Source organism: Camellia sinensis, chromosome 11 (assembly GCF_055761805.1).
Source record: "Camellia sinensis isolate YWXY chromosome 11, ASM5576180v1, whole genome shotgun sequence".
NCBI lineage: Eukaryota > Viridiplantae > Streptophyta > Magnoliopsida > Ericales > Theaceae > Camellia > Camellia sinensis.
In genome coordinates, this window is record NC_138971.1 from 65,569,170 (window position 1) to 65,641,258 (window position 72,089).

The following is a 72,089-nucleotide window of genomic DNA, read 5'->3' on the forward strand; positions in this document are numbered from 1 at the left end:
TGACACAAGTGGCTGCCCGGCCACTAAAGGGGATGGTCATACACTAATTTGTGGCTGGCCGGCCACTAGTGGGTCTGTGGGTCTCTGGGTGGTCAGGCTTGAAAAAAAAGTTGCTGTGGTCCAAAAATGATGTATGGCTTGTAGGTTTTTGAGGCTCAAATATGAGGAAATCAAGCATCTGACAAGCGTGTGCATTCATCATTGGGTGATCAATTGGTGGCGCCCAAGTCTTTAAGGGCAGTCAAAATTGTGGTGTCTACAGTTGCCCCTCTTTAACAGAGCTCAAAGTCATGAAATGATATGAGTAAATGTCAAAGCCCAAAGACGACCCATTTTGACAAGGCTGTAAGACTTGGGTAAACAAACAAAATGCAGATGCAATTGGTTGAACCCAAGGGTTGCCTATGTATCTCGTTGTAAGGAATCAAACTAGCGTAGGTCAACGGCAAGATGTAAATGATACACAATGTATTGAAATAATAAAACCACAAGTAGTGCAAAACACACGAATACCATAAAGAAATTGGGATGCAAAACCAAACTATGTTTTATAAAGAAAAGAAGTGGGCATAGCCAAACGATGCCCAACACAAGCTATGTGCCTACAATCTCAATACTGGCATCAGCGTAGCATAGATGTTTACACATAACAGAACCATATTTCAATGTAAAACGGGTGCGGGCACATGTGTAGACACCTCATTTTTCACCGACGTTAAGACTCAGACGTCATCGATTGAGTGCTCGGTGACGTGCACGTTGTGCTCGTTCTGAGGTTTCGGAGTCTCGGCTGAGAACCTTGCCTCCGGACTTCGGGACTCTTTTGTGCTTTTTCTCGGTTTGCGAACCAGGTTCTGTTTTCTCTTTTCGAAGGGAGGGAGAGGTCTTGTAGACCATCTCTCAGTGGCCGTAGGCTACTTTTCGTGGTCATAGACCACTGTTCTCGTTTGGAGACCAGTTTCCGATTTTCGGAGCCGTCGGCCGTACGCCTCAGTTCGGGACCGCTTAACTTTCTCCGTTTGCTCCGATTTTTGGCAGACGCCTTGTTTCCTCTCTCTAGAGGGACACTGTGGCCCGGGAGACCACCTTCGTGGTCGCACGCCACTTTCGATGCTTAACAGTCAGTTTTCGGGGCACCCGGCTACGCGTTTTGGCCCCCGAACCCTCGTTTTGCATCCGTCTTGGTTCATTTTTGGCATGGACCCTATTTTCATTGTTTGGAAGGTGGTACAAGGGTGGGAGGCCACCTTTTCTTCTTGGAGACCACTTTTCCCTATCGACCGATTTTTCTTGTTAGGTAGTTGGTTTCCCAGACTTTTGAGCCATATTTAGTGGTCTCCCACCATACCACTAGCTTGCATTCAGTTGGGAGACCACCAAATGGGGCTGCCGACCACTTTTTGTTGAGTTGACCCTTTTGAACTACCTAGCCAACCACCTGAACTGGTCAGCCGACCACCTGAACTGGTCGACCCCTTTCCTCATATTTTGTCTCTGTGAGTTGTTGCCAGTTGTGCCAGTTGGAAGGCAGAAAATTGATCCTCCATTCAAACTTGGTTTTTGGCTTCTTGAATAAGCTTTGAACCACTTTGGCTATAAGAGAGACCCTCTCCCTTATTAGCAAAGGTTCAATTTTTTGGTGAAGGCATATACATACACCTCTCTCTTTATCTCTATTTTCAAGCTCAAAAAGTGCCTTGTTCTTGCACCTTTGGACACTACCTCTTAGCCTAACATCTCCAACACCGACCTAAGCTTCTTGGAGGGCCTTGAGAGGTCCTAAGGAGCTGCATTTTTGGTCCATAAGCTGCTGGAGTTCTTGGCTACAAGGGTAACACTTATTTCCCTCTTTTAAGCATTGTTTTGCTTCATCTTTTAGCTTTATTTTCAAGCATATTTGAGCTTCAGTGTAAACTAAAAAAATTCTTATTTTGAGGTGCTTAACATGTTTGTTTAAGACCATTTTTCTATCGGGGGTCGTCTACCCCCTTGCATGCTTCATTTCATCTTATTTTGAGCCATGCCTTAGGGCCTTTGCATTGACCTTTGTTTGATCTATTAGCCACTGAAATCTAGTGGATTTTCAGTGGCTAGCATGCTGTTTTGAGAACGAAAATCAGAGAGGGGTGACCCTCTCACCCCTTGTCATGTTTACTACCATATTTGGCCTAACAAATGAGCCCTTATTTGCATGCTTCCAAGCCATGTTTCAGGCCATTTTTGGTGGGTTTTAGGACCTGCATAGGCTCTTTCCAGAGCCCATTTTTCCATTTTGGGTGTCCATCTTCCATGTGTAGAACAACCCTTTTTATAGCCTATCAAAGGAGCCTATCATTCTTGCAAGCATTGACCATGTTTTAGTGGGTTTTTGGACTTTATTTGGAATTTCATACCTCGGTCTTATGCTGGTTTAGTGGCCTCTTGAATGCTTCACATGCTTGTAGTGTAAATCCTCTTCACTAGCTTGTAATGCATGTTGTTTTGGCCTTTGATTCTAGCATATTTTTGCCATGTTCTAAACTGATTTTGTGCATGTTTTGGACTTCCTTAGCTCTATTTTTATGCCTCATGGTCGAATGATGCTTGCTATGCATGGTTGTAGTTCAATACCCTTGCATGGCTTTGAGTTTTGGAGCCTATTGCCTGCTTATGTTGAGGTGTTTCCATGTTTGGGGACCATTATGCATCATATTTCAAAGCTTACATGTATGCCATATTCCCATGTTTTCCACTCTTTAAATGCGTTTGAGAGTCGTGCTTGTATGCCTCGTTTTTTTATCATTGCATGAGCTTCATTTCCACGCCTTTCGAGCCACCATTTTAGTCCATTTTCCCACTGTCTTGGACCTGTCTACGGTCTATTTGGGGCTGGTTTGGCCATTTGTGCATTGGTTTGTGTACCTCTAGTGTAATGCGCTTCACTAGTTTCGGTATTCGGGCCATCTAGCATGCGCTGTGTGAGGTGTTTGCATGATTCGGGACCATCTTGCATGTCATTTCAGAGCTGCAAAATGTATGATTGTATGCCATATTTCATCCCTTGCCATGCTTTGGTAGAGTGGCATTTGATGCCTTAAGTTCGGTCCCTTGCATTGGGCATGTTTGCATGAGTGTTCCTACCTTTAATTTCATCATGTTTGGCCACTGATTTGAGTGTGGCTGAGGCCCATTCATTTTAGTTTAAGTCCATCTTGCATTGTGTATGCCATGTCCATGTTGTCGCATGCTTGATCGTCGTATTGTGTATGCCTCGATTATGCCTTTGTGTATGTCCATCGTCATATGTGCGTTGTGTATGCCATATAGCGTCATGGCATTGTGTATGCCATTCGTAGTTCATAGCATTGCGCATGCTAGTTGCACCATTGTATGTCATTCCTTGCATGTTTGCATGTCTTAGTTGCATTTCGTTTAGGATTGCATGCTAGTTGTTGCACTATGTTTGCATGCCATGCCATTCTAGTTGTTGCATAGTGTTTGGAGTAGGGTTTAGTCCAAACACGGGAAACGAGGGACGTTTCGTACTCTAAGTGACGAAATGTACCTCGATTCTCGGTTGCCGACACTCTGGATTACCCATGAAGGACTTTAGGCCTTGTTGTGTTTATATGTGCATTCATTTTACATCGAGTCGTGCAATTCGACTCCTCGGCCATCATGCATCGAGATGCATGACTGGTGGCATGAGGATCGAGGACAACACTCCCTAGAGCTCATGCAATGACGGGAAGAGTGGTCGTGTACACATATGTTGAAAATACTTTGCCATGCCCCTTTCTTGCTCTCTGTTGCAGCAAACCGGAAACCAACAGAAAAAATTGGTCGGTAGTATCCCTACAGCGTGGTGGGGTTTTAGCCTTCTGGAGTTTTGTACAATGTTCTGGGACCAGTTGCAAACAGAGGCAAATCGGGGCATCGCAATGGATTTTCCGGCAAGGCGACTCGAGCATGCATGCATTCCTTATCATTCAAGACCGAGCTGAGGCAGTCCATTCCATATGTTTTGCATGATAGCTTATTTATTTTTGTTAATTTGTTAATTAATTAGGGTTGTGTAATAATTAGCTGTAATTCGTTATTCATTCGGTTGTGTATCTTTTATTCGGACTCTCCAAGGAGAGCAATATTGTAATAAGCGTGCGTGTGTGTGATGTATGTCTTCCAACCCCATGTCTTTCTCCATTTTATTTACGAGCTTATGATGGTTAGTTTTAGGGCACGTTTCAATTAGCATCCTTATGCTCGCATGTCTACATACATTCATCTGTCTTGCTTGCACCGGGCTCGGCACATCATACTAACTGCATTGTATTTCAATTCTGAGCTGAATACGTGTATTAGTTGTTGCATTTCATATGCCATTTTAAAATAGCCGAGCCTATCTTAGTTGCATTTTTGCATGTGTTGCATTAGGCATTTCAGCATAGTTAGGATTCACGCATGATTTCTAAATTAGCTTCTTTCTTTGGCTTGGAGTACTCGGTGAGTATTTATGCTTTAGCATCCTTGCAAGCGTGTGAGTGACTGCCATGATAGCATGCTTACCATGAGGCTATTTGTTTACGTGATATAACTGCCTGAATGCCTGTGGGTGGAGGTTGGGTTATTTGAATTGGAACAATGCATTGAATGAGAGTTTTAAGCCCACTTGAGAGTGGCAAAATCATGTTTTCTAAGCCCACCCGAGGGTGGCAAAATCCACGTCTTAGCCTACTTGCGAGTAGCACCTTCAAACCATTTTTCAAAATGAACATGAGATGTTTTGTTCCAATTCAGGCGACCCAGTCTATAGTTGTATGCTGTGCACATCACTTAGTAATTCTAGGCTAATAACCGGAATAAGAGCACATACATTTTCAAAACTCGATATCATGCTTAGTAGCGGTCGATCTTTGATCGGGCGAGCGGGGGTGCTTATAGCTGACCTTCCCCAATCGTACCCAAGTTCCCGAGCCGAGGCAACTTTGGTGATGACAGACATGTGGCCTTAGGCAACGAGTCAGGGTTTCCTAAATTCCCTCAAAAATAAATATTTAGGTGGCGACTCTGTATCTGGCAAAGCAGTCCATGCTTGGCACTTCTTTCTAAAAATCAGTTTTTCAAAAATGATTTGCCAGATTTGGACTCTTTGATGATTCATCGGTCTTGCATTGCACTCTGAGAGATTAGATACAGGACCGTGACATTGAGTCCCGAGCTGTAGTAATCCCAAATGAACAAAACGGGATTTTTCCGGGGACGTTCGGGGATGTCTACAGTTTCTAGCGACTCTGCTGGGGATTTAGAGAACTTGACTCGAACTCATATATGTTGTTTTGATTACACTTATGTGTTTCTTTGCATTGCATGTGCATTGGTGCGCCTAGGACACTGTGTTTGCCATCTGCTATTCCTGAACAGTTTGCCGGAGGCTCGCTTTCAGAAACGTGCCATAAGGCTGACCGGTTACGGGCTCTGCCACGATGGGAATACAAACCCCTGTTTTTATCGGGGCACCCTTTTGACCATTCGACCTAGTGCATATTTGGAATCCGTAGTGACCATTCCAAACTAGGACAGGTTGCTTACCCAATTGTAGGTTGTTTGAAACCGCTGTGTGCGTAGTGAAACCCTAGCTCCTGACAAAATAGGACAGGGAAACCCTACCCCTCCATAGGGGTGTTTTTAGCTCTCACTTGTTTGCTATGTGCTTTTAGAGTGTGTCTCTACAGGAATGCATATATCAGTTTGCAAGTCTGGGTGTCAGGCCTACGGGCATCAGTATTTTTGAGAATCAATTATATCTGCGGGTATCAGATTCAATTTTGGGGCAGTAATTCGGAGAACAGTGATCAGTGGTCGAATACAGTCATCCAGCTTTGCTCGTATCTGTTCTGGTGAAATTGGGCTGAGGTGCTGTTTGTTTTCTCTTTTGCTAGGGTAGTCTTGGGAACCATAGCTTCCGAAGGCTTCGATATCCCCCGGGTACATTGGACTTGTGCTGATAGACTTTGTCAGGTCAAAGATACAGTTCAAGGGCAATCAGTGTTCCTTTGCCAGAGGCAGGGTAAAAAGGCTAGTCAGGCACAGATCATCAGTTCAACAGTCTTTGGATTAGTGATCATTATCCAGCTCACCTGTGCGCAGTTGGGCTGAGATATCTGTTTCCACCTCAGAAAGGGGATACACACTTATTCAGTTAGATCAGCAGTTTTCAGTTAACATGGAAGAGCTGATGCGTCAACTCCAGGAAAGTATGAAAACCATGCAGCAGGACGCTGTTCGTCAAGCAGAATTTTCCAAACAACAGGCCAAGGTCATGGCTCAACAGGCAGAGTTAATTGCTAGGCTACAACAGCAAACCGGAGCATCCGCTTCACACCAAGCTCCTCCCCCACCAAGAGTGCCAATACTCGGGGAGACAACTAATGTCCAGGAAGATACGAACATTCCAACAGGGCCGGCTCCGCCTCCAATCCTACCCCAGCTATCCAAAGCACAGACCAACCTGTCGGATTCTCCCTTTGAGTTCGATGTGGACCCCACGGCACTGAAAGTAAGCAAGCTTGAAAAGTTGTTCAAGAAATCTCAGGGTGTGAAGTCCATTCTGAACATAGAGGATGGATACAGCTGTTCGGCGGTGACATTACCGGACCGGTTCAAGATGCCACATATCGATCGTTTCGATGGTTCTGGAGACCCAATGGTGCACCTCCACCTATTTTCTGATATCCTGAGGCCAATGGGTTTGACCACAGCCCAAAAGCTGTCACTTTTCAGCCGAACCGTGTCTGGGATAGCCGCAATCTGGTATGCGAAATTAGAGGACTCTGTGAAACAAAACTGGGAAGAGCTGGCTGAGGCCTTTATTGCTCAATACTCCTACAATACGCAGATTGAGGTCACAGCTCGTGATCTCGAAGTCACCCACCAATAGCCAAAGGAGAGTTTCTCAAAGTTCGTGGCGAGATGGAGAGCAAAGGCCTCAATGATGACTACAAGGCCTTCCGACAAAGATCAGATCAGGATGATTGTTCGGAATCTACATGGCAAGCTGTTGCAAAAGATGGTCGTCCTACCTCTGCTTACCTTTCCAGCCCTTCATGAAATAGGGTTTCAAATCGAGGATGCCGTCAGACATGGAATCTTTGTAGAAGATGATGAGCCTTTGCGGAAGAATGTTGTTCGCAGTTCCAATGCTACTACTGATGGTAGCACAGCTGCAAAATACTCAGAAGTAGACTCTATCACCACTTCCCTCAATGGCCAAAAACCCACCACTTCAAATCGGCACCAAACTCGAAAGTTCAATCCTCTTTACATGAGTCTCTCTCAAGCTTTGAAAAAATTGCGAGAAGAAGGGCACCTAGAACTCCTAGAACCCCAACCCCTTCCAAATCCTCTTCCACCAAGATATGTGTCACGACCCGAACCCGCCCCCATGGGTTAAGGACGTAACCGGCCAGTAATCCTAAGATTACCTACGGCCTCAAACCAAAACAGACTTAACACATCAGAGTAAAGGGGCCAAAAGGGAAGCAAAATTTAAAACTTTGTCCATAGAGCTGTGCTTACATGGCACATCAAAACAAACCATACATTTGTACGTTAATAACTCACAACAGAAACATAGCGACATAGGTTCTGTACAGACAGGATCATCCAAAACTAAGTCAACCCATAAAAACTATAAGCAGACATATACAAAACTTCGCCAACCTGACAAAATGTAAATACATAACAAAAGGGCGAAGACGGGTCTCGTGCGTGAGACACAAGGGCTGACTCTCTCAAAACCTTAGTTGTTCCATACAGACTTCACTGAGACTGGGTCTGGACTTCTCTTGGCTCACCTACAAACACATGAATGAGCGTGAGCGATAGCCCAGTGAATAATGTCAAATCAAATACAGAAGTTACATAACAATGTAGAACAACATGTTCCAAACGGCCTTAGGCCCAATTCATATTTCCATTTAACAGATATATAACTATACAAGATTCAAATCAAGTGACTGTAGTTCCAAACATTCTGGCCTTTGGCCCATTCAGATTTCCATTCATGTCAAAACGGCCTTCGGCCCGTTCATTTACGTCAAAACGGCCTTCGGCCCATTCATTTCTATCAAAACAACCTTCGGTCCGTTCATTTACGTCAAAACGGCCTTCAGCCCATACATTCGTGTCAAAACGGCCTTCGGCCCACTCATTTCTATCAAATCGACCTTCGGTCCATTCATTTCTATCAAAACGGCCTTCGGCCCACTCATTCATGTCAAAACGACCTTTGGTCCACTCATTTCTATCAGAACGACCTTCGGTCCATTCATTTCTGTCAAAACGCCCTTCGGCCCACTCATTCATGTCAAAACGACCTTCGGTCCACTCATTTCTATCAGAACGACCTTCGGTCCATTCATTTCTGTCAAAACGGCCTTCGGCCCACTCATTCATGTCAAAACGACCTTCAGTCCACTCATTTCTAGCAGAACGACCTTCGGTCCATTCATTTCTGTCAAAACGGCCTTCGGCCCACTCATTCATGTCAAAACAACCTTCGGTCCACTCATTTCTATCAGAACGACCTTTGGTCCGTTTATGTTTATCAGAACGACCTTTGGACCATTTATGTTCATCAAAACGACCTTTGGTCCATTTATGTTTATTCATATCAGACTTACGTCCATAATCCCAATTTAGCAATTCATAAAGCGTATAAGGGAATAGACAATTGGACATTCACAAGCATTCAAATATCGATATTACTCACAGTGATCGGCATGTGGATTCGCCCTGGAGCTTGACCCTACACATTCCATGAACACAAAAGGGTCATTAACCATTCAATCCGTTCCTTAATTCACATATTTCTCTTTAGGCTTTATTCTTATCTTATCAACTCATTTATAATGCTTAACATATGCCTAAGAGTGCTTATAAGTGAAAGAGAACGGGAAACGAAACACAGAACGCATGAACAAAATTTTAGAAAACAGGGTACCCGCTCGAGCGTGGACTTCCCCGCTCGAGCGGACCCTATAGGCCTGCAAAAGTGCTGGTTGCATCAAAAATACGCTCGAGCATTAAATAGGGCGCTCGAGCAGAAGGCCTGTCAAAATAGCTCCCTCGCTCGAGCGTGAATTACCCCGCTCGAGCGGACATGAAGTCTGCAAAAAAGTACTGGGAGCACGCATTTCTCGCTCGAGCGTTAGGTTTCCCGCTCGAGTGGACCTCAAAATTCTGGAAAACCCAGAACTGTGTTCTTGAGCTCCAATTCGATTTTCCAGCTACATTACTTGCATGCAATGGCTCAAATCTCAAATATAATCATACCAACATGGTACCAATGCAAGATTATAACATTATGAAGCTCAACTTCTTGATTTATCTACATGCATGGCCCAAAATATGCCAAACTCAACACCAACATAACAAATCCATGCATTCAAGCTCATATCTTCTCAAATTGTACATGCATGTGATGAATTAGCCACATTCTCAACTTGGATAACCCAAATGGTGATCAAAACATGAGTCTCCTTTAACATTACATATGGATTACACACATTTGTGCTCAAACATGCAATTTCACAGTAATTTCTTACAGGCATGCACATATTAAGCTTCAATTCAACAATTCCAACACAATTTCATTTCAATCTTACTCTTGATCACCAAATTAGCTTGAACACACAAAATTACGAACTATAATCCAAGAATTACTCACCTAGTGGTTTTGACCTTCTAAGCTCTAATCAATTCTTGAGCTAAATCCCCAAAATTCCAAGCTTTAAGCCAAATTGCACAATTTCTCTCCCCTTCTCTCACCATGGCCGGCCCTCTCTCTCTCACAATTGAATCCCCTCAGATTTTTGAGTTCATAAGAGTTAAAGGGGAGTGTAGTGCTAATATACAACAAGCCCCACTAACAAATATTTATATATAAAATAATGGGGTACTTAATTTATCAATTTAATCAGTTTAAATTGACCAGAATCAATTTTCAATTAAATTTCACCATAGGCTCTAAAAATTATGCCAACCACAGTGGCGTAATCAATTTCGGGTTCTGTGGCCGATAAGGCCCTCAATTTAATTTCCAGAGCAGATTATGCAAACAGATATTCCTACGGTGAACAGGTAGAATTCCAAAGTCGCATATATTCACATAATGGCATACAAAAATCATATCAAAACATATAATCACATACGTATTAGGGACCAATTAGCATATTACGGAACAGGGGCATCACAATATGACCTAGCTAAATACTGTGCTTATCATCAACAACACGGTCATGATACGAACCGTTGCATCCGCCTCCGTCATAAGATTCAGGATCTTATTGACGAAGAGACCCTAGCTCCACCAAAAGGACCTCAGGTTAGTACTGACTCGTCACCTCCCTACCTCAACCTCGTCCATATACTACCATCCACCTTCGACCCCAGCATATACATCACCCCAGCCCATCTACCCAAGCCTGAGGTGTTCATTCCGGAAAGCATGGACTTATGCATGATGGGTGCACCTGAACTCCAATCATCTCAAACCTATGAACCCACTACTTCTGAGTTGATGAGAATGATTGAAGATCTTCAAAGAACTGTGACAGATCTGGCCTCCGGGACATTGGCTCCATCATCGACCACATCACATGCTAGGAGTTTTACGACAAAAGGCTCCCCAATCTTGAGACAGGTTGTATTGGAAGAAGGCCAATCCCTTGGCAAAGTGGAGGCCAATGGTAAGAACAAGGTAGAGGCAGGCATTGATCCCCATGAACACCTTCTGTGGGCTGTGGAGGCTTTAAATGCAGAAGGGCTAAACAAACAGCAAGTGCTCGCAGTTGTTGCAAAGATTGTGGAGGATACTTTCGTCACTCAGAATGTGAGCTGTTCGAAGCAAGGGGAAAATCGGGAGAAGGGTCATCGTACCAGAAACGATCTTTTGAGCTCTAATCCTGCACTCGAAAGAGATCGGCAAACCAGGCCAGCACCTGTCAATCCCTTTGCTGGTGCGTCCAGCAAAAATCTAGAAATTTTGAAGTACCAACCTCGAGGTCGGAGGGACTTCTATGCCCTCTATATGCCTTTGTCCAAAGCTCTCTAAATCGTTGTTGGACAAGGCCATCTCAAACCCCTTGAGCTTCAGCCTCTCCCGAATCCTCTTCCGGCTACGCATGATGCTATCCAGTACTGTGCCTTCCATCAACAAACCGGTCATGGCACCGACAATTGCTTTTGTCTTCGCCACGAAGTGCAAGATTTGATTAACAACGGGGTCATTTCCGCGCCAAGCTCGGCAAAGTCTATTGGCACTGAATCGGTGAACTTGGCGGATAATGTGACCATGTGATCGGGGATGAACCAGATGCGGGTGGCTCTCGATTTACTCCAGACGTGGGAATGGCACACACTGTTTTGAGCAATATGCAAATACTAGTTTTTGTACTTTCTGACTTCGGTATTGGGTCAGTTTTGTTGTTGGACAAGGCCATCTCAAACCCCTTGAGCTTCGGCCTCTCCCGAATCCTCTTCCGGCTACGCATGATGTTGTCCAATACTGTGCCTTCCATCAACAAACCGGTCATGGCACCGACAATTGCTTTTTTCTTCGCCACGAAGTGCAAGATTTGATTAACAACGGGGTCATTGCCGTGCCAAGCTCAGCAAAGTCTATCGGCACTGGATCGGTGAACTTGGGGGATAATGTGACCATGTGATCGGCGGATGAACCAGCTGCGGGTGGCTCTCGATTTACTCCAGACGTGGAAATGGCACGCACAGTTTTGAGCAATATGCAAGTACTAGTTTTTGTACTTTCTGACTTCGGTATTGGGTCAGTTTTGTTGTTTTGTATATTGTCAGCCTTTTTGTATTGAGTCAGTCGGGTCTGTCTTGTTGTATCGAGTCAGTCCTGTTACGTTGGAGTCGGGCGATTTCGGGGGTGTTACCTCGGATATCACTATCTTGTTTTGTGTTTGTCTTTTTTCTTTCTTTTGAGTCTATTTCTGCCTTGGAGCCAGTTATGACAATAGATCTGAATGAAACAACAGTGATTTTCACACTCTTGTGTTTGCTTCTGCCTTGTGCCAGTTGTGCCAGAAGTTTGAATGAAACGACAGTGCATTTCACCTGCTCTTTTGTGCCTTTAAGTCATTGTATTGACCTAAGTTTTTCAAAACTTTTCGAACAATGTGTTGAAAAAAGAGAGGAAGGAATTCCTCGGGATTTGCAAAAAATTGATCAAGTGAGAGAAAGAGAGGCATGCTAATCCCTTAATGAATGAGATCATGTTTGTTAATGTGAGTATTGAGAAGGATCCTGGCTTGATCCAGATTGGTTCTACATTGTCTTCGACGCGAGAGATTAGTCGCTTTCTTAAAAGATTTCAAAAAATGTTTTGTGTGGTTCTACGAAGACCTGTGTGGAATCACTCTTGAGATTGTGCATCTTAGGATCTCTCTCAGCCTCGAGACCCAACCCCTTTGCTTCCGAACCTTGAACCTTAATTCAGAATGTTCAACGGTCATCCACAATGTAAGGCTCGTGTTGCTAGATCAGAAGCAGCACATGAACTAGGGGCGAGAATATCAGATGTGATCAAAAGAAGCTTGCGAAGCTAGATCAGAAGCAACCCTCGAACTAGGGGCGAAAGAATTTCAAATGTGCTCGAAGAGCAAAAAATTGGGGTCATTGCTCAAGCTAATGAAGATCGGCAAGAATGCCAAATCCTAGAAGAGAAGAAAGAAGACAGTATTGCTAAAGGATAACCGAGTTCCTATCCACAACACTAGGGGGAAATTCAGCCCCCCATTGGATGGACTCCTGCATCGTCAGCGAACAGCAGCCATTCTCCTGGATTCAGATGACTTCAGGATCTCAAAACCATTTGATATGGACAAAGCTACACTTTTACCCTTGAGAGGCTCGCCGGGCCGAAAATCCGGAAGGGCAACCCAGGCAAAAGTTAGAGCAAGAAAAAGAAGAAAAAGAACAAAAAAAAGAGAAAAATGAAAAGAATGAAAAAAAGAAAAGAAGAAAAATGAAGAAAATGAAAAGAAAAGATGAAAAAGAAAAAAGAAGAAAAGAAATGAAAAGAATTGAAAAGAAAAGGAGAACAAAGCTCGCAAGGTTGAAAACCCAGAAAGGGTGGCCTTGGCAAAAATTAGAGCGCAAAAGGAGAGGTTAATACTCGAGTGTACCTTAACCCCGAACTACGTAAGGCTTGATTCCCATGTTTAGGATACGTAGGCAACTTCATTTTGAAGTCTAGCCACAAACACTTCCAAATTGATTGTGTCCATGCAACGGTTCTGATCATTGTTGTCTTCTCTGTATCCGAGAGCTTGGTTGTGATCGTCACCTTGATAACTGGTTACAGTGTGCTGCGGTGCTATTCAAACAAGGGGCAACTTTCCGTTGCCATACAGCGTTCTGCGGTGCCATTCAAACAAGGGGCAACTTTCCGTTGCCATGCAGTGCCGTTCAGATAAGGGGTAATTCTCCTTCGGATCTGAGGTTGTGCATCTCGAGAGTAGGTTCCGTGCTCATTGAGCAGTGGCCGTTCGCAAAAATAGTTTTTGAGAATTTTTACTGAAGTTGACTAATTTTCTCAAAAATTACTCCATTTTTCCAAAACTGGACCACTTCTTGGACCCAAAAAAGGAAATTTTTCAGTGCACATAACCTGACTTGCAGGATTTCAAATCAGAAAATCGAACAAGCATGTTAATCTAACTCTCATTTTGGTCAAAATTGTTTTAGTAGAAAGCCAAAAACAAAAAATGGTCAAAATGATGAACTAGGGGCACAGTTGAGCCAGGTTTTCTATCCTTTCCCCATTGCCAACATACTCGCCAAGAAGGGCACTCATACCTGCCGGAAAAGGGTACCACTGAAGCTAACCGCAAAAGGGCAGAAAGCTCTCACATCCTCTAAGCAGCGAGGTATCGAGCCAAGTGCAAAGCACGAACTGGAATGGATCAAGATATTCCACTCCCTAATCTGGATAGATCTGATCACGTCCAAACGCCCCAGCAGAGCATCGTCAACCGATGTCAGCTGCAGATTTGCTATACACCCAGTTGTAGCGCAACCCCTCTGTGGGAGAAATTCACTGTTGTGAACAAGAACAAGAATATGGTAGAATACCAGGGGCAAGAGCCCACAACTTCCTGCTTATCCATCAACCACCCAGGGGAGGGATAAAAAATGAGAGATTGAAGAAAAGAGAGATGTGCGCTGAGAGAAAAAGTGAGGAAAAGGGCTTTTTCAGAAAAACAGAGCTTCAGGGCCGAGTGATGTGAGAATCACAAGTGAGAAAGGGTGGGAAACAATACTCGGAGAAATTGGCTCCTCGTGCACCGAGAGGTCTCTTGCCTTTACGACACGACTGAGTGTTGTGTTTGTGTGTTTTTGTTTGTTTCGATTCTTGTTTTGAGTCATTTGAGTGTCAATAGATGTGTTTAGGTTGTTTTACCTTGTTTTTCCTTTGTTGAGTTGTGTTTAGGTTGTTTTACCTTGTTTTTCCTTTGTTGAGTTGTGTTTAAGTTGTTCTACCTTTTGTTTTCCGTTGTTGAGTCATTTTGGCTGTGGTCAGTTGTAGGCTCAATACCCAGTTGAGAACCCTTTTCTCATCTCACTTTCAAAAAATCGTTTTGTGCTTAGAGTGCCGTGCCATTCTCCACATTTGTGCAAAACAGAATTTGTTCTTTCATAAAACTGCAGGGTTGAACTCAGGCCATATGAGAACAATAAAAACCAGGACCCATCTAAAGCTATGAAAGTTTCGGGCTGCAAAGCAAAAGAAAAGAGGAAAAATTTGGAGCGTCTGAGCTTGTTTCAACTTCTGCAAGTTCTGTCACTACACCCCATATGTTCGGAATGAGCTGTGTACCGAATAAACCGAGTACTGTGTTATGAGCTGTGTGTTCAGAGTGAGCAGTGTGCTGTTACGAGCCGTGTGCTCAAAATGACCAGAATACTGTGTTATGAGCTGTATGTTCAAAAGAAACAGAGTACAGTGTTATGGGCTGTGTGTTCAGAATGAGCAGTGTGCTCTATGAGTTGTGTGTTCAAAGTGAACAGAATACTGTGTTGACTGTTTCACTGTTTCAGGCCACAATGGCGATCAGAAGTGCTCTCCTTGAGTACCATTCCCCGTCAAAGTTATCTTGGCTATGCTTGAAATGAGGGAAAGTTATGAATATGATCAGGACGAAAAACGACATTTGTGGTTTCTACATGCAGATTTTGCTCCTTGTCAGCATTTCAAAACCTTTATACTGTGAGTTGAAGGTAATTATTCGAAGAATAAAAGAAGAGATCCCCGTCAGAGTAAAGCGGTTTACCGCCACTCACTCCATGAGGTGCTTTCTAAAGTGTCGCTTTGTTTGATTATTGCATTCCCTAAACATCATGCTATACATTGCTTGTAACATGTACTGTAGCATCACACTTATTGTGTTTATTTGCGTCTTGTGTTATCTTGTATCATCTATCCTTTTACGTCGAGCTGCGTTTAGGATCGTTGTCCTCCGGGACTTTCTGAGGTTGCGCCGAGCACGAACTTGATAGTTTGTTGGACCTCCTCTCACGATTTCAGCGTGGTTTGAGTGTCCCGTTCCTTGCGCGATTTCAGCGTGTTTGGAATTTATCTCAGGACGCATGATGTGCGGGCCTGGGTGGGTTTTATCTCAGGTTGCATTATAGACACGCTGGGCGGGTTGTTGGACCTCCTCTCACGATTTCAGCGAGGTTTGAGTGTCCCGTTGCTTACGCGATTTCAGCGTGTTTGGAATTTATCTCAGGTTGTGTTGTGTATGCACCTAGGCAGTTGTTTTCAAGCCTCTTCTCACGATGAGTGTTCCCTTCCTCATACGATTTCAGCGTGTTTGGAATTTATCTCCGGTTGCGTGGAATGTGCTCCTGATTGGTTTTCTTTGTTCTTCCTCCTCTCACGATTCCAACGTGGTTGGAGTGCGTTATCCCATTTGCATTTATTGCTCTATCTGTTACATCCATTGCATCATATCTGTTTTATTGTGGTCTAGCAGACCTTAAATCCTCTAAAGGTTCAATTCCTTTGGTGTTTGTCATGCCCGAACGAGTTCCGGTGATCTGGTATAGCCACCTACTTGTGTTTGCGACGAGTTCCTAGGAGACCAACTGAGACGGTGGAAACTAGAGTTCGAATGGCTCATGCCTAGAGCGCAAAGGTTCGGGATTTCCGAGACTAAAGTCTAGTTTAAATACCCAGGGGTATATCCTCGGCTTGAAATCTGTATGGCAGCCCCATAGATTGAGATAGCATATGTATGCGCCTCAATTCTGGATACTGAACCAACCTACTCTGTCACCCTGTTGGAGAATAGAGAAAGCTGCGACCATACTCAGGGAGAAAAGTAGTACATGTGGTTCAACCAAGAAGAAGCGAAAGATACGCAGCAGCATGAGGTAAGTCATTTGCCATTTGCCCCTGTAAGGTACCTTCACTTCCTAGTTATTACATTGCATTTTAGCCACTACATTACAATGCATTGCATAAATCCTGAATTATCAAACCGGCTTAGCGAAAGCGTATAAGTCCAATCATCAAACTGGCTTTGCTTAGCATATAAGTCCAATTATCAAACCAGCTTCGCGAAAGGGTACAAGTCCAATTATCAAACCGGCTTTGCTAAGCATATAAGTCCAATTATCAAGCCGGCTTCGCGAAAGCGTATAAGTCCAATTATCAAACCGACTTCGCGTAGCGTATAAGTCCAATTATCAAACCGGCTTCATGCAGCGTATAAGTCCAATTATCAAAATCTTCCTACATAACATTTTGTATTTTTGCCCCTTCCTGCGGGCACATCTCTTTGTTTATCTCGCTTGTTTGTCTAAGTCTTCGGCCCGGTCAAAAATGGGTCGTCTCTAGGCTTTGACATTCACTCCCGTCACTTATTACTTTCGAGTTCTATCAAAGAGGAGCAACTGCAGACACCCCATTTTTCACCGACCTTATGACTCAGACGTCATCGATTGAGCGCTCGGTGATGGCACATGTTGTGCTCGTTCTGAAGTTTCAGAGTCTCAGTTGAGAGCCTTGCCTCTGGACTTCGGGACTCTTTTGTGCTTTACCTCGATTTGCGAACCATGTTCTGCTTTCTCTTCCTGAAGGGAGGGAGAGGCCTCATAGACCATCTCTCAGTGGCCGTAGGCTACTTTTCGTGGTCGTAGACCACTATTCCTGCTTGGAGACTAGTTTTCGATTTTCAGAGCCGTCGGCCGTGAGCCTCGGTTCGGGACCGCTTAACGTTCTCCGTTTGCTCCGATTTTTGGCACACGCCTTGGTTCCTCTCTCTAGAGGCACACTGCAGCCCAAGAGACCACCTTCGTGGTCCCAGGCCACTTTCGATGCTTAGCAGTTAGTTTTCGGGGCACTCGGCTGCGCGTTTTGGCCCCCGAACCCTCGTTTTGCATCCGTCTTGGTTCATTTTTGGCATGGACCCTATTTTCATTGTTTGGAAGGTGGTACAAGGGTGGGAGACCACCTTTTCTTCTTGGAGACCACTTTTTCCCGCCGGCTGGTTTTTCTTGTCAGGTAACTGGTCTCCCTGACTTTTGAGCCACATTTACTGGTCTCCCACCATACCACTAGCTTGCATTCAGTTGGGAGACCACCAAATGGCTGCCGTCCACTTTTTGTTGAGTTGACCCTTTTGAACTGGCTGGTCGACCACCTGAACTGGATGGCCGACCACCTGAACTAGTCGGCCCCTTTCCTCCTATTTTGTCTCTGTGAGTTGTTGCCAGCTGTGCCAGCTGGAAGGCACAGAATTGATCCTCCATACACGTGTATGGAGGATCTTCAAACATGGTTTTTGGCTTCTTGAAGAAGCTATGGACCTCTTTGGCTATAAGAGAGACCCTCTCCCTCATTAGCAAAGGTTCAGATTTTTGGTGAAGGCATATACATACACCTCTCTCTTTATCTCTATTTTCAAGCTCAAAAAGTGCCTTGTTCCTCTTAGCCTAACATCTCCAACACGAACCTAAGCTTCTTGGAGGGTCTTGAGAGGCCCTAAGGAGCTGCATTTTTGGTCCATAAGTTACTGGAGTTCTTGGCTACATGGGTAACACTTCTTTCCCTCTTTTAAGCATTGTTTTGCTTCATCTTTTAGCTATATTTGCATGCATATTTGAGCTTCGGTGTAAACTAAAAAAAGTCTTATTTTGAGGTCCTTAACATGTTTGTTTAAGACCAATTTTCCGTTGGGGGTCGTCTGCCCCCTTGCATGCTTCATTTCATCTTATTTTGAGCCATGTCTTAGGGCCTTTGCATTGACCTTTGTTTGGTCTCTTAGCCACTAAAATCCAGCTGATTTTTAGGGGCTGGCATGTTGTTTTGAGCACCAAAATCAAAGAGGGGTGACCCTCTCACCCCTTGTCTTGTTTTGTAGCATATTTGGCCTAACAAAGGAGCCCTTATTTGCATGCTTCCAAGCCATGTTTCAGGCCATTTTTGGTGGGTTTTAGGACCTGCATAGGCTCTGTCTAGAGCCCATTTTTCCATTTTGGGTGTCCATCTTGCATGTGTAGAACAACCCTCTTTATAGCCTATCAAAGGAGCCTATCATTCTTGCATGCATTAACCATGTTTCAATGGGGTTTTGGGCTTTATTTGGCATGGTATACCTCTCTCTTATGCTGGTTTAGTGGCTTCTTGAATGCTTCACATGCTTGTAGTGTAAATCCTCTTCACTAGCTTGTAATGCATGTTGTTTTGGCCTTTGATTGTAGCATATTTTGGCCATGTTCTAAACTGATTTTGTGCATGTTTTGGACTGCCTTAGCTCTATTTTTATGCCTCATGGTCGAATGATGCTTGCTATGCATGGTTGTAGTTCAATACCCTTGCCTAACTTTGAGTTTTGGAGCCTATTGCATGCTTATGTTGAGATGTTTCCATGTTTTGGGACCATTGTGTATCATATTTCAGAGCTTACACGTATGCCATATTCGTATGTTTTCCACTCTTTAAATGCGTTTGAGAGTCGTGCTTGTATGCCTCGTTTTTGGATCATTGCATGAGCTTCATTTCCATGCCTTTCGAGCCACCATTTTAGTCCATTTTCCCACTGTCTTGGACCTGCCTAGAGTCTGTTTAGGGCTGGTTTGGCCATTTGTGCATAGCTTTGTGTAACTCTAGTGTTATGCGCATCACTAGTTTCGGTATTCGGGACATCTACCATGCGTTGTGTGACGTGTTTGCATGATTCGGGACCATCTTGCATGTCATTTCAGAGGTGGAAAATGCATGATTGTAAGCCATATTTCATCCCTTTCCATGCTTTGGTAGAGTGGCATTTGATGCCTTAAGTTCGGTCCCTTGCATTGGGCATGTTTGCATGAGTGTTCTTGCCTTTAATTTCATCATGTTTGGCCATTGATTTGAGTGTGGCTGAGGCCCATTCATTTTAGTTTAAGTCCATCTTGCATTGTGTATGCCATGTCCATGTTGTCGCATGCTTGATCGTCGCATTGTGTATGCCTTGATTATGCCTTTGTGTATGTCCATCATCATATGTGCGTTGTGTATGCCATATAGCGTCATGGCATTGAGTATACCATTCGTAGTTCATAGCATTGCGCATGCTAGTTGCACCTTTGCATGTCATTCCTTGCATGTTTGCATGTCTTAGTTGCATTTCGTTTAGAATTGCATGCTAGTTGTTGCACTATGTTTGCATGCCATGCCATTGTAGTTGTTGCATAGTGTTTGGAGTAGGGTTTAGTCCAAACACGGGAAAAGAGGGACGTTTCATACTCCATGTGACAAAACGTGCCTCGATTCTCGATCGTCGACACTCCGAATTACCCATGATGGAGTTTAGGCCTTGTTGTGTTTATATGTGCATTCATTTTACATCGAGTCGTGCAATTCGACTCCTCGGCCATCATGCATCGAGATGCGTGATTGGTGGCACGAGGATCGAGGACTACACTCCTTAGAGCTTATGCAATGGCGGGGAGAGTGGTCGTGCACACATATGTTGAAAATACTTTGCCATGCCCCTTTCTTGCTCTCTGTTGCAGCAAACCGGAAACCAGCAGCAAAAACTGGTCGGTAGTATCCCTACAGCATGGTGGAGTTTCAGCCTTCTGGAGTTTTGTTCAATGTTCTGGGACCAGTTGTAAACAGAGGCAAATCGGGGCATCACAATGGATTTTCCGGCAAGGCGACTCGAGCATGCAGGCATTCCTTATCATTCAAGACCGAGATGAGGTAGTCCATTCCATATGTTTTGCATGCTAGCTTATTTATTTTAGTTAATTTGTTAATTAATTAGGGTTGTGTAATAATTAGCTGTAATTCGTTATTGATTCGGTTGTGTATTATTTATTCGGACCCTCTGAGAAGGGCAATGTTGTAACAAGCGTACGTGTGTGTGATGTATGTCTTCCAACCCCACGTCTTACTCCATTTTCTTTACCAGCTTATGATGGTTAGTTTTAGGGCACGTTTCAATTAGCATCCTTATGCTCGCATGTCTGCATCCATTCATCTGTCTTGCATGCACCGGGCTCGGCGCATCATACTAACTGTATTGTATTTCAATTCCGAGTTGTATACATGAACCAGTTGTTGCATTTCATATGCCATTTTAGAATAGCCGAGCCTATCTTAGTTGCATTTTTGCATGTGTTGCATTAGGCATTTCAGCATAGTTAGGATTCACGCATGATTTCTAAATTAGCTTCTTTCTTTGGCTTGGAGTACTCGGTGAGTATTTATGCTTTAGCATCTTTGCATGCGTGTGAGTGACTGCCATGATAGCATGCTTACCATGAGGCTATTTACTTATGTGATATAACTGCCTGAATGCCTGTGGGTGGAGGTTGGGTTATTTGAATTGGAACAATGCATTGAATAAGAGTTTTAAGCCCACTTGAGAGTGGCAAAATCATGGTTTCTAAGCCCACCCGAGGGTGGCAAAATCCACGTCTTAGCCTACTTGCGAGTAGCACCTTCAAACCGTTTTTCAAAATGAGCATGAGATGTTTTGCTCCAATTCAGGCGACCCAGTCTATACTTGTATGTTGTGCGCATCACGTAGTAATTCTAGGCTAATAACCGGAATAAGAGCACATATTTTTTCAAAACTCGATATCATGCTTAGTAGTGGCTGATCTTTGATCGGGCGAGCGGGGGTGCTCATACCTGACCTTCTCCAATTGTACCCAAGTTCCCAAGCCGAGGCAACTTTGGTGATGACGGACACGTGGCCTTAGGCAACGAGGCAGGGTTTCCTAAATTCCCCCAAAAATAAATATTTAGGTGGTGACTCTGTATCTGGCAAAGCAGTCCATGTTTGGCACTTCTTTCTAAAAATCAGTTTTTCAAAAACGATTTCCCGAATTTGGACTATTTGATGATTCATCGGTCTTGCATTGCACTCTGCCAGATTAGATACAGGACCGTGACATTGAGTCCCAAGCTGTAGTAAGCCCAAATGAACAAAACGGGATTTTTCCCAGGACGTTCGGGGACGTCTACAACATGTAAAACGATGTCTTTCGCAGAAAGGGTACAAGTAATTGGGTGATATGGTATAAGTGATGAATGATCTGGTGGGGAAAGATAATGATCCTAAATGCTGAATGCAACAAGACAAAGTACGATGCAATGGATGCAATGGATGTAGTGAATAAAAGGCGCCGGCCGAACCACATCTTACCTAGAAAGGGCATGGGCACAAAATAGACCATGTCTAACACAGAAAAGGTGTTGACACCCTCAATACTAGCCTCAGCACAACATGGGTACTTACATATGACAGAACCATGTTTCAACGAGGGAAATGTATGAGCACATGTCGAACTAAGCTTAACATGGAAAGGATGCAGGTGATAAAATGGAAAATGTGGTAGATGAATAGGGTGACATGCTCCAACCACATTGGAATCGTGAGAGAAAGAAGAACAAATCCCAAACACGATGAAATCATATGAGGAAGGAAACACTCAAACCATGCTGAAATTATGAGAAAAGGTCGTACTGCTTAAGGTTGCGTCTCACACGTCCTAAGACACTCTAACCATGTCAAAATCATAAGAAAAGGAAGAAAACCTCTTAAGGCCGCGCTTCCGCACACCCTGAGATAAACTCCAAACATGGTGAAATCGTGTGAGGAAGGGAACAGTCTAATCATGTTGAAATTGTTAGAAAATAAAGAAAACCACTGTGGGTTGCTTTCTTGCACACCTTGAGATACTAAAAATTGCTTGGGAACGCGCCCCACACGTCCTGAGAAAAGCCTCGGGGGACAATGATCCTAAACGCCATTCAACGTAAAAAGATAAATGATATAAGATAACGCAAGATGCAAAATAAATGCAATAAGTGTGATAGATGGTATGATATGTGTGACGAGCAATGTAGTGGATGATGTTTAGGAAATGCAGTAAACAAACAAAGAAGCGCTTTAGAAAGCACCTCATCGGGTGAGTGAAGATGACCGCTCTACTCAGACGAGGAATCTCTCTCTTGTGTTCTTCGAACTCTTACCTTCAACTCACAGTTTAAAGGCCCTCAAATAATGGCAAGGGGTAACACCTGCATGTAGAAGCTACGAATGTTGCTTTTCTCTCAGATCATACTTATAACTTACCCTATTCTCCAATGGGGTGATAGACTAGGTTGGTTCAGTATCCAGAATTAAGGCGCGTACACGCTACCTCAACCTATGGAGCTGCCATACAGATTTCAAGCCGGTGATACACCCCTGGGTATTTAAACCAAACTTTTTTCTTAGAAAGTTGGGCACCTAATCGATGCACTTCGCTCGTCCTACTTTGTAGCTGGTAGGACAAATTGGAGACCACGATCACGGTCTCCGCACAAGACTTCAGTGTGTAATGGTTGGCATCAATGTCAGACTGTGCTGCAATCAGTTGCTCGACTGACAACTCTGGAAAGCTAAGAACAGGGGTAGGAGCAGAGGCAGAGGCACTCTGTTGAGGTTTAGAGGAGCTGGTAATCTCGATTGGATATTCATTAAGGTCTGGGAAGAGGGAAAGAGTACAGCGAGAAGGGGCCATGTCAGGGGGAATATAACTGTCACGCCCCAAACCCGCCCCTAGAAGTTTGGGCATGACCACTTCAAAAACGGACACTTAACCTGTTATATATAACATATGGGGCCTGAGTGGAAGCATAAATTTTATATAATAACATGCAAGGAAAGAGATACATCCATTGAGCGACCACTATCATGCCAGGATCACAAATAGACAGATAATAATAGTTACATACACATATACAACCCCGCCCGTGTTTGGGCGTATTATAAAAAAAAACATTAGAAGTTACAACATATTATAGACAATCAGAATCTAAGCCAAAACTTCACCAAACGGGTAGGCTTCACCCAAATGCTTGGACACACAGAGGCTAACAAGGAAGACGAGCATTAAAAGTTAAGGCTGACCTCCAAATGCAGGACCTACGGAATCAGACAAAATACATAGTGAGATAACCTCAGTGAATAATAGTACGTGAATAACTCAATGTTCAACTTGAATTATAATGCAAATCAGAGTTTATATAATATAAAAGACAAGTAGTTAATCTGATCCCGTACTAATGTCAGAACGGTCTTGTTGGTTCACAAATTCACAGACTGGCCCTTGGCCTGGTGGGTTCACATATTCACAATTAGCCTTTGGCTTTATAGATTCATAATTGAGATTCATAATTTCACAACTTGGCCCTTTGAATTCATAGTTTCACACGTTGGCCCTCGGCCTCATAGATTCATATTTTCACAAGTTGGTCCTCGGCCTCATGTAGACGCGCCGGTGGGCCTCATGCTACAGTTCGGACTCTCGATTTGTGTCACGGTTCTAAATCTGAACCAAAGAGTCCAAATCCGGCAAATCGTTTTGAGAAACAGATTTTTGAAAAAGTAGTGCCAAACATGGACTGCTTTGCCAGATACAGAGTCGCCACCTAAATATTTTTAAAATGGGGAAATTTAGGAAACCCTGACTCGGTGCCGAAGGCCACATGTCCGTCATCACCGGAGTTGTCTCGGCTCGGGAGCTTGGGTACGATCGGGGAAGGTCAGCTATGAGCACCCCCTTTCGCCCGGTCCGAAGACCGGCCTCTACTAACCGTGATATCCGTTTTTGAAAACTTTACGTGTTCTTAAACCAATTATCAGCCTAGAATTACTATGTTATGCGCACAGCAAACAAGTATAGACTAGATTGCCTAATTTGGAAATAAACATTGCATATCCGTTCGGTTTGAAAATGCTTTGGAATTTGCTACTCGTAAGTAGGCTAAAATACGGATTTCAACGAGTTTTTCCAACTCAAACAATCCAACCTTCACCCACAGGCATTCAAAACAGTTTAACACATAAGCATCTAGCCACATGTTAAGCATGCTGTCATGGCAACATTCACACTCATGCGATATGCTAAAGCGGAAATACTTACATTGTACTCCATGCCAAAACAAAGAACTTGTTAGCAAACATGCATGATCCAAGTCCATGTTAAGTGCCTAATGCATCGCATACAAAATGTTGCTAAGATAGGCTCGGCTAACCTAGACATGTCATGTGAAAATGCACAATTATCACATATTCAGTTTGGGAATTGAAGTATTGATGCAGTTAGCGTGATGTACCGAGCCTAATGCATGCAATACAAATGCATGGGTGCACACATGCATAGCATAAGGTATGCTAAATTAAACGTGCCCTAATACTAACCATTAAAGCGGGTAAGTAAAAGGGAAGAAAGAAGTGAGGTTGGAAGACATATACACCACCCACACACACTTATTACAGATTCACCCTCGCTCGGAGGAACCGAATAAATATTACAAATTAATTAACTACACAAGCTAATTAATATTACAAATTGCCTAATTTAATTAACAAATTAAATAGACTAATTAAAACAGGAAAACGCCTTGGGAAGCGCGCCGCCATGCGCAAGCTGCCTCTGTTTTCCTTCTTTCACTCCTCTGGAGGCTGTCAAAACCTCAAGGTTGCATCCCTGGGCACTGGGGAGTACCACCGGCTGAGTGGAATCACCACCGGCACTGGTGTGTATCCATCGGCACAAAATTGAATCTGTCGGCAGAGAAAAGATTGTCGGCCGGCACCTTACACTGCCGGTCGGCAAAGAAAGCCTGCAGAACCTGCAACTCACAGCAACAGAGGGCAAAACAAGGCATGGCAACACAATTCAAGGTATGTATGCATCAACCATATCCCTTATCATTGTAATGACTCAAAGGGGCATGTGCCTCGATTCTCGGACCATCAATCACGCATTTCCATGCATGATGGCCCAAAGAACCAAGTATGCAACTTTGGTTTCAAATGTATGCAAACCAATCAAACAAAACTCCCAATCCCTATCACCCAAGTCAAGGGACAAGGAATGTATGCAAGATGCAATGCAACCTAGGCATACAAGCTAAGGATGCAACATGGCATGGCAAGGCACTTATGCAAGCATACAAGCATACATATGGCAATGCAAATAGATGGAAAGGTGGTCTTATACATGAATTAGGCAGCTCTAAAATAGGCCTAAAACAGTAGCCATAGTGACCAAAACAAGAAGCCAAAACACATGCACACATACACATGATGGAAGGCCTACACTTAGGCACAATTTAAACAACCCTCAAGCACACTTGAAAGGGATAAACAAGAGCAATTAGCATGCAACATAAGCATTGAAATCATGTCATAAAATGATGCCAAATCATATCAAACAAGACAAGCAAATGCATGCAAGCATGATCTAAGTACTTGAGGCAAGTCATGAAGCTTTGAAGCATGTTTTATCACAACAAACATGGCATGCATTAAGTAACCTAAAATAGGTGTTTAGCACATAACATAAGGCCCAAAAGACCACTTAGATGGCATCTAGATGGCTCAAAAACAAAGGCATGCAAAGGCACCAAAACATGGAGCAATGCTACACAAGCTTCCGAGGCATTAAAGAGGCATGCAGGGCAATCAAACAAGCATGGAAATGGGCCTGAAATGGCTTATAGAATGATCCCAAATCACCAAAACAATGCAAAGATGCCATGCTACACATGCACATACTCAAGGCCAACAAGCCCAAATACAAAGGAGCTATATAATGCATGTTAAAATCGACCCAAACGCTTATGGACAGACATAGAACATGGCAAAATAAGCACATAATATTCACAAGACTAAGCCTAAAACATGCTCCAACAAAGGCTAACAACCTAAGGCACATTAAGGCATAAACAAGGCATTACATGGCAACTATGCTAAGCATGCATGGAGTTCCAAAACCAACTTGAAATCATGTTATATTATGGATATATAAGCATGAAAAATAGCCCAAACATGCTCAACACACACTCAAGCATAGGCTTCCTTAAGAGGCCAAAATGTGCCCTTTTCAAGGACAACAAGGAGAGGGGGTGGCCCTCTCCTTCTTGGGACTTCAAGGCATCATCTTCACCACTGAAATCCCTCAAGATTTCAGTGGTGAAGAGACCTCAACACCAAAATCCCGGAGCTAACACAAAATGGCTCAAAATGAGGCCTTTTGAGGCCTGAGGGTGGTCAACAACCCTCAAACAACAAAACACTCTTAATAAACAATAAAGAGGGCCTAAAAACAGAACTTTTTTATGTTATACAATAATCACAAAAACAGCTCTAAGATAGGTATAAAATCAATGCAAAAATGGGGAAAAAAGGACAAGAATCTCACCCTTGAAGACCCCTTCACAAATGGTGCTCCAATGGCCTCCTTTGGCTTCAAACCAGTCAAGAAAATCAAGAACAAGCTCTTAGAACCCTAGTTTCAAGAGGAAGGTGAAACACTAGGTGTTTTTGTGCAATAGTAAGACACAAAGCACCTAGTGAACAAAATGAGAGGGAAAGAGAGATAGAATGTGTATCTCACCCAAACCCTAGAACAAGAGCATCAACAATGGCTGTTTTACTCTCAAAATATCCTAAGTCTCTAACCAAGCCTCTCCCTTTTTTGCCTTAGAGAGAGCTCCTCTCTATATTGTCTTGTAAAGCTTACAAGACAAGCTTTGCAAGAGGGAGATCCCTCCATACACGTGTATGGAGGGATGCAATAGCAAGACAGCTGTCTAAAAATATCTGCAAAAGCAGATGAACAGCAATTGGCTGGCCAAAAATGCCATCTTGGCAAAAAAGAGTGCCGACCGGCACAAAAAAGTGCTGACCGGCAACAAATAGTGCCGGCCGGCAAACTACATTGCCGGTGGCAGCAAACACCAGCCGGTGGCATCTAGCCACTGCCGGTGGTGGGTAGGGATGGTCTACAAGCCCTACCCTGCCTCTCAAAGGCAAGATGCAAGTGTTTGGTGCAAAACCAGACACTAAACAGTCACGTTCAGAGATCCTGAGGCAAGGCGCGCGAGCCGAGGCCTCCGGGAACTCCAAACAAACACAAACAAGGATAATCACCGAGTGTTCAAACCGTGACGTCCAAGTCTTGAGGACGGTCAAAAATGGGGTGTCTACACCTCATAAGTTCACAAATTCACAAGTTGGCCCTCGGCCTCATAAGTTCACAAATTCACAAGTCGGCCTTTTGCCTCATAAGTTCATAGATTCACAAGTCGGCCCTTGGCCTCACAAGTTCATAGATTCACAAGTCGGCCTTTTGCCTCACAAGTTCATAGATTCACAAGTCGGCCTTTTGCCTCATAAGTTCATAGATTCACAAGTCGGCCCTTGGCCTCACAAGTTCATAGATTCACAACTTGGCCTTTTGCCTCATAAGTTCATAGATTCACTAGTCGGCCCTTGGCCTCATAAGTTCATAGATTCACAAGTCGGCCCTTGGCTTCACAAGTTCATAGATTCACAAGTCGGCCTTATAAATCACACAGAAGCACATAGTTCCTTCTAATTATTCACATGAGGTAACATAGTTATGTTACGTTCAACAGAGTGCTAATAGCAACTATTACCAGATTGAACTTCATAATGCAGTCACATCCCATTTGTTTGTCATGAATTACTACCTCTAGTTCACAGATAACAGAATGTTATTACATATTAAACGAGTCCAGAGATACGCAGATACCATAATCCCGTAATACACTTAAATTCCCCTTGTTCGTTATAAATCCATACAACTGACTTACAGATAACAGTGTGTTAGTATCCATTATCAATAATAAACAGAACGTAGTACCCAGTAACGCTCTTAGATTTTCCCATGGTTTCTCATAAGGTGACATAATTGTCCCACAATAATAGAACAACACTATTAACAATAAACAGAAGGTAAATGCTCCATTACATTAATAAGAGTGGAGCCATTCACATCATAACGTGGGTCACATAATCGTGTTATTGACATTCCATTCTTTCTCCGGATTGAGTCATTCAGAGGTTCATCTGATATTTAACATAATTTCATAATGGTTATTAACGTAGAAAACAACCCGTAGTCTTATCCAATTATTCGTTTTGATGATCCACTCTAGGTAGATATCTGTATCATGTCAGTGTGTGCCAAATCCTTCAATGTTTACATAAGTTCACACTAATTCTCGTTCCACATACATGTTAACTTAATTGACCACGGTGAACAAGATGTTAATAAGAATCATTATTAACGGTAAATAATGTGCATTAGAGTACTATTACTCACAGTGCTATAACGGAGTGCTCGTCCTTCTCAGGTTATGCCCTACACGTGTACACAACTTATACAGTAAGGCATCAAACACAAATTCCAGAAATACCAGAGGGTTAAGCACGTAAAACAGAGCAAACAATATTTTGCAGCATGAAATTTCAAACCTACTTCTCCAACTCAATATACATATATATATATAAGATTACTAGTCTTACAAAACACATTATGGAATTTACACCCATTCATCTTCTAGTCAAAGAAAGAAAGGATTTTTATGAACATTTCCATGTTCCCCAAAACTCCTTAAATTTCTAGTGTTTTCACCAAAAACCAAACATTTCCCCATCCCCATAAGAAATCCTATTAAATCATTCTCTTGATTTAATAACTAAGCAAGCCTACAAATATTTAGTAAAATGATTTGGGATTAAACCCATTCTTGAAAACTTCACATTTTAGGTCACAAAAATTAATATCAACATAGTTAATCATCACAATTCAACATATCTCAAAACGAATTCTCAAATTCCATTTCAACATTCCATAATCGAATTTATATCATCCACATTATCAATAAATCTTTTCCCCCAATTTCCCTTTTATTAAAACATAATTTACAATGCATTTAACAAAGTTCAATCGCAAAATTTAAACATAATTTTCAAACATAACCAAATTCCAATTAAACTTTAACACATCTAATTCAACTTACCACTTTCATGATTCAACTATCAATTTGGGCCAAATCATGGATTATCATCAAAAACCAACCTAGGGTTTCTAAGAAATCTACAAATTTCAAATACAATTTTAAATCTTCTTAACCGATTACTTTTTATTCCAAATCTTCTCATTTATTAGGCACCCTAGGTCCATAACCCATAAACCATACTCTAAACCCCATAATAGAACCCCAACATACCCCAACATACCTCAAAAATTTCGGAATTCCATTCGGTAGAAAGTGGTGATCTCCTCTTATTCTCCATCCTTGATGCAAGATTCATGGTTAATTTGTTGAGAAAAGTGGAGGAAATCAAGGTTTTGGGAGCTAGGGTTTCGGACATGGAAGAGGGAAGAAGAAGAGAGGAAAACAAAATCTAAGAAATGACTCAAAAATCACGTCTTTGAGCTGCTGCCCCCGCACATCGCCGCACGTGCGCCGCATTTCCCGCACGTGCGGTTCTGCTTCCAGCACAAATATGAAAACTTCAAACAGGCGTAACTCTCTCATCCGGACTCCGTTTTAGGTCATTCTTGTGCCCAAATTGAAGCCCCAAAAATAAGCTTTCCAATGGTTCTAACCTCACATCCAAATTCCAAGTGTGGAACAAGAAAAGGGCAAAAGAGTGACGGTTGGTCGTAAACGAATTATTCAAATTAAAGTTTTTGATCCAATCTTACTTTACCATCATATTACCACCACAATCAATAGCCCAAAATAAAATAGGGAGGTTCCAAATACACTAATAAAAATGCCACAGATATAAATCACTTTTCACAGAAAGCAAGTAAATGCACAGAATAACAGATCGAAAATATACTAGAAACAGATATGAGGGTCGGGTTATTACAATAACTACAAGAAGAGAGATTGGTAGAGTAATGGCAAACGGAGTTTGCAGCTTTCTACTCTGTCTCTCTCGCAAGCCTCGGTTTAAAAAGAAGTTGAAAGTGAAAAAAAAAAGCCAAGAGAAGAGGGATTGCCAAGGAAATCTTTAACAATGGAGGCCAGTCCAACTGCTGTTAGTAAGGCGCACTGTGATTGTTGAAATCGCACGCCAGAGGCGACACTCGACGAAGACGAAGAGGCAGAGAGACTGGCAAAACCAAGGAGATAGAGTGATATGTATATAATCTTTATAGTTGTATATAATATATATGCATTCACATGTGTGTATTCGTATGTATGTGTATAGTATGTATGTATTCGTATATATATATATGTTTGTCATCGTATATGTATATAGTTTGTCTGTTTGTATATGCATGTATATGTATATAATACATATTTTGTATATCGCTTGTATCTGTATATCAAAAAATGAAAAAATGAAAAATTGAAGGAAAAGAATAGAAAATGGAAAAAATATTTGTGCATCATGTTCTCATAGTTAAAACCTTCCCCATTTCCGTATGAAATACGATTGGGTACGCTTGTTGGTTATACCACATTTCCTTCTTTCACGTGAAATGTGTCAGGATTTGAAGTTGGCACGGTTAAAACCTTCCTCCTTTCTATATGAATTACAGTTAGGTACGCTTGCTAGTTTACACCACCTTTTCTTATTTCAGATGAAACGTGTTAGGATTTGAAGTTTACTTGATTAAAACCTTCTCATTTTTCGTATGAAATACGGTTAGGTATGCCTGTTGGTTACACCACCTTTCTCCTTTCACATGAAACGTGTTAGGATTTCAAGTTGTCACGGTTAAAACCTTCCTTCTTTCTGTATGAGATACAGTTAGGTACGCTTGTTGTGTCATGACCCAAACCTGCCCCTAAAAGTTTAGGCATGACCGGCCTGTACATTAGTCTCAAAACAAAAAAATCAATAATTATTTCATACCGTACTGGGGCCTAAAACACAAGCAAATATAAAGATAAAATGAAATGTCCATTGAGCAGCGCTTATATGCTAGGATCCTTAATTGACAGAGTTTATACACATACATAGACAATTCTTATAGTTACAAGTTCCGTTATATAACCAAAATTCGTTATGTAAACAAAATACCTGTACATATTAACCAAAAGTGTAATAAGGGGTCGCTAAGGACTTCGTAACATCTATTAACAAAGGAACACCAACAAAAGGACAAAAGGATTTCAACTCTGAAGGCTCGACAAAATAGTTTATCAAAGAGTCATGGAGCTGACCTGGGGCTGGCCAACAAGCTGATCACCTACAAAAATATACATCAATACGGAATGAGTAAGGCTCAGTGAATAATAGCAACGTGAGGAGGTTAGGTGAATGAGCATAGACCTTGAAAGAAAAAACTATGAATGCATCCAAACTAATTGCACATCTTGTCCATTATCATATTTCAAAACGACCTCAGGCCTACATTTAAATATAGAACAGCTTTAGGCCCAACATAGTACAAAACGGCCTTAGGCCCAAATAACAATAGTTGTCCCAAACCATATGGGGGCAGATGGAACATCGACATGTCTCCACCTCCCTTGGCCTTAGGGCCATTAATCATATGCAATTCGTATCCTTCTAGGGTAGATGCAACATCAGCATGTCTCCATCTTCCTCGGCCTTAGGGCCATGAGTCATAAAGATTCCATATCATAACAGCCTCGGGCCCATCTGTATTAGTATAAACATAACGACCTTGGGTCCATGATAATGACATTTTCCAAATCAACATAGCACATCAGTAACATATGCCATTCCCAAGCAAAATCATAATTCTAGAAATAAGTAAACATATCATTACACTACTATTACTCACTGGGATGTGATCGAACAACAGTCCCTTCCTGGATGTGACCTACACATAGCACACAACTCGTAAATAAGTTACTGTCCTTTAACCTTTTCCCTTTAATTCATTGTCCGACTCGTTAATTTTTATTCACTTATAAGCATTACACAAGCATTAGATATACACATTAACAGGTTTAGAGGGTCGAATAGAGGAAAAGAAACTGTTAGAATTTCCCCCCTTGGGCCGCACGTGCGGAAGTCCCTCATTGCACGTGCGGGAAGGTGTGCTGCACGTGCTTTTATTTCAGAATGCAATCTTTGCCTTGCCTGTTTCCCGCACGTGCAACTGTGAGCCCTGCACATGCGGTTCTGGCTCTATTTTAAGCAGTTCAAAACTTAGGCAAAATCTAACTAACCAAACACATTTTCGCGATATAAAATAGGAAAAATTACTTCAATATTATGATATATCATCACAAACATGAATTGCAAACTAAATTAAATCATAACTCTGTTTAATTATGTATACGCATCTCAAATCTTCTCTTTCTTTACCCTTTTTTGATTTATCAAAACATATTCAAACATATATATACACATATGAGTTCAAGGCATATAAAACTAAAGGAAAGAAAATAATTCCTCTCAAAACAACATCAAAGTGCAAGAATCACTCTCAGATCAAACAATTACAAGAAAATTTCATGACTTCCATGGATATTTCAAACCCTAGCTTATAAAAGTGTATGGATTTCAATTCAAGACTTGATGCTAATTACTTGGAGGATACTTTAATAAAATTACACATACCTCAACCTCTATTCTTCAAATCCCCTATCAATTCCTTCAATCTCCAACACTCTCTAGAACTCTCTCTCAGGAGATATTTTTGTTGTTTTTGAGTGTAAGTGCTGGCTCAAGTATATATATATATATATATCTAAGTTTAGTCATATATTAGAGTTTGACTAAATAAATCTAATTTAATATGTTACGAATCAAATTTTTACAAAACTTTATATTATGCCCTAAAAATCATACTAATCATAATTGTAAAGTCAATTTTAGGTTATCGCGCTTCTAAGGCTTCCAATTTATAGTCCAAACATCTCAATTTCAATAGATTTTCTTATAATCGAAAGATATAATTCTGTGGGGATGTGGTTTGGAAATTCTCTTTTGATCCACTGGGACGCTCGAGATCCTCAGCTGAAAACCTGAAAAGGAATAAACACTCCGGTCGGGGGTGCTGGAATTAACACTCCGACGGTTAAGTCAGTGTATGCTCTTTTAGTTACTTGTATCTTAAGTTAAGCGTAATAATTCTCACATACCTCTCTATGGATGATGTTCTTCTATTTATATCTTTTCTTTCTTGGGCTTCAGGGCTGGGCCCACCTTCAATTCGTCGTACAACTATTTACTCGGCTCCTTTTATTGCAAACCGCTCTTCACTCGGCCCCTTACTGAACTGGTTATTTGGTCGAATAGCGTACCTCTGGATTTGTGTATAAGACGGTGCCGAATGCGATATATGAATTTTGACTCTCCAGGTCTGACTATTCAACCTCTTTATTTCTCCCGATATTCGGCCCCCACAATTGCCCACCTGACACTCCACTAACGACAGTTAGCTGGTGTGTTTGGTTTCGAACTCGAAAAGTCAGAGCTGAAATTCAGCGGCTAACCTCATTCCAACACAGATGTCAGAGTACACGCCTTTCAGTCATCATTTCAACTTCCCGCCCCTTCATACGCTTTCATTTATTGTGATTTAAAATTTTGTTGTCTTTTCAAATACATACACATTTTTGGATGCTTGAAGTTTTTGGACTGCCTTCCGACTCACCTCCGCAACTTCCTTTTATCCTTCATTGTCCTCTCCATCTCTTGTAAGTTCTCTTCCTCTCTACATTGAATCCCTTTTCCTGGTTTGTTTTCAGTTTGGCATACTTCTATAGGCTGACAAAAATGGCAAAGCATTTGAAAGACCTCCTCTTCGCGGATCGAGTCTCTGGCTTTCAACGCCATTTTTCTATCGCTGATGACGTTCGTCTGTCACTTGTGACAGACGGCACCCTTGATATGGAGAGGGATGATGAAAGCACAATCGTCTTCCCGCACTTATCAATTGTAGATGGCGGAGTCCGTTTCCTGCTTCACCCATCCCTTAGGGCTGTCCTTCGCCATTAGGGTCTAATCCCTTCCCAACCCAATGTCAACTTTTTTTAGAATCGTAATGGGGATTATAGAGTTAAACCGCTGCCTTAGGATTAACCTCGGCATACCTGCCATTCGGCACTGTTATGCGTTGGCCAAGTCTTCTGGCCGGCATGGACACTATTTCCTTAGGGCCAAGGACACCGACCATCAATTAGTGACTATGCTTTCCAGCTCGGGGAAGTGAGTCGATGATGTCATGGTCGTTGTCTGAGATAACTAGGAATTTGGCGAAGACAAGGACCGCCTAGATCCTATTCCTAGATGGAGGGGCGAACCAGGTGGCCATATAGCTCCTTGCGTTTATTTTTCTTATATTTGCAAGGCTTTATTTTTGTGGTCACATGGTTTTGCTTGCGTAGGAAACGATTTGAAGAAAGTTTTGATTTTGACCGACGACGCCGTTCTTACGGAAATTAAAGTCATGCTCAAATACTTCGGCCATCCAAGCCTTTAGAAACAAGGGAGGGCGGCCCACATTCTCCTTTGATATGAGTCGATGTATACGACGTTTTCAGCGGCAGAAAACATCCCAATTCCAAGGGGTGAAGAGTTTCTTACGGCTCTTGTTATAACCAACTTCAAAAACTTGTGGCAAGTTGGTTTTGAAGGATCCGACTCGGAGGGGGCAGAAGTAGCTGAGGAGGCTGCCGAAGAGTCAGACTAGTCCGAAGTCGAAGTATACGAGGCTTTGAAGTTGGCCTTTGGGGAAGCCGGTCTCAATTCAGCCAACCCTTCGTCCACTTCGTGCCGAGGGGACCTTCCCTTCGACGACATTTTTACCGGTTTAGAAGACCTTCTCGGCATGTACCCTGAAGACATGGCTGGGTTGTCACTCACACAACTCGCCAGAAAGAAAAACGCGAAAAGATTGGCCATGCGACGGAGAGCAAAGCCCATTCGATCTGAAGTGCCACCTTCCGCCGAAGCAAAGGCCTCTCTGCCTATTATCGAGGAGGAGACGACTCAAACCTGAAACGCTGAGTCGGAGACGGTTGTGCAGGCAAATCAGGAGGCTGAGCGAAGGGCGGAGAAACGTTCTGCCGAGGTCGAGGCCGCCTCTGAAGAAAACCCCGTTAGCAAACGGCGGCGCTTAGTGGAGTCGGATGTGGTTGTGCCCTTTGTCGTTCAACCAAAGATAAGAAAACAAGTTGATCTCCTCTAACGCGTCGGCTATGAAAGACCCAGCTGTGGCGTTGAGCATGGCTTCGTCGGTCTCATTGCCAACTGACAAGGCGGCTTTCCGAGCGGAGCCGGATCTATTGGCAATAGCATTGGCCGCTCAATCAGCTCTTCTGGTAAATACCTTAATCTCGTCTTTCCCTTTTATGCATATATTGTTTTGGTTTTAATTTCCTATTTTGCAGACGGTCAGAAGGATAGCCGAGATAGGCCGCCGCCAGCATGACGGCATCGAACGAATTAGTCGTTTGCAATCGGAAGTTGAAGGATAGAGGAGCAGGGCTGAGTTCGAAGCAACGAGGGCGAAGATGGAAGCTTCAACGGCCAAGGCCTAGACGGAAAGGGCGAGAAATTCAGACTAGCTCAAATTGGCCGCCAAGGAGAGGGCAAACGCAAGCGAAAATGCACTAAAGTTAGCCTGAGAGGCGATTGCCAAATTGGAGGCTGACTTGGAAGAATCGAAGAAGGCGAAGGAAGTAGCCGACTCCGAGGCTTCCAAGGCGTACGAGGCTAGGCAAAGCACTGCCCTTGCAAATTATGTGGAAGAAGTCCCCAAATTTGAAAATCGGGGATTCAAACAAGGCTGGCTTAAAGCCCTTGGTGCTGCTAATGTGACATTGGCTATACCTATTCCATACGAGCAAGTGGACGTTGAGCCGCTGGAGTCTGACCTCGAGGATTGATTAAGGCGACATTTTAGTTGTTTTTGTTTAGGGATTTTGAATGTACGGTTGCAGTTTTTCGTTTAGTAGTTTTTATGCGTAAAATGACTACAGTATTTAAGTTTTTGCTATGCATTTCCATGCAAACTTGTAGCTTTTTGTTTAGTAGTTTTCATATGTAAAATGGCTACAGTTTGTGCCCAATTTACTAATGAAAATTTCCTTTGTACTTTGCTATTATTTGTGTTTAATTTTGCTATTGATGTATGGTATTGCTTTTTGCTACTTTGGATAAAACATTCGTGCACACTTGCCGATTAGATAACTAGGCAATTTAGTAATTTAGATATTTGGCCGATCAGATTAATAAATCTGCCCTTGCCCCAGCCATTGGACGAACTCCGAAAGCCGAATATCATTAATTCATGGAGTGGCTGCGACAGAGATCGATCGGAGCAACTGGCTTAGATATTTGGCCGATCAGATTAATAAATATGCCCTTGCCCCAGTTAGTGTATGAACTCCTAAAGCCGAATATCATTAGTTCATGGAGTGGCTGCGGCACAGATCGATCGGCATCGGGCTTAGATATTTGGCCAATCAGATTAATAAATCTGCCCTCGCCCCAGCGTGTATGAACTCCGAAAGCCGAATATCATTAGTTCATGGAGTGGCTGCGGCACAGATCGATCGGCATCAGGCTTACACATTTGGCCGATCAGATTAATAAATCTTCCTTTGCCCCAGCCAGTCTATGAACTTCGAAAGACGAATATCATTAGTTCGTGGCGTGGCTGCGGCACACGTCGATCGGCATCGGGCTTTTGGAGTTTAGCATTAATGAAATCGCCTTGGGGGGCGCTGCATACGTTAGGAATAAATGGGGTCGGTTCTTCGCGCCCATAATTCCACTTATTGTGTTCAGACTCAATTTAAACCAATTTGTTGCGGAATGTTAGATAGGTGCGAATGTCAAATAGACTGTTCTTTAACAACAGATGAGAAGGGCGGACATTGGTTGAGCTTGACATTGAAATGAATCGCAACAACGAGCCTAGATGCACAGGAAGTAGGACGTCTAGGGAATGGGAAAAAAGTCAGCCCCCACGTCGTCGAAGCAAATCACCCCGAAGGGAAAAACAGCAACGGGGCAGGTCCCCTCGACAGCGACTGAGAAATGAGTTCGATTCGACGCCGCGACCGTTGAGTTTTGCGGTTTTTGTGGGGAATAAACCGATGACGGAGGCGGATTCTATTGTTAACGACCCAAGTGTAGCAGTCGAGTTCGCTTGACAGATTTTTCCACCAGAAGTCCAGCAGTCGATGGTTGGTCGACAGGATTTCGAAGTGTTTCGGGAGGGCATCCATGGAGCAGTGAGGGGGCTGTATACCGCCTAAGAAGTCAGCATGCGTCTGCGCGTCGCGTGGCAGGAGATAGAGAAGAAGGATGAGCGAATTCAAAACTTGGAGGCTCGTACGGAAAAGGTAGAGCGCGAGCTAAGGAAGGCCGAAACTGTCGAGCCGCGTGCAACCGGTCAATCTAACCCGATTTTGGAGGAAAGAGTGACCCAACGGCTGATAAGTCATGCGATTGTCGATCGAGATACGGCAAGCATGTTTGCAGTAGAGACTGCGTGGTCCATGGGTTATGAAAAAGGCTTCCACGACGGCCGGAAAGTCGGGATAGAGAAGACCAAGGAGAAACTCGCAGAGGAGGTATGCTGATGCAAGAATCGGGGCTTTAGGCACGGATGGATTAAGGCTCTCCAAGCCGCAGAGGCTCTCCAAGAAGCAGGAGTTGAATCGACGTCTCCATTATACCAATGTCATCACTTTCCTTTTGGCGTTTTCGAAATTGAGAAGAACGATGACGAGGGTGACGCCGAATAGAATTGAACATATTGTAAACGCTCCAACACAGATTGGGCGTCAGCTACGTATTTATTAGTTAATTTAATAAAATACTCTATTTTAAATGATTGAGTGCTTCAACTTGTTTATACGGTTTGTGCCGACTCAACTTAATTAAGCATTTCATTTTGAATGTTTGCATGCTTTAATTTGTATACGGTTTTTTGCCGTCTCAACTTAATGCAGCATTTCATTTTGAATGTTTGCATGCCTTAATTTGTGTATACGGTTTATGTCGGCTCAACTTAATGAAGCATTTCATTTTGAATGTTTGTATGCTTTAATTTTCGCCGTGAAGGGCGCTCCGAATCCAGACTCTTATTTAGCCAAAACGTGGCCTACACAGATGGGGCTCCGAATTCGGAGGCTTTTTTACTTGGCCAATCGTGATATCCACGAAGGGCGCTCCGAATCCGGAGACTTTTGTTGGCCAATCGTGACACGAAGGGCGCTTCGAATCCGGAGGCTTAATCGACCCAAAAGTGTTATGCACTAATGGGTCTCCAAATCCGAAGACTTAATTGGCCCAAAAGTGTCATGCACTAATGGGGCTCTAAATCCGAAGACTTGGCCAATCGTGATACGCGAAGGACACTCTGAATCCAGAGGCTTAATCGGCCCAAAAGTGTCATGCACTAATGGGGCTCCGAATCTGGAAACTTTTCTTGGCCAATCGTGATACACGAAGGGCGCTTCGAGTCCGGACGCTTAATCGGCCCAAAAGTGCCATGCACCAATGGGCTTCGAATCTGGAGACTTGGCCAATCATGATACACAAAGGGCGCTCCGAATCCGGAGGCTTGATCGGCCCTAAAGTGTCATGCACTAATGGGGCTCTGAACCCGGAGACTTGGCCAATCGTGAAACACGGAGGGCGCTCCGAATCCGAAGGCTTCATCGGCCCAAAGGTGTTATGCACCAATGGGGCTCCGAATTCGGAGACTTGGCCAATCATGATACACAAAGGGCATTCCGAATCCGGAGGCTTAATCGGCCCAAAAGTGTCATGCACTAATGGGGCTCCGAATCCGGAGACTTTTCTTGGCTAATCGTGATACACGAAAGGCACTCTGAATTGGGATGCTTAATCGGCCCAAAAGTGTCATGCACTAATGGGGCTCCGAATACGGAGACTTTTCTTGGCCAATCGTGATACACGAAGGGCGCTTCGAATTCGGAGGCTTAATCAGCCCAAAAGTGTCATGCACAAATGGGGCTCCGAATCCGGAGACATTTCTTGGCTAATCGTGATACACGAAGAGCGCTCCGAATCCGGAGGCTTAATCGGCCCAAAAGTGTCATGCACTAATGGGGATCCGAATCCGGAGACTTTTGAACTGAATTGCACAATGAAAAAACGGGAAACTTTGCATTGCAAAAGTGAAATATGTACATGGTCAACCATACAAAACAAGTATCATGCCCCACAAGTCGAGTCAATGATAGAATTTACGCAAATGCGTGGAATTCCAAGGCCATGGCAGACTTCTCCCAGACATGTCATTGAGCCGATATGCCCCTACTCCCGCGATTGAGTCGATCTGATAAGGGCCATCCCAGTTAGGACCCAATTTTTCGTCGACCGGATTCTTGGCAGCTGGAAGCACTTTCTTCAGGACCAACTCTCCTGGTGTGTAGCAGCGCAATTGAACACGCTGATTATATAACTTAGCAAGTTGTTACTGGTACCGCGCCATGGATGGAAGGGCACGGTCTCTCTGTTCTTCAATTAGAATCAAATCGAAGGCCAACATCATGTCGTTTCGGCCCAAATCAAAGACTCTTGATTTCAAGGTTGGGAGGCCGATCTCCAAGGGAATGATTGCCTGCGTTCCGAAGCACAAAGCGAACGGCGTCTCCCCAGTGGACCACCTCGGAGTAGTGCAATGAGCCCATAATACACTTGACAACTCTTCGACCTATCTTCCTTTAGCTTTCTCCAACCTCTTCTTGATTCCATCTAAAATAGATTTGTTGGAGGCTTCAGCTTGGCCATTACTCTGTGGATAGGCCGGGGAGGAATAATAGGGCCAAATACCATACTTGTTGCACAGTTCCCTATAGACATTGCAATCAAACTGGGTGTCGTTGTCTGAAATAAGTGCTCTGGGAATGCCGATTCGTGTTATGATATTTCTCCATACAAAATGCTTCACGTTGGTATCTCGGATGTGCGTTAGTGCCTCTACTTCTACCCATTTTGTGAAATAATCTATCACGACAATCAAAATTCGCTTGTTACTCGGGGCACGAGGCAGTGGTCCGACGATGTCAAGTCCCCATTAGGCGAACGACCAAGGACTGGTTATAGAGCTTAACTCTTCAGCAGGCATGTGGGTCAAAGGGGAGAACTTCTGGCATTGTTCACACTTTTTCACGTAATATTCGGCATCAGCTCTCATTGTCGGCCAATAATACCCCTGTGTCACAGCTCGATGAGCCAAAGAGCGCCTGCCAGAATGGACACCACAACTGCCTTCATGTATTTCGGTCAGAAGTTCTTCGACTTTGTCCGGATGAACGCATTCCAGGTATGTACCAGAAAAAGATTTTTCATAAAGCTTTCCTTGCGGATCCAAGTAGTATCGCAGGGCTTTGTTTCGCAACTTGTGCACTTTTTTCTTGTCTGCTGGGAGCTGTTCAGAAGACAGGAATGCAGCAATGGAGTCCATCCAACTTGGTCTTGACTCTATGACATTGACCTAGACTTCCTTAGAAGGGCCAATGCTCGACTCTGGGGTGAAACCTACTTTAATGGTCCGTTAAATCTCTGAGTTGATGGTAGAGGCTAGGCAAGCCAGGGCATCTGCATGTGTGTTCTAGTCACGGGTTATTTGGTTCAATTCGTGATGGTCAAATTTTACAAGCAAGGAATTTGTCATTTTCATATAAGCTGCCATACGGTTGTTTTGGGCCACGTACTCTCCATTCAGCTGATTGATCACCAGTTTTGAATCACGAAATACAAGCAAACGTCGGGCACCCAGAAGGTGTGCATTCCGCAAACCGGCTAGTAGGGCTTCGTATTCGGCCTCATTATTCGATGCTTCAAAGTCGAGTTTGATGGCCCGCTCAATTATTCCGCCGTTAGGAGCCATGATTACTACTTCGGCTCCACTGCCCCGTTGGTTGGATGATCCGTCACAGTACAACTGCCAAATGTCCCTAACGTAAATTCTCTAATTCAGCTTGGGTTTAATATGTTCAAACTTGAAGTCGGCAAGACCCCTCGTGAATTCGGCCACAAAATCAGCAAGTACTTGCCCCTTGATTGAGGTTATAGGCAGGAATTGAATATCGTATTGGCTAAGTTCGAGAGCCCACTTTGAAACGCACCCTGATGCTTCTACACTACGTAGTACTGACCGGAGGGGGTAATCTATTAGTACCCCGATGCTATGTCGCTGGAAGTAATGCATCAGTTTTCTTGCTGCCATGACGAGGGCTAGGATCAATTTTTCCAACGGAAGGTAACGTGTTTCGGCGTCAACCATTGCCTTGCTCACATAATACATTGGTCGCAGCTCCCCAAGCTCTTCCTTTAATAGTACGGCGCTGACTGCCCAATCGGAGACGGCCAGATATAAAATAAGCGGGTCGCCTGCCGATGGTGTTGTCAATAGTGGAACTGATCGGAGATAAGTCTTCAGACCATTGAAAGCGGCTTCGCACTCAGAGGCCCATTCAAAAGCTTTACCTTGCTGTAGAGTATGAAAGAATTGTCGACAGCGGTCCATCGAACGACTGATGAACCTGTTGAGTGTGGTGGCCATCCCCATCAACTTCTGAACTTCCTTGACTGATCGAGGGGAGCCGAGTTCCAAAATTGCTGTAATTAGCCTGGGGTTGGCTTCGATTCCTCGGTGGTTGACAATGTAACCCAAGAATTTGCCAGAGCTGATCCCAAATGCACATTTGGAAGCGTTCATCTTCATTTTGTATTTGCGTAAAATGCCGAATGTGTCTTCCAGATCGGCTAGATGAGTTTGCCCTTCTTTGGACTTGACCACCATATCGTCAATGTGCACTTCCATAGTGTGGCCGAGTTGCTCCTTGAACATGGTAGTGACTAGTCTTTGGTAAGTTGCCCCTGCATTCTTCAGCCCAAAAGGCATAACCTTATGGCAATAGGTTTCTTTTGGGGTGCGGAATGCAGTTTTGTCTTGGTCCTCCAGATGCATGGCAATTTGATGGTAGCCTCTATAAGCATCGAGGAAGCTCATACGCTGAAGACATGCCATCGCATCTACAAGTTGGTCTATTATGGGGAGTGGAAAATAATCCTTGAGGCAGGCTTTATTTTTGTCCGTGAAATCAACGCAGACTTGCCAAGTTTCATTTTTCTTCTACACAACCACAGTATTCGAGAGCCATGTAGGGTAGGTCACTTCCCTGATTGCCCCGACATCAAGCAACCGGTCAACCTCTTCAACAACGGCGGCAGTGTGCTCTGCGGCTGACCGCCGGCTTTTCTGAATAATCGGCTTGCATTTAGAGTCAACGTTTAAACGGTGCTGCGAAATAGACAGATCTACGCCCTGCATCTCATATAGTGTCCACGCAAATACATCAAGGTTTCCGAGCAGGAAGGGAATTAGCTACTGCCTGTCGGCTTCATTCAGGGAGGCGCCGACCATGAAGAACCTGTTTGGGTTTCTGTCAATTTCAACTCGATCCAGGGCTTTCGTGGCCTTTTCACTTGGGAGCCGCCCAGCATCGTCAAGGCTCTCTCGATCCGGCACCTCAGCAGAATTCACTTGCAACTCTTTTGGTGTCTTTCCAACAAGGAAATAACATGCTTGCGCCGATTTCTGGGAGCCACGGATTTGCTCAATGTCGCGTTCTGTCGGGAAGTGGAGCAGTTGATGATAGGTGCTTGGCACAGCCTGCATTGTATGCAACCAAGTTCGCCCCATGATGAGATTAGACGGCAAAGGCAGCTTGACGACCAAGAATTCCACATCCACTCCTCGGGAGCCCGCTCAAACTGGTAGTGTGATTTTGCCCGACGGGTATTTTGGATTAGCGTTGAAGCCGAATAATGGATAAGAGCTGGAGAAAGATCCAATTCGGAGAAGCTGAGTTTGGTGAATGTCTTGTAATACATAACTTTCGATGTGCTCCCTGGATCAATGAGTACGCGCTCAACGGTGAATCGGTTTATGCGTAACTCGATTACCAAGGGATCGATGTGAGGAAGTGTCACTCCGGCCTAATTAGAATCATTAAAAGCAATACTCGTAGCTTCATGGGGCCGTTTAGCCAGAGTGAGTTGATTTTGAGGGTCGGGATTCGATTGAATCGTATGCACCGTGGATGTCATTGGCAGGCTGTATATCATGTGGATCACGTCGAGTGGAAGTGAATCTTGCCGTAAGGCTATTGCTTTGGTGGACTTGCCTTTTCGGACATACTGTTGTAGCTGACCATCTTGTACCAATTCCTCCAGGTGATCTTTCAATGCATAACAACTCTCAGTATCATGGCCGTGGTCCTTGTGATACTCGCACCGCCTATCCCGTCTTCTCGTGTCGGGAGGTCCCACCATTTTGGACGGCCATTTGAAGAATGGAAGGTGTTGGACTTTGGACATATCCACGCTGATCGGCTCTAACAACTCCCTATATTTCTTGTCTGTGCGCCTTGTGCGCCTGCTATCTACTTGAAGTTATTCATTAGCTCGGTGGGAGCATTGGTCATTTGATCGGCGAGAATCCCGTCACTTGTCTCGTTTAGCCCGATGCCCATGGTTCAAGGGTCTGAGGTGGTACAGAATTTATCGGCTAAGCAATTTCAGAAGGGGCCGTCTTGTTGGCCATGTTTCCGGCTTTAACCCGCAAGGCGTCATCTTTCACTTTCCAGTATTCCTCGACTTTCTTCATCAATGACCAGACTGTTTTAGGGGGTCTTCTAGTCAAGGAACTACGGAGAGCACTATCAGGATGCAAACCCATTTTAAAGGCAGTAGTGGCCATGGAGTCGTTGCAAGCATCATTGACAAGATTAAAGCATTCCCAATAGCGCGCCGAATACGCTCGTAAGGTTTCTCCTGGCTGGATCTGCATTGCCCAGAGAGAGTCGGCTTGCTTTGGCTGGACCTCGTTGGTGATGAATCTTGCCCTGAAGGATTTCTGTAGTTGATGGAAACTCTTAATCGATGCCGGCTCTAACGTATAATACCATCTGACGGCCAATGGCCCCAAACTGCTCGAAAATATTTTGCACATGAGAGTCTCGCCGTCTACATGTAGCGTCATGGCTTGCTTATAATGACGGGTATGATCAGTGGGGTCCGATTTCCCGTCCTCCAGGGTGAACAACGGGGCTTTGAACTTCTTGGGTAGTACTGCCTTTGTGATTCGTCGCACGAAGGGATCGTGCTGGTTTTCTTCATTTGAACCATTTCGTCTTCGCTAATGCCTTACACGTGGACTCTCTTCAGAGGAACTGGTAGTTTCAAGTCATCCCTTCTTTTCAGGCTCTGGAGATAATGAGTCAGAGTCACTGTCACTATATTGCCTCCGTACTCGAGGTCTTCGACCACCCATTCTCAGAGGTCGTCCCGGATCTTGGTGTGTAGCTTGATTGGATTTTGCTACTTCAGAGGCCAAGTCCTAACGGAGGCGTTCGTTCTCAGCGATCATGTTTTCCAGCCTGCGTTCGTTTTGCTTCGCCTGTTCCATGATCGATTACATTGTCTCATGTGCTGAAGTCGAGGCCGAGTTCTGGGCAAGTGAGTCGATGTTCAAGGCACATCTTGCGGCGAAAGTCTCCGGTCCAAGCATGTTTGTTGGGGTGAGGTCGTCTCTCTGTGTGATTTCGTCAGTGACTATCGGAGGGTCTTGCGTTACACCCGCCATGGATATAGTTGAGTAATCTCACAGGCGGCGCCAATTGTTGGGATGTGGTTTGGAAATACTCTTTTGATCCACTAGGACGCTCGAGGTCCTCAGTTGACAACTTGAAAAGGAATAAACACTCCGATCGGGGGTCACAGAATTAGCACTCCGACGGTTAAGTAAGTGTATCCTCTTTTAGTTACTTGTATCTTAAGTTAAGCGTAATAATTCTCACATACCTCTCTCTGGATGATGTTCTTCTATTTATATCTTTTCTTTCTTGGGCTTCAGGGCTGGGCCCACCTTCAATTCATCATACAACTATTTACTCGGCTCCTTTTGTTGCAAGCCGCTCTTCACTCGGCCCCTTACTCAACTAGTGATTTGGCTGAATAGCGTACCTCTGGATTTGTGTATAAGACGGGGCTGAATGCGATATATGAATTTTGACTCTCCAGGTCCGACTATTCGGCCTCTTTACGTCTCCCGATATTCGGCCCCCACAAATTCCATAATCATATAATTCACCATCTTTTCTCCTTTCACGTGAAATGTGTTAGGATTGGAAATTTACTTGGTTAAAACCTTTCCCCTTTCCGTATGAAATATGGTTAGGTATGCTTGTTGGTTAAACCACATTTTCTCATTTCATGTGAAACGTGTTAAGATTTGAAGTTTACTCGGTTAAAACCTTTCCCCTTTCTATATGAAACACGGTTAGGTAAGCTTGTCGGTTATACCAACTTTTCTCCTTTCACGTGAAATATATTAGGATTTGACATTTGTCTAGTTAAAACCACCCCATTTTTCGTATGAAATACGGTTAGGTATATCTGTTGGTTATACCATCTTTGCTTCTCTTGTGTGAAACGTTTTTGGATTTGTGCACCACTTCTTCTCTCGCGTGAAACACATTTGGATTTTTGGTCCATATTGCTCCTCTCGTGTGAAACACGTTTGGGTTTGTTCACCATTGCTCTTCTCACGTGAAACACATTTGGATTTGCTCGCTCTTTACTCCTCTCATGTGAAGCTCGTTTGGATTTCGAGTTCCGTATTTCTCCTTTCACGTGAGACATGTTTGGATCTTGAAGTTCCTGTATCATTTGTGTTGTGACACATTTATATGCGATGCACCCCCTATTATGCTTCGTATCACTTGCATAAGGCTTGCCTCTCATTTTGCCATCTTTATATCTTTATCATCACTTCATGACATTGCATTGCATAATCATGAATTTTGAAAACAACCAGCTACATAAAGCATATAAGTCCAACTTTCAAATTGTATTTTGAGCATGTCATTTGTATTCTGCCTCTGAACTACGGTGGTTTGATTCTTTGCAAAGGAATACGTAGGCAACTTTCAGGTATAACCAACTGCATTTGCATCTTGTTTGTTTGCCCAAGTCTTACAACCTTGTCAAAAAGGTCATCTTTGGGGTTTGACATTCACTCACGTCATGAAATGATTTCGAGTTCTGTCAAAGAGGGGCAGCTATAGACACCCCATTTTGATGGGCCCTAAGGCTTGTGCACTTTCTTTTGATTACCTGATAATGAAAATCATAATGTGTTTCCTGCACAATCCTCTGTAAGAAAGATGGAATTTGAGCTTTACTATCCACTCTAAGCCTACTTTAGTCAAGTGTTTACGTCCCGTTGGGCACCCATGGTGAAACAGAGTTGAACCGAAGCGAAACAAAAATTTTCTCCCCTAGCCGGTCGACCGGCTAATCGTCCTACTGGTCGACTAGCCGGTCAACCACCCTACAGATAGTTAGCACCAGTTTTGTGGTTGTTCGGGTGGGCACTTCCCAAACCCATTTTTCTGACCCATTTATGCATTGAATACATATACACTCATCCTCCATTGCCTAATGCTTGATCCATTAAAGCTAATGGTCCATTTTTGTCTTCCATTAGCTCCATTAGTGCTCCATTTGCTGTATTATCTTCCTTAATTCTCCATTAATCTTCCACCATTTCTCCACTTACATGGCCTATCTGAATCCATCAGATTGTTGAGAGGATAGAGATAATAGATGGACGGGAGAAGGTTAGAAATGGAGAAGAAGAGAGTTTAAGTTTTGAATTCAAGAATTAGCCAATATTGAGTGTTACTTGTGACATTCTACTTCTGAAGCCATATTAGTTTCATATCAGTTTTGTTGTAATCTTGCACTTTCTAATTTTATTCTTTTTTTTTTTTAGTTTCACATTAGTTTTCGTGCAATCTAACTGGAAGTGGTTAGTTGAGCCACCTACATATTCCTTGGTTATTCCTTTTCTAGGTGTTGCAACAAGACAGGTTTTGCTAGGCCTAGTTAGCCGGTCGACCGACCTATACAGCTAGCCGGTTAGCTTCTTTTGGACAAAACGGAGTAACCTTCCGGCGTTGAGCAAACTAGTTTACAGAAAATCCTCAAAGACACAAGAAGCTTCTATTTTTTTTTTTATTTGACTATTTTGTTTTCATATTTTCCTCCTCATTCTTCTCTAATTTGGTTTGTAATTATTCTTTCAAATTGTCACAACCAAAACCTACCCCTATAGGTTTAGCGTCGTAACCAGCCAGCAATCCTAGGATTACCAAAGGCCTCTAAACATGAATAGACTTGGGCTAACATACATGGGACAAGAATTTTAACTTTAATTACATAAACGTGGCATCATATATGCAGCAGTCTTACTTCACTTCACTTATAGATAAGTAAAATGGGACTTAGCCCAACATACAAATAAAACCAAAAGAAAACTTAAACGAAATTCTTGATCACAAAACATTAACCACAAGTAGGTTTCGGAACCTCCACGGGAGGCATTGTGGTTGGCTAGACAAAACAGACCTCTAGGCAACAGCTTAGGCTTGGTCACGCGCCTGATCATCTACATACATAAATAATAGAATGAACTGGAGCCTAGTGAATAACAATAGAGCAAAGGTTTTATGAATGAAGTCCAAGCAATTTCAAAAATCATAGTTCATATCAGAAACACATTCAGATTCATATACTTCTTAGAAGTCGTAAGCAATTATATGTGGTACATCCATTAGCTGTCATATCAAATTGGTCCTAGGACCTACATGCATAGTCGATACTGATGACCCTAAAGGTCCATATCTTGTGCACAAGTAGCCATGGTATTGTTTCTCCCAGGCGAGAGACATCTGAGCATAAACCATGGTATTATTTCCCCCCAGATAAAGGCCATAAGCAATGATATTGTTCCCCCAAGTGAGGGCCATGCGCATATTGGCCAAGGTATTATTTTCCCCGGGCGAGGGCCATGTAAACTAAGGATGCGACAAACATATTTCAGAAAGTTGGACATTCATTCATGATTCACAAAATAGCATTTTAGAAAACAGATCATATCTTAACATTTAGAAATTACTTGTAATCAAATGTAGCTTTACGAAGTTGTTACTCACAAATAGCTTTGATAACAAAAGAGTCAGAACAGTCAGATCAAACAATCTATGGAGCGTGACCTAGACAAACACATAACAAATGCACATTGAAACACACGCCGGGAAAAACACATAACTCATTCCTTTTCTAACTTGGTGTGTTTCTAATCTTTATCCTCATTATTATGTCTTAGTTAAGGCTTAGGAATGCCTAGGATGCAATGAGGATGCCAAAATGCAACTTAAAACACTTAGTCAAACTTTCAAAAATAGGATAGTCCGCTCGAGCGCAACATTGGTTGCTTGAGCGGCTTGTAAATCTACAAAAGTATGGATTGCACAATTTTCATGCTCAACGGTCACTCCAGCCAAAGACTGAGTAAATAGGGTCTCCGCTTGAGCGCAACCTCGATTGCTCAAGCCTCTCCAAAGTTTGTAAAATTTCTGGGAGCTCTCATTTTATGCTCTAGCTTAGACTTCTTCGCTCGAGCAGAGGTACAAATATAAGGGTAGTCGCTCGCGCATAGGTTTTGCGGCTCGAGCTAACCCCCAAACTCTGAAAAGGTACTAGGAGCTTGAATTCTTTGTTTGAGCTCAGACTCTAGCGCTCGAGTGAAGAGTGCAAATTCTGGAATTTCCAGATTTGCTTCCCAAGTTCAAAACTCAATTTCCAAGCTTCAAAACAAATCATTTTGGGCCAAAACTTAGTAAACCACTGAGAAACTCATAATATATGATGAATTACAAACCATTTCACAAAATCAAGCCCAAAAGCTTTGCTAATTGAAGAAAACTAAACTTGAAATGTTGAAAACATAACATACATGTATTTTCTTGAGTTCAAACTTTCCAAATCTTGGTAGAATGAGATGATTAATACAAGAAGGAGTTGAATTCTCATTAGAAGACCAAAATATCAACATGCATGTAGGAAAACTTTGAAATCAACTTACAAAACTTCATGATGTGCGTATGCATGCATGGTTTGATCCCAATTCTACTTCTTTAGCTTAATTCTCAAGTTAATCTACTTAATTCTCTTGAACTCATGCATGACACTCTAATTCCCTTTTTATTTCACATGTAAATGAGCTTGAGGTTACAAAATGTGAGTTGAATTCTTACATAAGGTTGAAGTCAAGTGTAAAAACTAACTCAAAGCTCGAAATTGTCTTCAAATCCCACAAATTCTCCTTTTCCTCTTCTTTGATCTCAATTCCTTCATTCTCTCTCACGTGTAAGAGCTCAAAATGGTGAAGATGAGATGATTCTAAAGTGTTGTATAAGCCTTATATAGGCTAATTAAGGGACTTAATTAACTATTGGCTTAAGTTAATTAATTTGCATTATTTTATTCTAATTATTTCGTTCTGAATCGAATTTCAATTGAATCTACCATAATTTTCTAAAACTTCTAAACAACACGTAATGTCAATAAATTTTGTATTCTGTGGCCGATAAGGCCTTCAATTCGCAGAACAGAACAAAAGTACAGATAGATATTTCTGCGGTAGATAGATATAAACATGAATATCATATAACACATGCAACTAATGCAAGATTTCATCTTAATTACTCATTAGGCATTCTTAATCATATAGTATTAGTTAATAACGGATCGTGGTTGTTACACAAGTGTTCTAATAATTTTCCACCCCGCTTCTTTCTATCTCATTCTTTTTCTTGCTTTCCGTAATTGTACATAAGCATCATATTTTGTTTTTATTTTATTTTATTTTTATTATCAAATCCATGCTTTACATTTATGTTTCACGCATCTTGATTCAGCTAAGTTTGTATTTGTGCATTTAATCAATTCTTATGTGATTATGTGCACTATCTGATGTTCTTGAGATGATTCACATATCATATCTTAGAGGTCAAATCTTTAGTTGCATCTCATATGTGAGTTGTATTAGCATTTTGTATGTAAAATCATGCATATTTCACGAACTTTGTTTGTAGCTATTCGCGTGACGTCAGTAAACATGTAAGTTTTTATGCTGTAGCATCTCGCTTGTGTGTGTTTTTCTTCCTATATTTAGCATTCCACCGTGAGGCTATGTGCTTACTTGATATAACTGTATGAATGTCGGTGGATGGAGGTTGTGTTGCTTAATTTAGAATGATGTTGATTTTTCATATTTGTAAACTCAATTTCTTTGGGTTTTACATATTCAAAACTCTTTTAAAACACATAAAATCACGTTGTTCCAAAATAAATGGCGTAGTCTATACTTGTATGCTTTACATAGTAAATTGTAGGATTTATTTAATAAACGAAATATGAACATATAAACAAAATAAAACTCATATCATGATTTAGTAGAGGTCAATCTTTGATCAGGTGAGCGAAGGTGCTCAATTAATGACCTTTCCCTGTCATACCTAAGGTCCCAAGCCAAGTATTTTTGGTTATGACGAATAGTTACCTTGGCATGAGTCACGAGTTTCCAATTTTTTTCAAAAATATTAGGTGGTGACTCTAAGATCTAGTAATGTAGTCCATTTTTGGCAAAGATTTTGTATTAAAATGGATTTTCCATAAAAAGTTTCCAAATCTAGACTGTCATCTATGTTTCACATTGCACTAATGAGACTAGATCAAAGAAGTCGAGGGTCTGGACTGTTTAACAAGCACAGGTACCCTCTACGCATGTTGCATGGGGCTGGACATCCCGCTGCTCACATACATACATATAAATACAGAGTGAGCTAATGCCCAGTGAATAACATCAAAGTAAAGGATTTATGTGAATGAGTTCTAGTACTGACATAAGTGTTTCTATATCATAAGCATTACATAACAAAACGACTTTGGATCCAACAGATAGCAGAATGACCTTGGGTCCATCAGTTGTATAGAATAGCATTGATCATATCATAAGAGAATAACCTCCGGTCCAACCATTTACAGCTATATAATGACCATTCCGTCAACTCATAGCAGATAATCAAACTTATCATATGCTGAGAATGACCTTGGGTCCATCTTATAAAACGTATGAAACAACCTTAGGTCTAATTTAGATATTCAGAATGACCGTGGGTCCATCATATAGATTCGTGTAACATCAATCACATTTACAGATATCACAATGATCAGACAGTTAAAAACTCATTCACTTTTGTAAATTCACTGTTTCAAAAAGTTTACTGTAGCGATTCTAGTTTAGACCTGACCTATTGGATGTTTTGGATCCGCATTTCATTGTCTTATATGGTCGTTCATGTTTTGTTTCTCCTTATTCCTCATTGAGTTTGGTTATTGGAGTGTCTCGGTTACATTTGGAAAAGGTTTGTAGCTTGTTTTTCAAAGCTGTTGTTGCCCAGAATTCTGCCTCTTCGCTCGAGAGATGATTCCTGCACTCGAGCGGTCTTTGTGAACTTTTAGTACTTTTGTAGGTCTGCTTAAATACTGAGAGATGGCATTCTTCGCTCAAGTGATCTTTCTTGCGCTCGAGCGGTGTTGGCTCAAGCGGTCTTTCTGGTGCTCGAGCGATGGTCCTCTAGTTATAAAACTTTTGAGAGTTGGTATTCTTTGCTCGAGTGGTCACTTTGCGCGCTTGAACGGTCGCATTTATTATGTCTAGTTGCTTAAGCGACACTTCTTGCACTCGAGCTGTTAATGCATATGTCAGTCCGTAAAGTCACCTTTTTAGCTCACTTCTTCATCCCTCTCTCTCTCTCTAAACATTTTAAAACCCTAAGTTGAGACCCTCTCTTTCTATAACTCACCTTCTCTCTACAAATACACCTAGATCCATTGATTTCTTCACCCTAGTCTTTTTAACGAAATGGTAGAGCACTCCGAGAGCTTTCTTTTGATCAGAACAAAGTTGGGTTTCGGCATTGTTGAGGTTCCATCACTCTCTCTCTGTCTTGCCTTCTAGGTTCAAGGTAGGGATATCTTTGCACTTTCTTATGATTTTTAACTTAGTTATTTGTGTTTTTGAAACAACATTGTGATTTGGGGATTTTTGGACAAATCTAGGGTTTTGGGTTGAAATAAAAAAGAGGGGTTTTCAAATGAATTGTTGGAAATGATTGAGGAAATGTATTTATAATGGAGTAATGATGAAAAGATGGATTTGTATCCTTGGGATTGATTTTTAAAGAATTGGGGGATTTTGCCCTAAATTTTTCGAACGTTGATTTTGTATAGATAAATGGAATTGATGTTGGATTTTTGAAATTAGATTGACATTGAACCTTATTGGAAATTTATTTTCTGTTTACAGATATCTGTTTTGGGCTATCTGTGAAGGATAGTTACAATTGTTGTAAAAGTTGCATGAGAACTAGAAGGATTGGAACTATTTTCTCATTCATTTGCATTGGTCATTGTTGTATATTTAGCATATTGAAAATATCTGTTGTTTTGAGATAAAAATGGTGAATACCTTGGTGAATCTGGGTAGGGGGTGTAGTTACGGTATTATGTTGGCCTGTGTGTCTTTGGTAAAAGTCCAGAAAACCGCGTAGTTAGATGTCGAGCCTTCTGGTTAATACCGATAAAAATGACAATTGGTAGTGCTTGTATAGCCTGCTTGCATACACGTAACTAGGGATTCCTAGAGTTGTATTCACAGTCCTATTTTCTATTACGAAGGAAATGATTTTTTTTGAATTATGATATAGACTTGACATTGCATGGTTTTGAAAGGAGATATAAAATGTTTTTGCCATGAGTGTTGCATATGCATTCACTTTATATCTTTGTTAAGATTCATAAACAATGTTAGAGTATTTCTACTGGGCTTTAGCTCACACTGTGTGGGAAAACCATTATTAGGTGCTGATGATGTGCCTCCACCAAGAACATAGCTTGGGAGGAACTTGGAGCTAAAGGCTTCTTTTTGTTTATTTGTTGTATTTATTTCTGTACAAGCCTAGGGCTTTAACTATATTGAGCTTGGACTCATTTTTGTTGTAACCAAGCATCGTCTTGGAAAGTTATAGCCTTTAAAGCATTTAATTACCTGTTTAGCGTAGATTTCATATCTTTTGTTTATAACACATGCTATAGATTCAGGGTTCATGAATGCAGAACCGCATGTGTTATCATTTGTAAATTTGAGATCATATGAAATGGAAGGGCATTATATTCTGTATTGTATCTTTATTTCATTATTATCATGAGATGGTTTTATTGCTAGTTATTTTGGGGCATTACATTTACCACGATAGGATAGACATAAAATAAAGTAATTAAGAAAATATCTTTACTAACATATTACACACAATGATTTGGTTGTTGACTTGTCCTTGCAGAAGATCCTACACAATACATCAACATACACATATTGAATTACATTGCTTAACTAGAATGTTCTTTTAACTTATTCAATTCTCTTAGGCTTCATTATATCTCTTTAATTCATTTAGGATGTTCAATTCATGCTTAAGAATGCTCAGAAAGGAATTAGAATGCACATTCGATCATAACATGCCTTTTCAAAATTTCTTGAAACAGGGCACTCTGCTCGCGTTCAACATTGGTCACTCGAGCGAACCACTAGGTATGCAAAAGTACTGGATAGTCCGAATCTAGGCTCAATGTTCTCCCAAGCCAAGGTGAAAAATAAAAGGAGGTCACTCGAGCCATCTGCAAATGCCTATAAAAGTACTAGATGCATGCGATATGCGCTCAAACGATAGATTGTTCGCTCGAGCGGTGAGACAGAATTCTAGAATTTCTAGAACAGAGTTGAGCTTCAAAACTTGCAATTCAAAAATAATCTCTTTCATGGCTTGTAAACCACTTCTCAAAGACTTAAAACTCCATGAATTCGAGACCAATTCTCAAGCCTCTTGGCCAAACTTCATGAATTCAAATTCATAAGCACATGCTCTATTAAGGAATTAAAAGCATAATACAGAACGGGGTTGTCACAATAGTAATCAAAAGAATCAACATAGAATAATTTTACAAAAATAATCAAATAACTAGTATAACAAATAGAGTACAATTGGAAGTAATTAAAATAAAACTCTTTGGAAAGAGATTTAGCAGAAGCATATTGTGTACCACCCTAATTACCTCAAAATAATTTCCTTTGTCACCAACACTCTGATAATCTATTATTCGCCATACATCTCTAAAAATGTCTGTTACTAAAATTTCAAGTCAAAACGTATGTAAGCTTTTGGTTAGATCAACAACTCTTTTCTTTGATAAAATTACTAACTCTCACTCCAAACACTCTAAAACTAAACTCGAAATCTTGGTAACAAATAATTTGAGAGGGAGAGATAGTCGAAGCAAGAGAGGTGAAAGTGGAGAAAGAAGAGGGTAAGTGATAATTCTCCAATTTGTAAGTTAGATAGTAGAAGGTGGAGTAGTTCCCTAGTTTTCTTAGGGAAAAAAAATTAAAGAATAAAAGAAAGATGGGATGGATGGAATGTGAAGCTAAGGAAGAAAAAAATAAATGATGAAGTTTGAAGGTGGGCTTAACGATGGCACCACATGAGTGTGTTGGCCATTAAAGATATTTTTTTCTTTTTTTCTTTGTGAGGAAGAAAAGATGCGAAATGGGAAAGAAATTTATTTTCAAAAAGAAATGAACAATAATAAGGTAGAGATAAAAGAAATAAAATAATTATAAGGAAATAAATTAGGCTATCGTCAAAAAATCTCACCTCCAAACTATTTTCTCAAATAAAACAAACCACCAACACTGCATATTAAAATATTTAAGACCTCAAAAATATGAAATTCCACAATCTATTGAAATTCACTAACACTTAGTGTGACAACCCTACTCTGTGTTATGCTAATTAATCTGAAATGTGCTTATAATTATATGCTTGATAGGATCTTGAGTGCCAATTATATGATTATATGTGTCTCTCAATTTGTATCTATTCACCATAGGAAAATCTGTTCTTTTTTATGTTATGAAATTTAAATTGAAGGCCGTAGGGGCGTTAGAAAGTGAAATTGTCTGTACCATTTTGATTAGCGTGATTTTAGAGCCTATGGTGGAATTTAATTAAAAATTGATTCGGATCAAAATAATTAGATTGAGTTGATTAAAATAAGCATAAGTACTTAGCCTTAATCAAATTGGATTAGGCAAGCATATATAAGTGGCCTTTATACACTTGAGTTTATTCCTTTGAGCTCAAAATTTGAAATACACCTCTAGAGAGAGAGAGTGTGAGCTGAGTTTAGAGAGAGAGGGCTCATCCTTGAAGATTTTTGCAGAGGTGCTCAAGAACTAGGTGGATTACCTCAAGACTTAGCTAGAATTGGAAGGATTGGAGCTTCTAGGTGAGTAACCAACCCTTAATCCATGAGTTTAAGCCTACAATTATGTGAATTCAAAGAGAATTTGTAATCAAGAACAAGATTTGAATGGTGTGTGATGAATTTGAAGTCAATATCCCCATGCATGTAGAGGATTACTGAATATGAATAATCCTGAAGAATCAAGTACCAAATCACACATGCATGCATAATCTTGTCGAGCTTCATAATTTTGAGCATCATTTGTACCATTTGAAATGGAATTAAAGTCAATAATTTACATGCATGCATGAGTCATGAATGTATGAAGCATGATTGCATGAATTTTGAAATTGGCAAGAAAAACTTGAAATGATTTGGGAAATGGACCATGATTTTAGCCCATTTGGTTTCAAATTACCTTCGTTCACATGATAGACAACTTTTTCCCATGTTTTGGCCTCAATTTTCAAGCTTTGGGCCTTTGAGAGTGTGTTTTGAACTTCAAACAAAATTCTGAAAATTCCAGAATTTGACCTATCCGCTCGAGCGACAAAAGTCTCGCTTGAGCGTGAAAATTTAGCTCCTAGAAGTTTTGCAAAGATTTACACGGTGGCTCAAGGGGCCAAACTCGTGCTCGGGCGAACCCTGTTTTGCAAGACTCCTCGCTCTAGTGTCAAAAATCTCGCTTGAGTGTAAAATTCATGCAACTAGTACTTTTACAGAGTTTTGCAGGCCGCTTGAGCGACCAAAGCTGTGCTTGAGCGGAGAGCCCTATTTCATAAATTTTGAAAAGTTGTTTTATATTTCGTTTTTTGTTCTCTTTCATTTCTAAGCACTCTTAGGAATACATTGAACATTGTAAATGAACTAAAAGGATAAGAAAGAGGCCTGAGACAAATAAACAAATTAACAACGGATTGAATCGTTGGTGACCCTATACGTTATGAAATGTGTAGGGTCAAGCGCAAGGGAAAATCCACTAGCAGAAGACAATGAGTAATATCTTAGTAAGGATATTTTCAAGTATGTTACTTTCCAAATGCATACTTTTGTATAAGTTTCATGGATTTGCTAATTTGAATTGTGAACGAGCATTCGTTATGCTAATGATTGAATGAGGCCGTGTAACATGAACGAATCAGGCCCGAGGCTATCTAACATGAATTAATTAGGCCCAAGGCCATCTGACATGAATGAATTGGGCCTAAAGCCGTTTGATAAGAATTAATTGGGCTCGAGGCCATTTGATAAAATGGACCAGAGTCCATTTGATATGTGCCTGAGGCCGTTTGATGTATTGGATAGAAATATGAATGGGCCTAAGGCCGTTCGATATGTTTGTTATGAATTTCATTCATGTAACTTCTTTATTTTGGTATTATTCGTTGGGCTTTCGCTCACTCTCATTTATATGTATGCAAGTGAGCAAAGAGATGTCCAAACCCAGCCTCTGTGAAGGGTGTGAAAGGAAGTCAAGTTTTGTGGAGTCAGCCTAAACGTCTCACGCACTAGACTTTGTTTCTTGTACTTGTCCTTCTGTTTTGCACCTTACTTCCTTGGTGGTTCCGTTGGATCACTTATACATATAAACTATTGGTTTGGCTGACTATAAGTTTGAATGATCCTATCTGTACAAGATTCTAAGTTTGGTTTTTTGGGTGTGAGTTATTAATGGATATATGTGAGATGTTTTGATACGCTCCGTAAGCACAGCTCTTTGGTCAAAATTTTAAGTCTACTTCCGTTTTGGCCCTATTACTATCATAATATTTGTTTGATATTGTTTGAGGCCGTAGGTAATCTTATGATTACTGGCCGACTATGACCTTAACCTACAGGGGTGGGTTCGGGTCATGACAGAGTGGTATCAGACACAAGTTAATAACTCACACACTTGTCCAAATGAGCAATAAGCGTTTAGAAAAGATCTGGGATGTATTCATGCGATAAGTACGAACCTGAAGGCATTGAAAATATGCTTAAATGTTTCGAAATGAATAACTATGTGCTATATGCTTTGTGAGTTGCTTGCATAGTGATTACTTGAATATATATGCCCTTTCATATATGCATACTTGTGAACATTTTTGTATAAAGAATAATGCACGTTTAATCAGATGATGGTTGTAGACGTCCCCGAACGTCTCGGGGGAAATCCCCATTTTGTTCGTTGGGCTCACTACAGTTCAGACTCAAAAGTCACGGTACTGTATCTAATCTCACAGAGTGCAATGCAAGACCGATGAGTCATCAAAAAGTCCAAATCTGGCAAATCGTTTTGGAAAACAGATATTTTAGAAAGAAGTGCCAAACATGGACTGCTTTGCCAGATACAGAGTCGCCACCTAAATATTTTATTTTGGGGAATTTAGCAAACCCTGACTCGTGCCTAAGGCCACGTGTCTATCATCACCAAAGTTGCCTCGGCTCGAGAACTTGGGTACGATTGGGGAAGGTCACTTCGTGAGCACCCCCGCCCGCCCGATCAAAGATCGGCCTCTACTAACCATGATATCGGGTTTTGAAACCATTATGCATTCTTATTCCGGTTATTAGCCTAGATTTACTATGTGATGCGCACAGCGTACATGTATAGACTGGATTGCCTAAGTTGGAACAAAGCATGACACACCCGATTGTTTTGAAAATGGATTGAAGTTTGCTACTCGCAAGTAGGCTAAAACACGGGTTTTGATGAATTATCCCAACTCAAGCAACCCAACCTTCACCAACAGGCATTCAGGCAGGTATATCACATAAGCACATAGCCTCATGGTAAGCATGTTATCATGGCAGTCACTCACACATATGCAAGGATGCTAAAGCATAAACACTCACTGAGTACTCCGAGCCAAAGAAAGAAGCTAATTAGAAATCATGCATGAATCCGAACTATGTTAAGAATGCCTAATGCAACACATGCAAAAATGCAACTACAATAGGCTCGACTATTCTAAGATGGCATATGTGATGCAACAATCGATACATGTATTCAACTTGGAATTGAAATACAATGCAGTTAGCATAATGTGCCGAGCCCGGTGCATGCAATACAAATGAATGAATGCAAACATGCGAACATATAGATGCTAATTGAAACATGCCCTAATCTAACCATCATAAGCTGGTAAATAAAAGGGAGAAAGACGTGGGGTTGGAAGACATACGTCACATACACACACACTTATTACAATTGTGCCCTCACTCGGCAGGTTCGAATGAATAGTACAAACCATCTAGCTAATCTAAGCTAAATAACAAATTACAGCTAATTATTACACAACATTAATTAATACACAAATTAACTAAGTAAGCAATAAACTAGCATGCAAACTAAATACAATGGACTGCCTCGGCTCTGTTTCGGATGGAGAAGGGTGCATGCATGCTCGAGTCGCCTTGTCGGTAAATTCCATCGCGATGCCTCGCCTTACCCTTGTTTGCAATTGATCTCAGAAACTTGCACAAAGCTCTAGAAGGCTGAAACTCCACCTCGGGAAGGCCACCGACCAGTTATTAGCATGGGAGACCACCTGCCGACCACTCTTTGTGGTGGAGACCAAAGAGGGTGGTCGGCCTGCCAGATAATCTGGTCGGCCGACCAGTTTTCACCTCTGGTTTCTGGTTTTTCTGCAACAAAGGCAAGAGAGAAAAAAGGCAATGTATTTTCAACAAATGTGTGCATGACCACTCTCCCCGTCCTTGCACAAGCTCAAGGGAGTGTAGTCCTCGATCCTCATGCCACCAATCACGCATCTCGATGCATGATGGATAAGAAGTCGAATTGCATGACTCAATGGGACGTGAATGCGCATATAAGCAACTAAAGCCAACGACTCTATCATAGATAGTCAAGAGTGTCGGTGATCAAGAATCAAGGCACGTTTCGTCACTTGGAGTACGAAACGTCCCTCGTTTCCCGTGTTCGGACTAAACCCTACTACAAACACAAAGCAATGAGATGGCACACATAATGCGACTAACATACAACCTAGCATACCCAATGCTATGGGCTAAAATGGCATACACAATGCACGTGACATAACATGGCATACACAATGCACTTACGGAGACTATCATGTGCACATGAACTAAATGGCATATACAAATGCAAGATGGACTTACACCAATATGAGTGGACCTCAGCCACACTCACATCAGTGGCCATATGATGAAAATGAGACAACCGAAATACATGCAAGTATGCACGAATGCAATGGACCGATCCTAAGGCGCAACATGCAACTCTAACTATGCATGACAAAGGAAGAAATATGGCATACAAGCATACATTTTCCAGCTCTGAAACATGATGTACAATGGTCCCGAATCATGCAAATATGTTACCAATGCATGCTAGATGGCCCGAATACCGAAACTAGTGAAGTGCGTTACACTATAGGTACACAAAGCAATGCACGAATGGAAAAACCAACCCCAAACAGACCCTAGGCAGGTCTGAAACAGTGGGAAAATGGCCCAAAATGATGGTTCAAAGTGCATGGAAATGAAGCTCATTCAATGGTCCGAAAACAAGGCATTCATGCACAACTCTCAAGCACACATAAAGAGGAGAAAACATGAGGATATGGCATTCACATAGGCTCTGAAATATGATGCAAAATGACCCCAAAGCATGAAAACACCTCGGTATATGCATACAATAGACCTCAAATCTCAAAGCTAGGCAAGTATATTGAACTACAAGCATGCAAAACAAGCATCATTCGACCATGAGACCCAAAAATAGAGCTAGGGTAGTCCAAAATATGCACAAAATCAGTTTAAGGGAAGGCCAGAAAGTGCTAAAATCAAGGGTCAACAAAGCATGCAAAATAAGCCAGTGAACCATGATTTGCACTACAACTATATGAAGCACATGAGAACTCACCAAACCAGCCAAAAATAGAAGTATACCATGCCAAATAATGCCCCAAAACCCACTGAAACTCAGTCAATGCATGCAAGAATGATGTGTCCCTTTGAAAGGCCAATAAGAGGGTTGTTCTACACATGCAAGATAGACATATAAAATGGAAAAACCATCTCTAGGCAGAGGTTATGATGGCCATAAAACTCACTAAAAAGGGCCTGAAATTAGTCTAGGAAGCACGCAAGTGAAGGCCCCTTTGAAAGGCCTTGAAGAAGAATACTCTACACATGCATAATAGACATCTAATATGGCAAAACCACCTCTGGACAGAGGTCACGCAGGTCCCAAAACTCATCAAAAATGACCTGGAGCATGTCTTTGAAACATGCAAATAGGCGCTCCTTTGGAAGGCCAACAAAGCTAGTAAAGAGAACAAAGGGTGAGAGGGTCACCCCTCTCTGATTTTGAGGCTCAAAGACACATGTTAGCCACTAAAAATCCACTGGATTTCAGTGGCTAAAAGGCCAAACCAAGGCCGACACAAATGCTCTAAAGCATAGCTCAAAACATGAGGAAATGAAGCATGCAAGGGGGTAGATGACCCCCACCAGAAAAGTGGTCTTAAACAAACATGTTTAGAAGATCAAAACAAGACTTTTTCCAGTTTATGACAAAGCCTAAATATGCTTGCAAATAGAGCTAAACTATGAAGCAAAACAATGTCAAAAAGAGGGAAATGGAGTGTTACCCTTGTAGCCAAAGGAACCAGCAACTTCTGGACCAAGATAGCAAGTCTTCAACCTCTGAAAATGAGCTCCAAGGTGCTTGGGTGGATGATGGAGAGGTTAGGCTAAGAGGTGTAGTGCAATGGTGCAAGAACAAGGGACCATTGGAGCTAAAATGGAGAGAAATAGGGAGGGAATTATATGTGTGCCTTGAAGCAAAATTCTCAACCAAGGCCAAGGAGGGGAGGTCGTTCCTTTATAGAGGAGAAGGTCTAAAGCTTCTCAAAGAAGCTTAAAATCTAGGCCAAACATCCTCCATACACGTATATGGAGGATGCACCAAATGCCTCCCAGAGGGCACAGTTGGAACACACTCAGAGAGAGGAAAAAGCAGATGGCTGGCCGACCAGTTTAGGTGGTCCGTTGACCATGCCCCCTGGTATGCCGACCAGGGGTCAAAAGGGTCAAGCTCAAAAGGTGGTCGGCCAGCCCATACTGGTGGTCTCCCAGGTGGATGTAACTCAGTGGTGGTATGGGAGACCAGAAAAATGTAGCTCAAAACTGAGGGAGACCACCTACCTGTCAAGAAAATCGGCCGACCGGGGAAAGGTGGTCTCCAAGAAGAAAAGGTGGTCACCACCTTCCTAACAATGAAACTAGGGTCCATGCCAAAAATGAACCCACACCGATGCGAAACGAAGGTTCGGGGGCCAAAACGCGCAGCCGAGGGCCCCGAAAACTGACTATTAAGCAACAAAAGTGGCGTGCGACTACGAAGGTGGTCTCTTGGGCCACAATGTCCCTCTAAGGAGATGAAACAAGGTGTGTGCCAAAAATCGGGGCAAACAGAGATAGTTAAGCGGTCTCGAACGGAGACACACAGTCGACGGCTCTAAAAACCGAAAATTGGTCTCCAAATGGAAAAAATTGCCTACAACCACGAAACGTAGCCCACGACCACTGAGAGATGCTCTACAAAACCTCTCCCTCCCTTCAGGAAAAGAAAATAGAGGAAACAGGACCTAGTTCGCAAACCGAGGCAAGGCACAAAAAGGTTCCGAGGCCCAGAGGCAAGGCTCTAGGCCGAGACTTTGCAACCTCAGAACGAGCACAATATGCAACATCACCAAGCGCTCAGTTGGTGACGTCTTAGTCTTAAGGTCGGTCAAAAATGGGGTGTCTACAGTTGCCCCTCTTTGACAGAACTCGAAGGTCATAAGTGACAGGAGTGAATGTCAAAGCCCAGAGACGACCCATTTTTAACAAGGCCGAAGACTTAGACAAACAGGCAAGATAAAAGAGATGCGCCCGCAGGCATGTCCGCCGGTGGGGGGAAAAATCGCAAAATGATATGCACCAAGTCGAACGTAACTCATGATCATGCAAAGCAACAAACTGTAATGAAGCAAATATTCACAATAGATGCAACAGTTTTAAGCAAGAATGAAAAGCAACAACTACATTTCATGCAGTAAGAATGTAAGAGAATCACACTTCTCGCTACGTCTCACATAGAGAAGATACAATACCTACGCGGTTCGTCTGGTCACACCAGCTTGAAATGAACTGTACATACAATATCGTGCATGCAAAACCGAGAAACTTAACAAGCACAACATAGTTAGCAACACATGTTCAACACTACATCGAATGCAGACAAACATGGTGCCGATGGGAAAGTGCATCGCAATGCGAGAGAAGCGCGCGTGACAACGCAAGTTAAGCATGGAGGTATGACAATACCGGTGAAACGTGCACCACAATGTAAGCGATGTTCATAACAATGCGAGTGGCATGCATAACAATGTTGGATAAGTGCGACTTTACGAGCATGTTTAAAATAAAACACTGAGTAAAGAAATGCAAGCTTCGACGAGGACAACTCAAATCGCGACCTCCGGTTTACCTCCCGGAAGGGTCACAACGTATTCAAAAAGGATACACCTCGCTCTCGGCGAGTAACGATGAAACACGCATCGAAAGTAGGAGCTGAAGTTCCCGCGGAGTGATTTCGTGCCGAAAAGTGCACTTTCCTTGTACTTTCTCGAGTGCCGGGGACTCCGATCACCACCAAAATTTGCAGGGAGCTCAATGAGGCATTGGGGACCACCTTGGGAGGGCCATCGACCCCGTTTGGAGACCACCGACCAAGTTTGGTGAGAGGGGGTGGTCGGCCTACCAGAAAAGGTGGTCGGCCGACCACCTAGCCGAAAATAGGGGCAATTTGGTACTTTTACATTCGGATCTTTAAATGCACTTGGCCAAAACACTTTTCCTCACAACTTCAGGTCCGTAATTAGCTCCTTCTTCTTCCTAGACCATTTTCCCTCTCAGATCTGTGCTCTATATGCATTTTCCAATGCCCCACGCAAAGTTGTTTCACGAAATCTTTCAGTTTTCTTCACTTTGGATCGATTAAAATTTGATTTCAGAGCTTCTTTCCCCATTTTCACCACTTGAGGTAAGTTTGTCTCAATATTTGGAACATTTTCTCAGGAGTGGACTTTTGTTACCATTTTCATTTCCCGAGAGTTAACTTTTGTTGACTTTTTCCAATTTTGGCTCATTTTGCGCATTTTTGCTCCTTTTTGCAGATTTTTCGAAATGGCAGGTCATTTTCCTCAGGGTAGAGGTCCTCCAGGTGCTGGGGGTGGGCCAGACATTATGTCTTTACCTCCGATGATTCGGCCATTTATTCCCGAGAGGTATGACCCTCCGGCGCACATCCTTCCTCGGGCCGTTTTCTACCACTTCATCGACTTTGATGAGCGACCACTTGTAGATCTATTTCTGCGGGAGCCAGAGTCCCACCTCTCTTTTCAGGCACGAGAGGTATGTACTTCACTTTTACATTTTCTGTAATGTATTCTGCATTTTCCGTACATTTCATGCTTTTCCTATGTATTTTTTATCTGCTCGTTCTGAACGCGTTCGCACACCATACTTCTGCTTATTCTAGCATACAGCTCAGAGCACAATTTTGTTAAGTTCACACACAACTCAAGCACTCGAATTTCTGAATGCACAACTCACACTTTGATGATGAACACGCAACCCACTATTTGACGGCGAACACACAGTCCACTATTTTCTAAAATCTGAACACACAGCCCAAACTTGTTGATTATGAATATGTAGCCCACTGTTTTTGAAGTCTGAACACACAGCTCAAACACTTGATGTTGAACACATAGCTCAAACTTTGAGATGAACACACAGCCCACTGTTTTGAAATTTGAACACGCAGCCTAAACTTTGATGTTGAACACACAGCTCACACTTTGATGATGAACACACAGCCCACTGTTTGGAAATTTGAACACGCAGCCTAAACTTTGATGTTGAACACACAACTCACACTTTGATGATGAACACACAGCCCACTATTTTTGAAGCTTGAACACACAGCTCAAACACTTGACTTTCTGAACATGCAGCCCAAATTTTGAGGTGAACACACAGCACACACTGGTTGAGAGTTGAACACGCAGCCCAAACTGTTGGTTTTCTGAACACACAGCCCAAATACTTGATGTTGAACACACAGCTCAAACTGGTTGAGAGTTGAACACGAAGCCCAAACTGTTGAATTTCTGAACACACAGCTCGAACTGGTTGAGAGTTGAACACGCAGCCAAACTGTTGAATTTCTGAACACGCAGCCCGAATACTTTATGTTGAACATGTAGCTCATGGCATTATATCTGATTTAATTCGTACACAGCTCACATACTTTATTTTGAAATTCAATACATGTGTTCATTCTGAATGTAGGTATCTTCCCGTATTACACGAGGATATGGATCGATCATCGCCAGGGAGTGGTACGCGGAGCTCCCAAAGGCCATTCGCGATCTGGTTGACCAGGCAGGGTTCGGACCCTTCTGTATAGGGATATCACATTATCCAGTGAGCAAGACCCTGATGGGCGCCCTCGTAGAGAGATGGTGGGACACCACCAACTCCTTCCGTTTCTCAGCTACCGCGGACATGACGATGACCCCGTTCGACTTTGCCGTGCTGACAGGCCTTGACGTAGGAGGCTGGCCGATCCCCTATGACGAGGATATGGGTGAGTGAGAGGCTGCCTGGATTTGTCTGTTGGGAGCTCACCCACCGGTTGACAGATCTTCGGGCCGCGTCCGGTACACTTGGTTTTTCGCATAGTTCAGGGAGGCTGTGCCCGAGACTCCCGAGGAGATAGCACAGTACACTCGGGGATTTTTGATGTTCCTTTTCGGGACCACTCTGTTCTCCGATAGAGGGAACACAGTTGGACTCTATCTGTTGAGTGCTCTGATAGACCTATCACAGGTCAGCCGGTATGACTGGGGTGGCGCCGGCCGAGCTACCCTCTACTGCTACATGAGTGCAACCTCCCGCGGACGGCGGAACATGGCGGCTATTGGAGAGCTTGGGAGGTACTTTCTGCCCTCTTGATTTACATTTCTGCTTTTCATTACCTGTACTGCACACACGGTACACTTTACATTTTGTACATTGCATTCTGCTCTCAGCATTCTGCGTTTTCTTTACATTCTGCATTCACATTCTGCACTCGGCATTCTGTATTCTGATGGATATTGCCCTGTTTTCCACAGTTATGGGTTTTCGCGTACTTTCCTACGCTAGCCCCGGAGCTTGAGGTGGAGGTGCCTCTCACGATTCCTTACTCGCTCGTATTCGAGGGCCAGTACCGGCCTAGGGCCCAGGAGACTTTGCCCTACCTGCGACAGTTTTTTGACACAGTGCGGACGACCGAGGTAATTCAGCACTCTCAGTTCTCCGTGTTTTCATCTTTGATTCATCTTGCACATTTATGATTTCTAATCGGCTCATGCATTGGTTATCGGCAGATCACATGGCAGCCCTGGGCGCCCTTGGGTGGAGATACCCGATTTAAGTTTGCTGGGGGATGGCCCGCTTCTCAGTATAGGATCCTATTTGAGGGGCCCGTTGGTAGGGCCTGGTTTCTAGGGGACCGCTTCATGCGCCAGACTATGGGATACCCCGAGCAGAGTGTCCCCGCAGCACCTCCGGACGACATGCAGTCTGCTAAGGGGCTCACTCCCCAGGACGTTGATTGCACCATGTTCGGTACCGACGTACTTCTACATTTGGAGGAGGGGGAGTACGCGACTTACCGTCATACATACTTGATGCCTCCATTGACAGGTGTTCGTACCCCCACGAGGAGGTCTGCTCGCATGCCATCATCGAGCCAGGCCCGGGTTGTAGATATTCCTTCGACCAGCAAGGTGGGCACATTGAGAGGTGGGGCTGGACTGGTCCCCCCGATTCCCCTGACTTATCATCGCGCTGGATGGCCAGATATCCCGACTGAGTTGACAGTATAGCAATACGGGACTTCCTACCTGATTCCGATAGAGCCCCCTATGCCCGATCACCGGTACGTCAGTGATCCTAACTCATCACCGGTATGTTCCACTGCTTTTCATTTACCACTCAAATACTTAAGCATTCATTTACTCATTGGTGACTTGAGCTTGTATCTGCAGCCATCCAGGGAGTATACGGAGGGGTTACTCGGGTTAGTAGCCTCAATCGAGGGCATGGTCCTGCGGAGAGAGACGTAGTTGTCCATCGTCGGTGTCTCGGTACTCTTTAGTTTTCTTGCATTTATCATACTTTCTGATGACATGCTGAACTTGAACATTTCACTGCATTGATTGACTGTATGTGTAGAGCACATTTGACACACACCACATTCATGTACTGTATCTGTATACACCCACTCTGTGTAGTTTTCTTGCATCTGCATCTGATATACATACTTTGGCTGGTGTATTCAAATTGCGCTCTTTCCTTTCAGATGCCTCCGCTACATACTGCACCACAGGCCGGGCCACCCAGGCCTTCTCGGAGAGCTGGGAGAGAGGGTTCAACTCGCGGCCAAGGTGGATACAGAGCACCTGTCATAGAGGAGGACTCTAGCGAGGAGGAGGAGTCTGCACATCCCCAGTCAGAGACATCCGCTGGCAGAGGGGATGACTCTGGTTCCAGTTCCGGTAGTGGAGATGATGCCAAGGAAGATTCTGAGGGCGGCGACGCTGATTCCACTGATGATGATGGTGCAGAGGTTGTTCCGTAGAAGAGGACAAAGAGGGCCTCTTATTCCTGTGCTTGATAGCACTGATGCAGCTGTTCCTTCTTTATTTCCTTTTTTACTAGTAGTTGTAGCACATTGTACATTATTAGGCAGTTTTATTTTCTGTAAAACTTGTACCCTTGTTGTAAAATGTTGTAGCAAAGGAAGCTTGATGGAATGAAACAGCTTTTTGAAAAAGTGTTGCATTTTATATTCTTGCATCGCATCACATCATTTCGCACAAAAATGAGATGGAATGAAAATTGAATAACGAATATTGCCAAGTCAGGTAGCGAACCGACACAACAAACTAAACAACTCAACTCACTAAGAAACAACAAAACCTTAGCAAGTTTACAACTCGATAAGTAAGACACAACAACGTTGGGTAAACAAAGAGTAACAACTCGATATACAAAACTCAACAACTCGACAAAACTTAACGACTCAATAAGCAGAACAACTCGATAAGCAAAACAACAACTCGATAAGCAGGACTTAACAACAACTCGATAAACAAATGCATTTCGGACGATCTGGGTGACGGAACGTATCCGAAACTGAGGTAAACTTGAACCTTCAACACTCCCGACACATGGAAATGCTAGGAACTCTCTTCTAGAAGCTAGGACAAGACCAAAGCCCTGTTTCTCCCTATGGCCGACCACCTAAGGAAGCTGGCCGACCAGCTTTTTTTCATTAGAGACCAAGGGGTGGCCGGCCTACAAGAAAAGGTGGTCGGCCGACCACCTGGTTTGGCAACCACCAGCTTTTCGACACGTGTCGCCTGAATAGTGCCTTATCCTCTTTAAAAGTTCCAGCCTCGTGGTTCATTCATTTCATCTCAGTTTTGCATCAAAATGGAGGCGTTCCTCATCCAAAATCTCACAGCTTGGATTACTTCTCTGGATGGCTCGGAAACGTTGAACTTCCGGGGCTTCGGCTTGAATGCACTATTCACGCTGGGCCATACTCCGCTGCATCTTCCTTTCCTCTATGCCACGGCAAGGTTTTGGAATCCGATAACACACGTTTTTTGCTTTAGCGGGCAAGAGATGTGTCCCACTTCTGAAGATTTCCAAGCTTTGATGGAATCCGAGCGAAATGAGGAAATCTTGCCTCAACTCCGATTTGGCCACGTCCAAGCCCTAGGACGAATGTGCGGCCTCACTTTGCATGACGCTCGATCATTGATTCACGACGGGGAGCTGGACATCCCAAGCTTGGTTCGCTAATTTTCTGATGCTGGTGACCGCGGCGACCATCATTGGCATGGCTATCGTCGACACGCGCTTTGCCTATGCTTGCTATCTCATTTCTTGCTTGCCCCGGGCTCCGGTGGATTTAGTGTCCGGTTGATCGAGGTTGCCCAAGGTTTGAAGGAGGGCAAGAGCAGCATCGCCATGACATTGGCTGAGACATTGATGAGCTTAGATGCTTTTCATCGCCGGGAGATGGCTAGGCTTGCGGGGAGCCCACTATTATTGCAGGTAATGTTTCCCACCCAATCTCACATATGTATTGCTCACATCACTCGGCCCTCAGGCTCGGTTTTTCTCACAAAACCCTTTTCTTTCTTTTCTCTCATCGTACATCTCTGTATTCTTTTTTTTTCTCATTTTTCATCCCTCCCCAGGTGTGGTTGATGGACAAGTTACAGATTGTGGAGTCTTGCCCAGCATACTCAGCTCGTGGCTACTTTTTTCGACAACGCTTGGTCGATGCCTTGGATGAGGGGTGGTGGTACAACTGGATGTGCAGTTTGTCTGCAAACCGCATCGCTTGGCGCTGCCCTTGGCTCAATCTGTCGGCAATGAGTTACAATATGACCCGTCAACCTAGGATTCAATTGATTGGCATGACACACAGTGTCTTCTATTTTTCGTTCCGGTTTTGGCGCCATTTCGGACATGATCAGACTTGCCCGCCAGTGGGGATAGAGTACCCTGTGCATTCCCAGCCCGAGGCGCACAACTTGCCCGATATGACACAGCATGGAGGACTAGAGAGCTCCTGGCCCCCGCTCCCATTTTCAGTTGCACTTTGTCTGATGAGTGCTTGGATTGGCTCAATGAAGAGGCACAGGAAGGGCCCACTTTGGCATCATAGGCTTCGACCAGCTTTGGGAGGGGTCGCAGGAACACCTGACTTATCTATGCCCCGAATTTATTGCTTTATTAGTACTTTCAAGTTTTCTTTATGAATGTAATAAAAAACAACTTCAATTTGTATGCAAGAGCAGCAGAACTCTGTATTGAAATCAATGAAATTGTAGGTTGTGGATACCAAAAATTTTCCGCTTTGGTTCAAAAATGGTCTAAGTTGTAAAAAGATTAATTTTGAACAAAGTCAACTTTTATTAAAACTTTTCAAAACCATTTTCGATATGGATCAGAACTGGGCATGCCTGAAATCTGTCACTGAGATGCACAACCTCGGATCCTAGGAACTGGAAAGTTGCCCCTAGTCTGAATAGTACCGCGGCACTGTACAGCAACGGAAAGTTGCCCCTAGTCTGGAAAGCACTGCACCAGAGATCATAACCGAACTCTTGAATGCTGAATAGATAAAGATGGCCAAGATGATCAAATGGACAAAGTTGATCGGGGAAAAGTTTATGGTTGAACTTCAGGATGAAGTTGCCTACGTATCCCAAAGATGGGAATCAAGCCTTACGTAGTTCAGGCTCGGGTTCACTCGAGTATTTTCACTATCCTTTTACGCTCTAACTTTTTCCAAAGCCGCCCTTTGCGGGTTTTCAACCTTGCGAGCTCAGTTTTTATAATTTCAATTTTTTTGTGCTCTGACTTTTGCCTAGGTCGCCCTCTCGGATTTTCGGCCTAGCGAGCCTCTCAGGGGTAGTATTTCTTCAACTTGTCCATGTTGATCGGCTGTGAGAACTCTAGGCCATCTAGGTCCATCAGAACCACAGCTCCACCTGACCAGATAGACTTGATGATGTAAGGGCCAGTCCAATTGGGTCTGAACTTGCCCCTAGGGTCGCGGATGGGAGCTCGGTTGTCCTTGAGCACCAAATCTCCTTCTTTCAAATTCCTGGACTTAACTTTCTTGTTGAAAGCCCTGGCAATTCTGCGCTGATAACCTTGAACATGGTACAGTGCTTTCAGTCTTCTCTCATCAAAGAGCATGAGTTCTTCAAATCTGCTCTGCTGCCAATCTGCTTCGGCTATTTGACACTCAGCCAACACTCGTAAAGACGGAACCTCAATCTTGAAAGGTAGAACGGCCTCCATCCCATAAACTAATGAATACGGAGTCGCCCCAGTAGAAGTTCGAATTGATGTCCGGTAACCCCACAGAGCAAACGGCAGCTTATCTGGCCAATCCCGGTAGGTTTCCACCATCTTCTATAGTATGTGCTTGATGTTCTTGTTGGCGGCCTCAACCGCTCCATTGGTTTGCGGCTGATATGTGGATGACTTATGAAAAGCCACGTTGTATTTCTCCAACAAGTCAATCACCTCCTTTTTGAAGTGGGAACCATTATTTGAGATAATCTCGTTCGGGATGCCATAGCGACAAATGATGTTGTTCCTGATAACTTTGCAACGTGCGACGCGTTCAACACCGCATAAGACTAGGCCTCGACCCACTTCGTGAAATAATCTATTCCGACCAGGATGAACTCATGCCCATTCGACCCCTTTGGAGTGACAGCCCCGATCACATCGATTTCCCAAACTGAAAATGGCCATGGCGAAGTCATATTGTACAGCTTCGACGGCGGAATGTTCATGCGGTTTGCATGGATCTGACACTTATGGCATCGCCGAACAAAGACGATACAATCCTTCTCCATGGTGGACCAATAATAACCTTGTCTGAAGATCTTTCGCGCTAGCATTACCCCGTTCATATGTGCACCGCATTCCCCTCCATGGATGGCCTCCATCAGGCGTTTTGATTCTTCACCTTCAACGCACAGCTTATGCATTCCCAGATGACCTCTCTTATACAATTTACCTCCGCAGAAGATGAACTGAATGGCCATTCTTCTGACTGCCCTTTTATCCTTGGCATTTACCCCTAGTGGATATGCTTCCTTCTACAAGAAATTCCAAATATCGTAATACCAGGGGTTCTCATCTTGAACCTTATCTATAGCAGCAATCGACTCCTAAGCCGGCACAAATTTCAGGTCGATAATGACTGGACGCATCCGGACTCCAAATGGGATGTCTATCATGGAAGATAGAGTTGCTAGTGAATCTGCGAACCTGTTGTTTTCTCTTAGTAGATGAGTGAAGTTTAGCTTCTCAAACCGAGGAATCAGCAGCTCCAAGGTCTGGTGGTACATTATCATCTTTTCTTCTTTGACCTTCCAATCCCCCTTAGCTTGGGATACGACAAGGTTCGAGTCCCCAATGACATCCAACTGTCTTGCCCCTAGTTCCAGGGCTACTTCTAAACCAGCAATGCATGCTTCGTACTCTGCTTCGTTGTTCGAGACTTTGAACTAGAGTTTAAATGCTAAAGGGATATAGGAATGGTCGGGTGCTATCAACAACACCCCTATCCTATACCCATACTGGTTCGACGCTCCGTCAAAGTACATCGTCCAAAACTCATCTTCGATATGCAAAATGGCCTCATCTAGGAATAAGTACTCAACTGCTTCACCTCCTTCAACTGGATGATCGGATAAGAACTCCGCTACCGCTCTTCCCTTGACTGACTTGCGCGTCACATATTTCAGATTGAATTCGGAAAGCAACAGCAACCAACGAGCTAACCTACCCATAAGTGTCGGTTTCTCGAAGAGATATTTGATGGGA